General features: G+C 32.7%; 1 protein-coding gene across 2 annotated transcripts; it reads left to right on the top strand.

Annotated features, from left to right (window-relative positions):
• Window positions 1-25605: 25605 nt before the first annotated feature.
• LOC114342748 (pyrimidine-specific ribonucleoside hydrolase RihA) lies at window positions 25606-58973 on the top strand. Of its 2 annotated transcripts, none has more exons than XM_028293542.2 (5): window positions 25606-25769; window positions 45919-46132; window positions 51172-51460; window positions 52776-52912; window positions 58601-58973. In XM_028293542.2, exons 2-5 carry the CDS (start codon window positions 45941-45943, stop codon window positions 58925-58927), a joined length of 945 nt encoding a protein of 314 aa, XP_028149343.1. In that variant the 5' UTR covers window positions 25606-25769; window positions 45919-45940; the 3' UTR covers window positions 58928-58973. The 2 variants fall into 2 exon arrangements, with proteins under 2 accessions (XP_028149343.1, XP_028149349.1); XM_028293548.2 differs by lacking the exon at window positions 25606-25769 and adding an exon at window positions 29501-29622.
• The last annotated feature ends 13116 nt before the right edge of the window (window positions 58974-72089 follow it).

Here is a 72089-nt window from a genome sequence, read left to right as displayed (position 1 = left end):
CGCAAGGTAATCTATGATGAAGCTTACAGGTTTGTTTCAACCAGAGTCTGAAACAAGCTGAAGAAGTCAGGGTTATGCGCAGTGACATAAAATTCTGCTCTTTCATGTTATTTCGCAGAATTCTGACGTCTCCAATTTGTTTATGACTCTGGTTGAAACAAACCTTACAGTTTGGGAAAACTCAACCATAACAGTGCACCATAACAGCACTCATTTTGCCCATGGCTACTCTCATCAGCAATAGGCATGATGAGAAAACTTATCGAGGGCAAAGAAGATCTTTAAGCCGTTGGGTAGATCAAACAAAAAACACTGATCAACCAAGGAATTTAAGAGGCCGAATAACTAACCCGGAACAAAGAATAATGGAAAGAAATGATAAAAATTTGTTGTGTAACCACATCTCTATGAGGAATTAAGGTCCGAGCAAGTCTTTTGCAGTTATTTATACTAAAATCACAATAAAGATACACTAGAAATAAACAAACCAAGACACGTTAAGGCGGAGACAGATATCCGCGCCGCGAACTCCGCGCCGTGTGAGCGCCGCGCGTTCGTGGCGCGGTTATTGTTTGTTAAAATTTTTCATTTTGACGAACTAGAGGAAACTTACGAACGTTTAGTAATTGTAGATAATCATGTCTCTGTCCTGTACTTCTACTACATCTTATTTTGGTATTATTCTGAAACTATTTTCTTGTGTCATCTTATGCAATTTACTATTTAATGTGGAATAAGCCACAGTTTGCGAACATTTCGGGAACTATACCTTTTTCGCTTCCCGGCGACACAATTATAATGGTAGGGGAGCCCAAGCGGGGATTTTTGCAGTTACTCGAACGCGTCAGATTATCATATGGGGAGAAACGTTGTACCCTGCAGATGTACCTCCACCATCTATTGGCTCTTAACACGGGGGGTTCGTTCAGGGGGGCCCGAAAAAAAAATCTATCCTTAAAAATACTCGAAATTGTCAGATTAAGATTAGGTAAGTTAAGTACATGCAAAAGAGTCTATATTTCAAACATATGACGATTTGAGCGGGGCGTACGGAAATGGGTGAGTCAAAAAGTTTCACAAAAAAAGCGAATATTTTGCGAAATGAACGTCAGATTGCAAAACTAAAAACTACGTGTTCAATGTTTTTCAAAAATCTATCGAAAAATACCAAACATGACCCCCACGGAGGGGGGGGGGTAAATTTACAATTTTAAGTACAAATCCCGCGATCTTTCGCAAAATAAACATCATATCGAAAAACTGCAAAATACACTTTATCAATATTTTTAAAAAATCTATCGAATGGTTCCAAACACGACCCCCCACAAAGGTGAGGTGGGGGTTACTTTAAAATCTTAAGTGGTAGCTCCCATTTCTTATTGCAGATATGGATCGTTTGTATAAAAATAAACAACTTTTATTCGAAACATTTTTTCTAATTATGGTTAGATGGCGCTGTAATCGGAAAAAATTCCCCACTAAAATGGAAAATTTTACTTAACTTTTTTTTGGTTTTAGGACCTAATAATCACAGCCCAATAGGTCCCCAAAGCGCTCGAGAGACTGCACATTTAGCATATTTTGCTCCCCTACCATAATATATCTGCTTGTTCCTACAAGCAGAAACAAAATTAGAGAACTATAGGTTCTTCCAAGTTGTGCGTTACCTTTTTCGTTTTCCGGTGACACAATTGTAATGTATCTGCTTGTTTCAACTGCGTAGCTTCACCAGAAACGAAATTAGAAAACTATAGGTTCTTCCAAGCCCTGTGTTAACTTTTTCGCTTTCCGGTGACCCAATTATAATATATCTGCTTGTTCCAACTCAGTTGCTTCACCAGAAGCGGAGTTAGAAAACTATAGGCTCTTCCAAGTTGTGCGTTACCTTTTTCGCTTTACGGCGACACGATTATAACATATCTGCTTGTTCCAACTCCGTTGCTTCACCAGAAGCGAAGTTAGAAAACTATAGGCTCTTCCAAGTTGCGCGTTACCTTTTTCGCTTTCCGGTAACACAATTATAATATATCTGCTTGTTCGAACTCCGTTGCTTCAACAGAAGCGAACTTAGAGAACTATTGGCTCTTCCAAGTTGTGCGTTACCTTTTTGGCTTTCGGGTGACCCAATTATAATATATCTGCTTGTTCCAACTCCGTTGCTTCACCAGAAGCGAAGTTAGGAAACTATAGGCTCTTCCAAGTTGTGCTGTAACTTTTTCGTTTTCCGGTGACCCAATTATAATATATCTGCTTGTTTCAACTCCGTTGCTTCACCAGAAGCTAAGTTAGGAAACTATAGGCTCTTCCAAGTTGTGCGTTACCTTTTTCGTTTTCCGGTGAACCAATTATAATATATCTGCTTGTTCCAACTCCGTTGCTTCACCAGAAGCTAAGTTAGGAAACTATAAGCTCTTCCAAGTTGTGCCTTACCTTTTTCGCTTTCCGGTGACGCAATTATAATATATCTGCTTGTTTCAACTGCGTTGCTTCACCAGACATGAAGTTAGAAAACTATAGGTTCTCCACGTTGTTCGTTACCTATTTCGCTTTCCGGTGACACATAATATATATCTGCTTATGAATGTTTTTTTGATATTGACAACTATTTCCGAAGTGAAAGTCGAAAGGTCAAGTAAACTTGATTTCAAACTCGAATTGTGGCTTATGCCCAAAAATCTTATTTTTAATACAACATGTTATTTTTAGTACAATAATGAACTAACCTTTTTTACATTGGTCCGCATGTATATTTTTTATTTCAGCTTCTATTTCCGTTCAGATCGGATTTAAGTTGTTTCTTTAAATTAAATGGTTCTTTATTGAGGATCCCACAATAATGATTTTCCACGGTAAACATCAATAAGTTAGATATTTCCTTCCGACAGTTCCGACCATTCCATTACTAACAAATATTCAACTCAGACGCGCCAAAACCAACAAACCACTCGCAAACCCGTCCAAATACGTACTGCGAACCATCAAAGCGTTTGTTGAAAAACCGACAGAATTTAGATCGTGGTGCGCCGTGTGTGTGCCGTTTGTGCGTCACTTGAAAACACGTACTAATCTGACGATTACGCTGCGCGCGAGCGGCTCGCACACCGAGCAGAGCGCATATGTATATCCGCCTTTAAATGTTACCAAGACACATGTTTTACAAAGTATACACTTTGTAAATCATTATTTGGGATTTACAATGGTAAATCATGTTTTGGGACAGCTCCTTGTAATATTAAACGTGTCTTGGTTTGCAGATTAGTTCTAGTGTATTTTTATTGTGGTTTCAGTATATAGTATTTGCAAGATAATTAAAAATAGCTGCTTACTTACGCTTTTCTACGAATAAATTGACAAAATCTGCAAATTTTCTTATTTACATTCATTTGACGAAATATGCTTTTATTTTTTAATATAACGAAGAGCAGATAAAAAACTATGTACTAATATTTAATTAACAATGGAACTTTTTTCTACTGATTTTAGTGTAGAGTACATGGTTGTGAACCTGGTGACAAATAAATGCTTGACTTGTGAAACAGTAAGCTCCGTAATAATATTTATAAAGATTACACATATTTTGTCTTCGCTTGGGGTAATGATAACAAACCTTGTACAACACGTCCTGGATATCACTCAAAGCAAATAATTTTTGCTGATGTGTTTACATACATATGTTATGTAATATAATAAGTTTCTGATATCTCTTAAAGTAATAATAACAAGCATTGTGTAGGTCCTGGATATCATTATTTAATAAAGCAAATAATTTCATGACGTTTTTTAATTTAGTGTTTATAATTAATATTTGGCTTGATAACGAGAAATAATGAATACTGGGGGAACATTTTAAGATACAGTGAAGTATTATAACCTCAACCAACAGCAACAAATTCTGTTGGAACTCGTAATTGGTTTATATTTTTTTACAACAACAAATTATTAGACTTAAGTATAGATGTGTAAACTAGTAAAAAGTATAAAAAAATATAATTTCATAAATTAATATTAAATTTATGTGTTATTTGGATATAGTGTAAATATTGGTATGTGGGACTCATTAAATGGCAAAGGATTAACCAGAATATGTAGCCATTTTATTACTATTATTCAATGGTAAACGTAAATTCCATAAGCCAGTAGCATTATTTTTATTAAAGCATATTTATTATTTTAGCATATTTATATTAAAGTAAGTACCAATAAAATAAACATAAAAATAAAAACATTTATTGCACATAATTATAACATTTCGTTCCTTAAGATTTCATTTCTTCTTGTTATGTTCTACTTCTGCACCATCTCCTTTTTAACTGCTTCCTTTGCGAACGCTTGGTTCATCATGTTGTGGACTTTTGGACTTTTTTTTCTGTAACACCTTCTTGTGACATCGTACCTACTTTTATTACTGGTTTTGGAACCACCTGGCTATTACCTGATTGGTAGTCGATCAGTTTGTGTCTACATCTATACATCCTCTGTATCTGATTTCTGGCGAGGATGTCCCTTGTTTTAAGGAGGCTTCTTGTGGCCTGGTGGAAGAAGTATCTTGTCCTATTTTCGGCCATCTCCCTCAGTGGTGTGTGCTGGAGCTGGTTGCATGTGTGACTCTGTCTTGCTACGTTTATCCGTCTTTCAACCGGTAACATACTGCCTCTTTTCTCTAAGTTCCTCCAGTTGGATTCTGTCGTGGAACTCCATACTGGAACTGCATACGACGTCACAGCTCTAACGAAGACTTGGTTCAGCTGTAGTTTCTTGGTCTTCGTTAGGGGGCAGGTCCTAAAAATATACGGTTGAATTAGTCTTTTTACTAATATGACTTTTCCGATGATGACTCCGATCTGATGACGTTTCCTCTCATAGTGAGTTCTACTACCAATGGAATGTGTTGCTGCGTAAAGACGATAAACAGCGTCTTCTCTGCGTTGGTTTTGATCACTAAGTGCCTCTATACGGTGCTCTGAAGAGGGTAAAGTCACACCCGAAATACGTATAAGCACATATTAGGTGCCCTATTCTGTAATCAAATCTGAATTAACTTTATTTCTCATTTTATTTATATTAACTTTTGTGAGCAAAAAAGAAACTATTCCGGTACAAATTGTTATTGAGATGAACGATAGGCCGTGGATGAAATTTTTAAATCCCCTTGTCGACCAATTCATCACTCTGTATGGCATTATATTTCAATTCTAAAATGCATCAGTGAATAACAATTCGGATTTTTAGTTTCTGAATCTTTGAGCTAGCTATAATTTAAATAGTTCAAATGTCGGGCTTTCCTCGAGTAAAACACATTCTACCTGATGCCACTTGGTTAACTGTTGAATTGGGTAACGGATATGTATTAGTAATCACAATAGACAAGGCGAAAACGGCGGGTTCGTTGGAAAAAATATTCCCATGAAATTTTTTTGCATAATAACATTTGTAATACACTCCAGAATAAGGTTCAAGAAGTCGCCCACGAGAAAAGTGGTTCTCGCCCAGTTGATCTCTTGTTCTGCGGGAAAATCATTTGTTTCAAGATATTAAAATATGATGATCATAGTCCACGGAGTTATAAAATTAAACACTCATATATATATAGTTCTAAAAATGAAGCAATTCGTCCTCAAAAATCCTTGAATCTGAACTTCAAATCTCAATTCTTGCTCTTGAATAATAACTTTAAATAAATAAGTAAATATTAAAAAACGTACATCCATACATAAAGCAAAAAATATCAGTTTTGTTAAGTAATACTCGTTTTGTGAAAAAACAGTTATATTACACAATAATAATTGCTGACGCATTTTATTGCCAATTTATTAAACTGAAAACTTTCCATGAAAAACATGTTCTAATAGACAGGGCTGTCTCTTCGCCCCCGCTAGCGAAATTATTCCGATTCGATTTTTTCCACAAACTTACTCAAAAAGAGGTCCTTATAACATATCCATAGGTTGCCAGGCGGTGCCGTGGTCGAAAAATTGTTTAAACTATTTTTTTAAACAAATTCACAAAAATAATTTTTTCATTTCGAAATTTTTTTTTAGATAATTTGGTTATTCTAAGCAAAAAAGGTCTCTTGTCAATTTTTTTAAATTGATTTTTGTCGAGTTATATGCGATTAAAAATTTGAAAAATGCGAAAATGGCCATTTTTGAGGCTTAAAAACTCGATTAAAAATGATTATTATGAAATTCAAAAAGTGACCCAATCAAGTTTCAAACCCCTTCTTCAACGTCCTGAAGAGATTTTTGTCATTATTTCATTACAAAGCCGTTATTTTTAATTAATTATTATCAATTAGCGCTATAGTCTAGGATGTATCGTCGCCCCATTAGTTAAATTATTCCGATTCGATTTTTTTGCACAAACTCACTCAAAAGGAGGTCCTTATAATATATCCACAAGGTGCCGGGCGGTGCCGTGGTCGAAAAATTGTTTAAACAATTTTTTTAAACAAATTCACAAAAATAATTTTTTTACTTCGAACAATTTTTTTTAGATAATTTGGGACATTCTAAGCAAAAACGGTTTCTTGTGATTCTTCTCTAAAATTGATTGTTGTCGAGTTAGAATAGTTGTCGATTTAATATTTGAAAAATGCGAAAATGGCCATATAACTCGAGAACAATCAATTTTAAACAAAAATCAGATGAGACCTTTTTTGCTCAGAATAACCCAAATTATCTAAAAAGAAATCGTTTGCAATGAAAAAAATTTTTTTGTGAATTTGTTTAAAAAAATTGTTTAAACAATTTTTCGAAAACGGCACCGCCTGGCACCCTGTAGATGTGTTATAAGGACCACTTTTTTAGTAAGTTTGTGCAAAAAAATCTAATCGAAATAGTTTCGCTAACGGGAGCGACGATACAGTTGGACTATAGCGCTATTTGTTAATATGTAATTAAAAATAGCAGCTTTGTAATAAAATAACGACAAAAATCTCTTCAGAACCTTGAAATAGGGGTTTGAAACTTGATTCGGTCACTTTTTGAATTCCATAATAATAACGAAAAACGAAGTAGTTTTCAATCCTAATAGTAAATTATTAATATTGAAAATATTAAAAATATTACTAAAAGATTTTTAAATTGAAAACTTATTGGTACACTTCCCTGGTGACACCTCTACACTTCTACAATTTGCAAGCCAAATGGATGCTGCAGTGAAGACAAAGGGAAGGAATTCTACACTATGCAATTCACATCCCCCGTCTGCAGCTGGTAAAGTTCCAACGGAAAAATGCACCTAGTTACTCTACGGAGTAATACGACTCTAAAATAAAAATAAATATAAATATAAATATACATATAAATATAAATATAAATATAAATATAAATATAAATATAAATATAAATATAAATATAAATATAAATATAAATATAAATATAAATATAAATATAAATATAAATATAAATATAAATATAAATATAAATATAAATATAAATATAAATATAAATATAAATATAAATATAAATATAAATATAAATATAAATATAAATATAAATATAAATATAAATATAAATATAAATATAAATATAAATATAAATATAAATATAAATATAAATATAAATATAAATATAAATATAAATATAAATATAAATATAAATATAAATATAAATATAAATATAAATATAAATATAAATATAAATATAAATATAAATATAAATATAAATATAAATATAAATATAAATATAAATATAAATATAAATATAAATATAAATATAAATATAAATATAAATATAAATATAAATATAAATATAAATATAAATATAAATATAAATATAAATATAAATATAAATATAAATATAAATATAAATATAAATATAAATATAAATATAAATATAAATATAAATATAAATATAAATATAAATATAAATATAAATATAAATATAAATATAAATATAAATATAAATATAAATATAAATATAAATATAAATATAAATATAAATATAAATATAAATATAAATATAAATATAAATATAAATATAAATATAACTATAAATATAAATATAAATATAAAATTAACAATAAAAAATGTATACCATTTTTATTCAGTTGCAATGCGAAGGCAAAACAATCTTACTTTTCAATTAGAATACGTAGTGCAGTCCAGTCTCTTGAATTGCGATTTTCGGCTCTTATTGGAGCCTTCATCGGAAAGAACGTAGGCACTGTTCTCGATATTTTAACTGATTCGCATCGAGAGGTTTTCCCACCCATTGCAACTGAAGTGATGATAGTAGGTGGCTAGCGCCATCTGGCATCTTTTCAATCCTATTTAGTAAATTATTAATATTGAAAATATTAAAAATATTACTAAAAGATTTTTAAGTTGAAAACTTATTGGTACACATTCTTGGTGACACCTCCAAGACTTCTACAACTTGCAAGTCAAATGGATGCTGCAGTGAAGACGAGAGGGAAGGAATTCTACACTATGCAATTCACATCCCCCGTCTGCAGCTGGTAAAGTTCCAACGGAAAAATGCACCTAGTTACTCTACGGAGTAATACGATTATAAAATAAAAATAAAAATGTATACCATTTTTATTCAGTTGCAATGCGAAGGCAAAACAATCTTACTTTTCAATTAGAATACGGAGTGCAGTCCAGTCCCTTGAATCGCGATTATCGGCTCTTATTGGAGCCTTCATCGGAAAGAACGTAGGCACTGTTCTCGATATTTTAACTGATTCGCATCGATAGGTTTTCCCACCCATTGCAACTGAAGTGATGATAGTAGGTGGCTAGCGCCATCTGGCATTGAAAAACGAAGTAGTTTTCAATCCTAATAGTAAATTATTAATATTGAAAATATTAAAAATATTACTAAAAGATTTTTAAGTTGAAAACTTATTGGTACACTTTCTCGGTGACACCTCCAAGACTTCTACAATTTGCAAGTCAAATGGATGCTGCAGTGAAGACGAGAGGGAAGGAATTCTACACTATGCAATTCACATCCCCCGTCTGCAGCTGGTAAAGTTCCAACGGAAAAATGCACCTAGTTACTCTACGGAGTAATACGACTATAAAATAAAAATAAAAATGTATACCATTTTTATTCAGTTGCAATGCGAAGGCAAAACAATCTTACTTTTCAATTAGAATACGGAGTGCAGTCCAGTCCCTTGAATCGCGATTTTCGGCTCTTATTGGAGCCTTCATCGGAAAGAACGTAGGCACTGTTCTCCATATTTTAACTGATTCGCATCGAGAGGTTTTCCCACCCATTGCAACTGAAGTGATGATAGTAGGTGGCTAGCGCCATCTGGCATTGAAAAACGAAGTAGTTTTCAATCCTAATAGTAAATTATTAATATTGAAAATATTAAAAATATTACTAAAAGTTTTTTAAATTGAAAACTTATTGGCACACTTTCCTGGTGACACCTCCAAGACTTCCACAATTTGCAAGTCAAATGGATGCTGCAGTGAAGACGATCATCACTTCATCACTTCATCACTTCATCAAGACGATCACTTCATCACATCAAGACGATCATCACTTCAGTTGCAATGGGTGGGAAAACCTCTCGATGCGAATCAGTTAAAATATGGAGAACAGAGCCTACGTTCTTTCCGATGAAGGCTCCAATAAGAGCCGAAAATCGCGATTCATGGGACTGGACTGCACTCCGTATTCTAATTGAAAAGTAAGATTGTTTTGCCTTCGCACTGCAACTGAATAAAAATGGTATACATTTTTATTTTTATTTTATAGTCGTATTACTCCGTAGAGTAACTAGGTGCATTTTTCCGTTGGAACTTTACCAGCTACAGACGGGGGATGTGAATTGCATAGTGTAGAATTCCTTCCCTCTCGTCTTCACTGCAGCATCCATTTGACTTTCAAATTGTAGAAGACTTGTAGGTGTCACCAGGAAAATGTACCAATAAGTTTTCAATTTAAAAATCTTTTAGTAATATTTTTAATATTTTCAATATTAATAATTTACTATTAGGATTGAAAACTACTTCGTTTTTCAATGCCAGATGGCGCTAGCCACCTACTATCATCACTTCAGTTGCAATGGGTGGGAAAACCTCTCGATACGAATCAGTTAAAATATGGAGAACAGTGCCTACGTTCTTTCCGATGAAGGCTCCAATAAGAGCCGAAAATCGCGATTCAAGGGACTGGACTGCACTCCGTATTCTAATTGAAAAGTAAGATTGTTTTGCCTTCGCATTGCAACTGAATAAAAATGGTATACATTTTTATTTTTATTCCATAATAATAATTTTTAATCGAGTGATTAAGCCTTGAAAATGGCCATTTTAGCATTTTTCATATTTTTAATCGCATATACCTCGACAACAATCAATTTTAGAGAAAAATGACAAGAAGTGTTTTTGCTCAGAATGACCCAAATTATCTACCTAATAATGTTCGAAATGAAAAAATTATTTTTGTGAATTTGTCTAAAAAAAATGTTTTAACAATTTTTCGACCACGGAACCTCCGGCACCTTGTGGATATGTTATAAGGACCTCTTTTTGAGTAAGTTTGTGCAAAAAAATCGAATCGGAATAATTTCGCTAGCGAGGGCGACGATACAGCCCGGTCTATAAAGCTTTAAAACATAAAAATTATTTAATCTATATGATGTTCTATTTTAGATGCGCAGAAAACTTTGGTTACATAGAGACGAATGCTAAAAATGTCCTTGACTCTTGTCAAATTTTTATAGGTTTGCAATAAATATATGCAACAAGCTTATATCTTAATAAACCACAGGCGTAACACCATCTGTAGAATTGTATAAAATTATTTGAAAATGATTGTAGAACTTAAAATTATTACAAAATTCTTAAAATAGTCTTCTTCGTCTTCTTCTTTTTTTGTGTAGACACGACTCGGTCATTTTGGAGCTAGTGTGTATGTGAAAAGATTATACATGTTGTTAAATGTTACAATGACTTTTTTCAATTCTAAAGCGTATTCTTCTTATGCTTTGGTCCCATTTTTAGTTAATAACTGTATAAGTAGATATTAATAAGGTATACGTAGATATTATTCCACAAGTTAAATAAACTGGTTATTTATTATTAGCTGCGTGGTAGGTTATTTGGCTCATCAAAATTCATTTAATTTTATTTAAAGGGAATCCACCGTTAAAATAGGCAAAATGTCCTCAATCTGAGAATTTTTTTAATTTTTTTACGTTCTATGTAATTAAAATGTAAGACTCAGCGCAATTTTAAACCTCCACTCCTCTTCCTTTCATATAGATTTATTTAGAAATTTATATAGGTAACGGATAAAATCCCTAAAAACAGTTTTTTGAGTTTTTGAAGGTGAACGAAAAAATCTGAAAAAAATCAGGGGTATAGTTTTTAAAAAATACATAAAAGGAAAAAAATACCTGCAGCCATCTCCAAAAAAAAGTTATACGTTTTTTCGACCAAAAAATGCATTTTTAGTTTAGTTATGCTAACCTCAAAATTATGGTTAGTTCAGCCAAAAAATATGCATTTTGAGATATGTTTTGTAAAAGGCTCAATTATAAACGTGAATTGTTTGATTGTTTGATTTTTTTTTAAATTGATTGTATCCCACCTAAGGCAAAAATAAAAACGAATAATTGACGGTCGCGGGAGAGAAGGAGTAGCAGGTTAAAATTGTGATGAGTCTTATTATCTTACTACTCTTACTCTTATTACTCTTATTACTCTTATTACTCTTATAACTCTTATTACTCTTATTACTCTTATTACTCTTATTACTCTTATTACTCTTATTACTCTTATTACTCTTATTACTCTTATTACTCTTATTACTCTTATTACTCTTATTACTCTTATTACTCTTATTACTCTTATTACTCTTATTACTCTTATTACTCTTATTACTCTTATTAGTCTTATTACTCTTCTTACTCTTATTACTCTTATTACTCTTATTACGCTTATTACTCTTATTACTCTTATTACTCTTATTACTCTTATTACTCTTATTACTCTTATTACTCTTATTACTCTTATTACTCTTATTACTCTTATTACTCTTATTACTCTTATTACTCTTATTACTCTTATTACTCTTATTACTCTTATTACTCTTATTACTCTTATTACTCTTATTACTCTTATTACTCTTATTACTCTTATTACTCTTATTACTCTTATTACTCTTATTACTCTTATTACTCTTATTACTCTTATTACTCTTATTACTCTTATTACTCTTATTACTCTTATTACTCTTATTACTCTTATTACTCTTATTACTCTTATTACTCTTATTACTCTTATTACTCTTATTACTCTTATTACTCTTATTACTCTTATTACTCTTATTACTCTTATTACTCTTATTACTCTTATTACTCTTATTAGTCTTATTACTCTTCTTACTCTTATTATTCTTATTACTCTTATTACGCTTATTACTCTTATTACTCTTATTACTCTTATTACTCTTATTACTCTTATTACTCTTATTACTCTTATTACTCTTATTACTCTTATTACTCTTATTACTCTTATTACTCTTATTACTCTTATTACTCTTATTACTCTTATTACTCTTATTACTCTTATTACTCTTATTACTCTTATTACTCTTATTACTCTTATTACTCTTATTACTCTTATTACTCTTATTACTCTTATTACTCACCACGAGATACTGTAGGTTTTGTATACTTTTAGCAAGCACTGCTATCATCGATGGATCTAATACTCGAGATATCTAATACTTCATAATGGAAGGGGAGCAAAGTATGCTAATATATCTCTTTTAATTTTACCCCGTATATCCGCAGAGTTGTGTTAAATTAAAATCACTTAATCTTCACAATGAAATAAAATGATACCTCGTTGATACCGCTTAGTAAAACGTTCTCGTCGCTGGTCAATTTGTTAAATTTTTTATTGTACATGATTTTAATCTTTACATGCTTTCTCTCTTCACAGATGATTAATTCTCTGAGATGTTAAAATCTTGGAACTATTTCGGGAACATTAACTTATTTTATTTTAAAATACCAGATGACATTTTACTTGATAAGCTGGAAATATTTTCGGAAGAGCTTTTAGTGCCACAATTTTACATTTTTATGAGAGGTATATTTTTTATTTTTGCTTTGTATCTTGTAAAATGAACAGTTCTTGAAATAAGTCGTATAAATATATATAGAGAGCTTTGAAACAGGCCATTTGCGCCCAGAGCTCGGTTATTTCTTTCCATTTTTTCTGTTGAGAGATGGTTCCCCACTTAATAGAATTGAGATCTGGGCTGCATGCGGGCCATTTTAATGTTATTAATCCAACCCAGGCCCGGCCCTAGGGATTTTGCCGCCCTGGGCAAGATCAGCAACCGCCGCCCCCTTCCCTTGGTAGACCCAAAAACAAAAATTTTACCAACGCTCTTAGTTTTCTGAAAGGTATCACTTAATGCGTTAAAGGTTGTGTCTATAATTTTTAAATAGAAGTAAACTTTATATCGTGCCTCTATATCTATGTACGTCTATATTTTCATCTTCAGCCTTATAGCCAAATTGTCTTTTCACTTTCGTATTTCTTGCAATTGCTGTGCCTCCGATTTTCATATTCTCAATTTATAACTTTGATACTGGCTCTTTTGCGGCTGTAAAATAACCCTGGAATTTTAAATCACTTCTGAGAGACTTAAAAAGGATTTCCGTTTTTTAAATAAAGTTACAGCTTGATATACTCTCATATCAATACTCTGCAGTGATTGTGCAGTGCTGACTACGTTGATGTGAAGTAAAATGTCATGCTATATTATTACCACAGAGCAAAGAATGTGAGACTTTAGCAGCATCATTTATGACTAAGTTAAGTAAATGGCTAGAACATGGGACAAAAAATTCTCTAGGATTCATTTTCAAAATTCTGTTTTGAACTCTTAAGTTCTTCACTTTCATGTATGCCCCATTATGATACAACATACCCTTGTCCTCTCATATCTCCCAAAGGTATTCACAGTTCATTCAGTTTTTTCAAATTAACTTCGGTAAGTCCCAAGCCAGTGGTTTTCAGAACAGGCACATATCCAAGAATATGTGCTTTAATTTTAACACTTCGTGAATAAATCTAAATCTACAAAACGTATAACAGTAGTTATCTTTTCACTCCAGCAATATTAGGTGTATAATCTAGAATTATGCTATAATACTTTCATCAGCATCATCATCATCCTCCAACCAATTCACGTACACTGCCGGACATAGGTCTTCCCCAATTGTTTCCATACTTCACGGTTTTGTGCTGATTTTTGCCACTTTTTACTAATCCGCCTGATATCATCTGTCCATCGTGTAATACTTTGCTGAGTTTAAAAAGTTTAAAATTTTATTTTTGACTTGTTCATGGAGAAGCTGAATAATTACGTTTTGGATACGTTTTCCCAAGTAGTGATGCTGTTTGTTACTATCATTCGTTGTTCTCCTTATGTGCTCTTGTAAAACAGAATCAAATTTTCCAAAGAGCTCAACAAGCTTGAAAAATTACCATCGTTGCGATTAAAAAGTTTATCAGAATCGCCCCTCAATGGAAGACACTGTTGTGCTAAGAACTTTATTATTGATACAAGTCGTCATATTACATTTTACAACTTTTTGTGTTTCTTCGTCTATGGATTTGCCCGATTCTAGTCTAATAAAATTGCTAGTTCTACCCACTGTCGCTGTGACTGTAGATGAGCTGGAGACTTAGCGTGATCTGGCTTAGCGAGTAGTTTTGATCCCACTATTCTTATACGATGACAATTTCCGGTCGAATGAACTTTCTAATTCTCGTTTATACAGAGGCATTTTGCCGCTCTTGTTTATAATGTTGATTTTTTATAATATTAAAAACATAATTTATTATTTCTTCAATTTCAAAAATTGGCTTTTTCAAAATTTGCCGCCTCAAAATCAGCCGCCCTGGGCAGCCGCCCAGTTCGCCCACCTCTGGGGCCGGGCCTGATCCAACCTCTATTTAAGATACGTATTTATGTTTATGAGTCAATCACTGTTTTTATTTACAAAAAATTGTACAGCTCTTTCAAGAAAAGAGATATTCGGATAATTTAAAAAGCAAAATCTTAGGAATATCTCCAAAAGGAGTATGTAACAAAATCAGCCCTCCAATTTTTTCCAGAGAATTTTTTAAAGTTAGGAGAAAATACAACGCTTCCATTCACCCCCGTATAATGCCATCTAAGCAATAACTTTTTGTTACCGAAATAATAACAACAACACCAAAACATGTACCTATAAACTGATGCAAGAATCTTGAAAATTGGATTACAAATAATAAAGTTATAAATTGTCAAGCTTTATCAAAAATTTTGGTTGGCGGAATTTTGGGCCGGTGAGTGTATATTATATCACCATTACGGTTCACATTACTGTCTCTCACTATTTTCTCAAGCATTATATTGAACAGTAAAGTTGTAAGTAACTATTTCGGAAACATTGACTTTTCCTTTTGACATTTTACTTGATAAGCTGGAAATATTTTCAGATGAGCTTTTAGTGCCACAATTTTACATTTTTATGAGAGGTATATCTTTATATTTTTGCTTTGTATCTTGTAAAATGAACAGTTCTTGAAATAAGTCAAATATAAGGCATATAAAATAAATACTCTCTAGAAATATTAAAGAAAAATTACAAATTTTTATGAATTTATTTAATTATTAAAAATAATACTTATCTACAGTCCGTACGATATAGATACCGTTGCACGTCATCGGCGTCATAGCACGTGACGTCACATGATGCCAACACGAAATATTTAAGTGGTAGGCCTGTTCCTTTTTTGAATTGTTTAGCGGAGTACACTAGAATTACAGCCACTATATAGACATATTTTATTATATACTCGCAGAAATAATATTGGAATATTTCTATTAATGTAAATTTAAAGAAACATACCCTAACTTGTTTCATTTAATTTGTATACGTGGAATATAAAGCGTTTTTATAAAATAAAGCACACTACTTTTTCTAATTACATTCTACCTGAATTCGAACAAAGGAGACATTTTGACATAAATTGGTAACATTTATTTGACAGTCACGGTATTGACACTTCAGATTTGTTTTATTTTTTACTATATTTGTTTTATTATACAGTGCGCTGGAATAAGTGTTACCCATCCCTATTAACTTATTTATTTTTAGCACATAAGCAAAATGTTCGGACAGGTCTCTTTTTAAAATAATCGTAGTATATTATAGCATCAATGTTTCGAGCTTTACGCGATCACTCTTCAGGTGACAGTCATAACTTTGATTTTTTTTAATGGGAAAGTACATCATGTGGCACCTCATTTAAGAGCTTTTGAAATGCTGATTACAAAAATATATAATACTTTAACAATTTTTAAGAGCGTAGGCGCAAACTTTCATTCGAATTATTTTTAAACGCATTAATCTTTTTCGAATCCTGAACAAACCAATAATTATTTTTGAGAAATGTAAACGCACAATATATATTACATTATTACTGAGGCCAAAAAGTTGCTTAGAATAAATAAAAAGTTTCTTTTGAATAATATATTGGATATTAAAAATCACATTAAATTTTCTCTTTTTTTCACCCCTATAAATTATTAAAATAAACATTATAGAAGTTTTTAGGGACTTTCAGCCCTCGGTACTACTGTAATATTTCATTCGGCGTTTAAATTTTTCACAAATAGTTATTAGTTTTTTTAGGATTTGAAAAAGATGAATGCGTTTTTATTTTTTTTTTTATTTTTTATTTTTAAGTGTATACTGGACAATTTTATACTTATGAACGAATAATAATTGTATAATAATATGTAGTTACGTGGCTAAAGGTTCTGAACCAAGGCCAGAATAAAATATATAAAAAAAAAAAAGAATTCGACCGAAAGTTTGCGCCTACGCTCTTAAAGTGTATTAAAGTATTATACAATTTTTTAATCAGAATTTCAAAAGCTTTTAAAAGAGGTGACACATGATGCAGTTTCCCATTTAAAAAATCAAAGTTATGGTTGTCACCTGAAGAGGGATCGCGTAAAGTTCAAAACATTGATGCAATGAGTATTTTAAAAATCGACCTATTCGAGCGTTTTGCTTATGTGCTAAATATAAATAAGTTAGTAGGGAGGGGTAACACTTATTCCAGCGCACTGTATTTATTATTTTTATTATTTACTTTAACGTAAGATTATAACTTAATTTTTGTTTTCTATTTCTAATGTTTTTATTTATTTACATTGAATATTAATTTGTTTTGTTGTATAATCCACTTCTTCAATAATTATGTGATATATTTGATTTAAAGGGAATTCACGAATTTTTTGTAATTGGGCAACAATGTCAACTTGTATCTCTGACGTATATAATGACGCGCAACGGTATGTATATCGTACGGACTGTATAAGACATCTTATGTGACAATAACGCAACTTAGGGATAAAAGATTATGCAGTAATTGTCCAGTCGTCGGAGATTTGACCTCTAAAATAAGACGAACAAGTTGAATTTTGCTGAGAGTATCAATTTTGGAACCCCAAAAAGACGCAAAAACATTTTACCACTCCTGCCCCCGGGTTTCCTCCTAAAACCCCTACAAGAATCTGTAGCTGATACAACGTTGAAGAAAAATGTTTATTCGAACTTTTGTGTTGGATGAACCGTTCTCTCAGAAATAACGCTTGAAGTGGCAGGTGATTTTGAATGTTAGGCGCGCGAAATCAACTCGATACCTTTCGATCAGAGTATCCTATCGACAAATATAAAAATGAGTCTTAAAGGTGAACGAAGCAGTTTTCATATGAAATTTTGCCTCAAAGCTGTTAAATAAATAAGTAGACATTTTAAGTTTTTGACCATTTTTTGCGATTCTCACGAGTACAATAAAATTTAGCTTTTAGAATGATCAGTCAGTACGGAATTTTTTTATTGCTAGGGCCTAGTTATTAAAACCTATAGAATAAACCTATAACATAAACTAAAAGAATGGGAAAGCTATATCAAAAGTCTTTTTAATGGCATACGTGAAGAAATAAGAAGATTGGACAACCACAACGAAGGACCAGAAATTCTGAAAACTGAAATTATTGTAAATGCCATTAATCAACTCAAAATGAATAAGAGACCAGGTCCAGATGAAATATACCCAGAAACGTTATTAAGATTTGTCCTTTTATTCAGTCGCATCCCAAAAACCTCCAAGAAACCCACAACACTAAACAGAGAAATATATCAACAATTTGAAAAGTCTCAGATGCAGTATTAACTACTATATTAAAATTAAAATGGTAAATAGTTATTTAAATCTGAAACTTTTCGTGTTATAAGTTCTTTCTGGTACATCCTTAATATGCGACTTGTACAATGTTCAAGACCGGAGACCAAGAATACAAAAAACAAAAAGTGACTCCACTGTATGCAATCACATTCCGTTTTAATTCGTCTAGGAAATGGACAGAAAGAAACTTCCTAGTACTCAAATCTGAGTAAAGATAGAAAAGTAAAGATGATTTTGCTTGTTTTCGATTCAGAGAGATGCACAATCGCTGAACAGCTGTTTCCACCATTTCAGGCTTCTTCAACAGCGCTAGCGTGCACACCTCTAAATCGAAAAACAGCTCGACCATCTATTTAAGGGAAATTTCAAAGATCATTGAATTTCCCATTGGAACGAGTTCCAGCGACATCTCTTAAACAAATGGAAAAGTCTCAGATGCAGAATCACCACTAAAATAAAATTAAAATGGTAAATAGTTATTTAAATCTGAAACTTTTCGTGTTGAAAGTTCTTTCTGGTACATCCTTAATATGCGACTTTTATAATTTATAAGACCGCAGACGACGAATATAGAAAAAAAAAGGACTCCACTAATATGCAATCACATTCCGTTTTCATTCGTCTAGGAAAAGGACACAAAGAAACTTCCTACTACTCAAATTTGAGTAAAGATAGAAAAGTAAAAGATGGTTTAGTGCATTTTGTCGACTTACTATCATATATATGATTTGTATTATCATATACATACCTATATCATTATACAGTGTGTCTACTTGAGTTGGAAACATATGGGAAACTTTTTTATTATTAATTTTACGAAAAAAAGTTATTCTTTATAAAAAGTTCTGCATGCCCCAAAACCTAAGATTCAATTATCAGATATCAAATTTTCTCAATATTATACGAGGTATGTCAAAAAATATGAATTTCGGCTAAGGGTAAAGTACCTTTATTTCTCTCAATATCGAAAATTCTTATGATAAAAAGTTGTTTGGAATTAAAAACTAAGATGAAATATGCAATTACATGCTTCTTATTGAAAAAAAATATTTTTCTCAAATTTATGGATACCCAACATCGTTTTTAATTATTACAAATATCATAACTCGTTTATTATTCATTTTACAAAAAAAAGTTATTCTTCATAAAAAACTTTGCATAGTCTAAAATCTAAGACACAACCATGGTATATCAACTTTTATTAATTTTATACGAGGTGTGTCAAAAAATATGAAATTCGCTCAATATTTTAGCACCTTTATATTTTATTTCACAGTATTTCAATTAGAAGGATGTAATTGCATATTGACACATAGTTTTTAATTCTAAACAACTTTTTTAATAACCGTTTTCAATATTGTGAAAAATAAAGGTACTTTACTCTTGAGTGAAATTCATATTTTTTGACATAACTCGTATAAAATTAATAAAATGTCATATCTGTTGGTTGAATCTTCGGTCTTAGGACATACAGAGATTTTTTTTTTCGTATAAGTATAAGATACCTTTTTTTCGTAAAAGTAATAATAAAAGAGTTATCGTATGTGTAATGAATAAAAACGAAGTTAGTATCAAAAAAATTGAGAAAAATTTGGAAAATATTTTTTTCCAATTAGAAGCATGTAGTTACATATTTGAGCTTGGTTTTTATTTCCAAACAACTTTTCATAATAAGAATTTTCAATATTGAGAGAAATAAAGGTACTTTACCCTTAGCCGAAATTCATATTTTTTGACATACCTCGTATAATATTGAGAAAATTTGATATCTGATAATTTAATCTTAGGTTTTGGGGCATGCAGAACTTTTTATAAAGAATAACTTTTTTTCGTAAAATTAATAATGAAAAAGTTTCCCATATGTTTCCAACTCAAGTAGACACGCTGTATACACTGTGGGCCGAAATAAAGGAGTACATTTTTTAGTTAAAAATAACTTTTTGTTTTTTGGGCGAATTAATTTCTTTTTGCATGGCTAATAGCCTAACATGTCCTCAGCATGACTGCAAATTTGGAAGCAAAAGTAAGGTACAGGGTCGGAAAAAAATTTATGTAACGGTGCATTTGAGCTCGTTGCAAATGAAAACTGTCTTAGCCAAAAATGAACTGATATGCTCTTTTGGTAGGTTAACTATCCAGAACACTTCAGTAAAAAGGAAATTTTTTAAAATTACCGGATTCGCAAAATATCATTTTTTTTTAGCAGAAACGAAAAATCAATCATAGATTACTTTTTGGTAAGCAGCAACAAATGGAAAAGAGTACAGGATACGAAAGTGAAAAGAGGCTCGGAGATTGGCAGTGACCACCATCTAGTAATAATGAGAATGAGAACAACAGAGGAAAAAGAAGAAAAGAGAAGAAAGGTAGTAAATGAAAAAATAAAAAGTTACAAATTAAAAGAGGAAATATATAAGAAGAAATTCCAAGAAAAATTAGATAATACTTTGAAAGGTAGGGCAAAAAATACAAATATAGAAAAAAAATGGGAATATCTAAAAACCAGCATAATCAAAGCAGCTGAGGAAACTTGCGGGAAAGCAAAAATAGCAAACACTAACATGAGGAGAACAGAATGGTGGACGGAAGAAATACGAGAGAAAATAAAGAACAAAAAAGACAAATGGAAAAGATACCTAAGCACAAAACACCCGGAAGATTACGAAGCATATAAAGAAAAAAGGAAAGAGGTTAAAATAGCGGTGAAAGCAGGAAAGGAAAGGTCATGGGAGATATTTGGACAAAAAATGACAAAAAATTATAGGGAAAACCAAAAACTCTTCTACGGCGCATTAAAACAACTCAGACAAAAGAAAGGGCACACGATGCCGAATATAAAAGACAAGAATGGAAACGTACTAACAGAAGAAAAACAAATAATGGAAAGATGGAGAGAACATTTCAAAGAGCTAACTCATGTAGACAAGGACAACATAGGGGAGATACAAGAAAGGAATGAAGAACAACAAGTGGAATCCATAACAAGAGAGGAATTAGAGAAAGCAATAGAAAGAGTAAAACTGGGCAAAGCACCAGGCAAGGATCATATCACCCCGGAAATGATAAAATTCATGGGGACAGAGGGAATGGATAGCATGAAAGAACTAATGAATGATATCATAAATAGAGCAGAATTACCAAAGGACTGGAAGAAAGACATTATATTACCAATATACAAAAAGGGAGACAAGAGAAACTGTAATAATTACCGAGGTATCACCATATCAAGTATCCCTGGGAAGGTATTAGCAAGAATACTAGAGACAAGAATAAAAACACAAATAGAAACAACTATGGAAGACACACAGTGTGGATTCAGGAAGGACAGAAGCACGCAAGACCTAATATTCACATTAAGACAAGTAAGTGAGAAGGTAATCAAGAAAAATAGAGAGATACATATGTGCTTCATTGACCTGGAAAAGGCGTTTGACAGAATCCGAAGAAAGGACGTTTGGAAGACACTAACAGAAAGGGGAGTCGACAGACACATAATAGAAGTAATAAAGGATATGTACAAAAATAATACAAATACAGTAAGAACCAATAACGAGGAATCCAGAGAATTTTCTACAAGTCAAGGCGTCAAACAGGGATGCGTGCTGAGTCCACTGCTATTCTCAGTGGTACTGGATGAAGCGATAAAGAAAGCCAAGAGAAGAATGAGAAAACTAACATTAGGATACTGGCAAATGAAACAGACTCAACTATCGGAGCTACTATTTGCAGACGACATGGTATTGATAGCAGAAAACAGAGAAGACTTACAGAACAATCTTGAAATCCTAGAAGAAGAACTATCAAACATAAATATGAAAATTAATACAGAGAAAACAAAAACAATGATAATTTCAAATACGAGGAAGACACACGCAATAGAATTAGACGGGAAACAACTAGAGCAAGTGGAATATTTTAAATACCTAGGAGTAATAATCGAATCAAATGGTAAACAAGACATGGAAATAAACGAGAGAATGGGACGAACAGGAAGCTTATTTAACACTATGAAAACAACATTTTTTGGGAAAAAAGGGATACCGGAAAAAGTAAAAACGGCAGTCGTTAAATCAGTAGTTAGACCAACAATCATGTATAGCAGCGAGACATGGACATTGACGGGGAGACAAAAATCCAGAGTCAATGCTATGGAAATGAGGTTCCTGAGGAAAATAGCAAACAGAAAAAGGACAGACAAAATACGAAACGAAACAATTAGACAAAACCTAAAACTAGAACCAATCAATGAAAAAATAGTAGAAGGACAACTTAGATGGTTCGGGCACGTGTGTAGAATGTCGAACGAGAGGCTAACAAAACGAGTGTTCGAAACGAGAGTGCAGGGGAAAAACAAAAGAGGGAGACCAAGAGTTATGTGGGTAGATGAAATCAGGAAAGAAGTCGAGAAGAAGGGATTGACATTGGAAAGTGCAAGAAACCTAGCGCAAGATCGGAAAGCATGGAGACTACAATGCCAAACTCAACTCCACCAGCCTTACACCTAAAGGTAGAAAGGCTTAGGACTAAGTAAGTAAGTAAGTTACATATTTGAGCTTGGTTTTTATTTCCAAACAACTTTTCATAATAAGAATTTTCAATATTGAGAGAAATAAAGGTACTTTACCCTTAGCCGAAATTCATATTTTTTGACATACCTCGTATAATATTGAGAAAATTTGATATCTGATAATTTAATCTTAGGTTTTGGGGCATGCAGAACTTTTTATAAAGAATAACTTTTTTTCGTAAAATTAATAATGAAAAAGTTTCCCATATGTTTCCAACTCAAGTAGACACGCTGTATACACTGTGGGCCGAAATAAAGGAGTACATTTTTTAGTTAAAAATAACTTTTTGTTTTTTGGGCGAATTAATTTCTTTTTGCATGGCTAATAGCCTAACATGTCCTCAGCATGACTGCAAATTTGGAAGCAAAAGTAAGGTACAGGGTCGGAAAAAAATTTATGTAACGGTGCATTTGAGCTCGTTGCAAATGAAAACTGTCTTAGCCAAAAATGAACTGATATGCTCTTTTGGTAGGTTAACTATCCAGAACACTTCAGTAAAAAGGAAATTTTTTAAAATTACCGGATTCGCAAAATATCATTTTTTTTTATTAAATTAGAAAAATATAATATTTTAACAAATATTACATATACGAAAACAATTTAAAAATTTTTAAACTTAGGCGAAAATATTTTGAATGTGGCGACAATTATTGTTTATCACTTCTTGAAGTCGTCTGCGCCATAAATTATTAGCCCCATTTATTACACCCTGTTCAAAATAATTGTTCCAAAGAAACTGCATTTTTTCTTTGAGCTGTTCGATGGTTTCAAATTGTCAGTCATACCAATTTTGTTTTAAAATTCTCCAAATTGAATAGTAACCGGATTTAATTCTGGGCTGTTACATGGCCACATCTCTGGCTCAATATAGTCCGGGCAATTTTCACTCAAGAATATCCTTGTATTGTGGGAAGTGTGCGAAGGAGCACCATCCTGCTAGAAAATGTAATCTTAACATACTTCTTCAATTTTAGGTAATAGGTGCTGCATGATTTGTTCTTGATGTATTTTTGAATTAAGTTTTACCCCGGCATTAACAAAAATCAGACGAGATTTTCCCAACATGGATACTGCAACAGAGACCATTACAACTATTGAAAAATGACTTTTTTCAATTAAAATATGCTCTAGAGGAATTTCTCTCTTAAATTGTAGGTACGTCAGAATACACCCTATGATTTTGGGTATTTTTAGGAGGCCGTAAATAAAACATTTTTTCATCTGAAAACCATATTTTTCTAATGTCTTCACGAGAGCGGAATCTTCTTAGTAGCAAATTACATCTTTCCAGTCGTTTTTATCTTACATTGGCATTAAGTCTTTGACAGTAAACTTTTTTAAATACTTTAAGATGGCAATCTTGTTTAATGCTTCTTCGAGCTGATGTGCGGGAAATCCTAGTTTCTTTTGCGATTTCCCTTGTTGCAGCAGATTGGCCAGGTTGCAAATTCCCTAAAAACCTTTACTCTGGCAATATTTTCTTCAGTTCTTGAGCTTCGCTTTCTTCCACTTCCACTTTTATGCAAAATAGACCCATGGGTTTCCCTTAGTTACCTTAAGAACTTTCCTGCCGTTCCAATATGCGAATTTTTATCAGGAAATGCATTTACAATTTTTCTTGCACCATAAATATATTTTTCACGGTAATATTTAATTAATATTCTCTCCTCTTTGCTTAGATGTGGCATTATGAACTGGCCAATTTACTTATTTAACTATAAATGTCAAACAAATTCTATGGAAACCTAAGCACTGATGGTTTACTAAGTAAAATTGACATATTTGAGCATTTGAGAAATTCTTGCTAATATGAGTCAAAAACGATGGAAAAGATGTAATTTAGTGTTAAAAGGGTTTCGTTCTGGTAAACATAATATTAGAAAAGTACTCGAATAAGATTTCCTAATTTAAGTAAAAAATGACAATTTACAAATTCGGGATTTTTTAAAATTGTATGGGGAAGGCGTGTTCTGAACATTATTTAAATAAAAAAAATGATATTTTGCGAATCAAGTAATTTTAAAAATTTCCCTTTTACTGAAGTATTCTGGATAGTTAACCTACCAAAAGAGCATATCAGTTTAATTTTAGCTAAGACAGTTTTCATTTGCAACGAGCTCAAATGCACCGTTACATACATTTTTTTATAAGTCCGACCTTGTACGTTATTTGTGCTTCCAAATTTGCACTCAAGTTGAGGACATGTTATTATATACAAAAACAAAAAAGTTATTTTCAACTAAAAATGTACTCCTTTATTTCGGCCCACAGTGTATATTATCATATATATGATATATATATGCATGTGTCGACGGATATTATTATAGAATTATTTTTGTATAAATAATAATTATAAAATCTGTTTGTGTCAAGTAAGAGTTGAACCTACATTATGTTTAATTTTTTTGTCCTTTAACTATCACATACAGTCGGAAAAATGAAAGAATGCCCATGAACGAACATATAAAACACGCTGTATTTTCCTGTCACCGTGTCACAAAGAAAATTGCCCAGCGCAAGTACATGTAATAATAATTAATACATGTACTCTCGCTGGCCAATTTTTTGTATGACACGGTGACAGGAAACTACAGCGTGTTTTATATGTTCGTTCATTGGTATTTTTTCATTTTTCGTACTGTAGATGTCAGTGAAATTTTATCTTAATAGAAATTTTAAATATGGAAAAAATATTAAAATTTTTTAACACATATTCTAAAACCCTGTGTAATGCTAATGATGTTATTTACTATTTAAAACATTTCGTTATGCAATTAAAAACAAATACCATAGATATCGTACTTTGTTTGAACATAAAAATGATATAAAGCGTATATGACTGATAAGCTTTTGAACAAAAATTGTTTGACTCATTCACATTATTCGGTTTGGTGCATGCGATTCGTGTTAGTTGTCAGAAACCAAAAGTTACAGATACAGATACAACATTCTTCAAGTAACAGGTAGGATAAAAACTAATCTTTTGATTTTTAGCATAAATATAATTGTCAGAAAATGTTTCTCTATTACTATCTTTTATGAAAATTGCATTTGTTAAACTTACATAAATGCTATATTTTATTGAAAAAGTTTTTCCGATATTCTACAATGATCAAATCAGTCACGTTGTTTGATCAAGATAGATAGGTTCATTTTAAAACAAACATACAAATTAATGAGATTATTAATATTCTTACGATATGGATATAGTTCTGCCATTGTAACTTTGCGCATATGCATGAAAATTTCACCAATTATTTTTTATACTAGATCTCTTCTTTGCTCACAGAAACTAGCATCGCAAAATTAAACTGATTGTCTATAGAAACCACAATAAGTAAACAAATATAAACAATACGGCATGTCTTTAGTGCCCCGTTTACTATGATTTTTGACGTTTATCATTTTCAGCGACAGTGACATTTGTTGTGTTTTTTGGAATTTATAAATTATATTGTGTTTACTTTATAAAGTTATATTGTGTTCAGGCGCGGATACAGGGGGGGGGGGGTCAACGGGTCCATGGACCCCCTATTGTATTTAGTCTATATGTATTTTTTTATTATTTATTATTTTTTCTGTTAACTCTAAACTTTAAGCCATCAGTACAACACTAAATTACACGACAACCGCTTCCCAAAGAAGCCATAAAATCTAATAAAACACCCTTCTCTGAAAAATAATCTGCAGGTGCATTTGTTTGGGTACCTGTGAAACCATAAACAACGGAAATATTTTTCTCAATTCAAAGAAAAACAAAAATGATATTTTAAAATGCAAATACATTACACTGGGTATAAACCTTATTTCATGAAAAGCCACTTTTCAAATTTGCGAAACAGTAAAGATATAAAAATTTGTATTTTACTAGATAATCCATGCGTACCTACCCATTGATGGTAGAAAGGTTAATTTTTATGGTAAAGAACGACCAGTGAGATTAATAGTCGTGAATTTTCTGTCAATCCTTTTGATACCGTAGGTATCTGGGATTTTATAGTGTATTTTATCCTTAGAGTAAGTGTGAGTCGTATGGCTAAATCTGATAAATATGATATTTAAGTATTTGAGGAAAGCCTGCCCCCCCCCCCCCCCTATTATGAATTTCTAGATCCGCGCCTGATTGTGTTAAATTATATTATAACATAGTTAAATATAAGTCCACAATATAACTTTATAAAATACGTCCACCGATAATAGCCATTTCCTAATAATTATATTGATAGTACATAAATACCAATGGTATTACATATCGACGTAGGTTTTATTAATGTTTTGATTTAACTTGTTTGCAAATGAATCATGACGTTTTTGCAAAAATATAATATAATGGAACAAACATATAAAACAGATTGTGATTTAAAAACTTCAAAAGGGAATTCCTCAAATGTAAATAAAAATGTTAGAATTAGAATATTTAACTACCTTCGGCGATTGTTTATAAAAAAATTCTGTCATATTTAAAAACCCATGGGTTTTTACAAATTATTTTTTGCATAGAAACAAGTGGTTAAAACATGAACCTTTAGTAGTGTTACGATTTTCATTTGTAAGTATCTTAATTTGATAATCATTTTACCACTGTAAAATACTTTATACGTATTTCTATGGTATCCCCTTTTTTTAATATTGTCCTGTCAAATGCTCCAACGGTATGATGTACTTATTTTGCTCATAGAAGCAGATTCAAATATTTTTGGAGGCAAGGTAACTTTACGTGGATAACTTTGGATCTATCAAAACTGTTTGATTATACAAAACATTTTAGTTTCAAAAGCGTGGTCATACTTATTGTGATAAGGTCTCACACTACCAAATAATAGTTTATAAAGTTTAAAATTATACTTCTGTAAACGTACTCCTTTGCCGATCGTCTTGTGTCGGAGAAGAGTGTTTTAAGTTCATCTCCTTACTTTATCTTTGTACATACTTGCTGTGGTTTTATTTGCCACTAATTTTCTTCTTAAAAATAACTCTTAAATATGTCCAGGTTTCTTATTTACTTTCCGTGTCCTGTTCAGTTCCAGTCAAATTGAGAGCTTCTAGGACTATGATATCCTGGACTCTTTCTTTGACCTGATTTAGCCCTTATCCGGGCAACACATTTTACTTACGAAACTGGGCAACTCGGGTCCGTTGGGCCCACCACTGTTCTTGAATGTACTATTCATAGTAACCCATGTATTTCTAATACACTTTTTTTTTTTATTTTTTATTAAAGTTAAATTTAAATTGTCCTGATAATAATAATAAAGGTCTGGTACCGTAGGTACCTGAGATGAGTAAATTTTCCCCTTAGAGGGAGTGTGAGCCGTATGGCTAAATCTGGAAGATCTGGAAATTCAAATACGGAGAAAATGGAGAATGCAAAGTACCCAGATAATAGTGATAACACCGATTATTATGTCTACTACTGGAGTCATTCTCAAGACCCTCCTCGAAAGCATGAAAAAGCTGGGTCTGAATGAACACCTCTATAAGACCATGCAGAAAGCTGTACAACTCGCGACGGCTAGAAGTGTACGAACCTTTTTGGGAGATACACCTGCACCAAGTCACGTAGGGCTCGTCACCAAAGTCACCAAAGTCACCTAAGAGACCCACCAGAGCTTAATCCTTTTGATACCGTGGGTATCTGGGATGAGCAATTTTCCCCTTAGAGGGAGTGTGAGCCGTATGGCTAAATCTGGAAAGGTCTTTATTAATCTCTTCCAAAAATTTGATTAAAAAAAAGGTGCTACTATAGTATGCGGTCTACCTCGAGAGTGCGATCTACTTAAAGGGTTTGCACAAAATAGTGAAATGCAAGAAAACATTTGAAGGAAAAATATTTATTCACCAGTTATAAATATTTGGAGCCAAATAAAGACCTAACTAATGAAAACTTTTGTAAATCTATCAGGCCATTTTATTTGAAAAGAGGGGTTGACGTTACGTTTACGCATACTCTGGAAAAAGATTACGGTGTTGTTGCCTTTCATTATTGTGTGAAAACACTTCTGAGAGAAGATTATGCTAATTAACAGCTCATGTATAAAGTACCGACAAAAACAATCTTTACAAAATGAATAAAACGCAAGTCAGAAGAATGTTATTATTTTACTTTTAGAAATTAATACTTTGTCATATCAATTTTTCATAGTGGTCATACCACTTTTCCGATTATACTTGCACTAAGTAGTCACTCCGCTCACGAGCCGGTTAAGGTTTCCAGATTTTTCAGGTTTCTACAACCTTATTGTTTCAATTTATAAGTTGAAGTAGTTTTATCTGTACCTACTCTTGCATTTTCAACAATTTAAGTTCTCACACTTTTTATCAAAAGGTTGAAGATGGTAGAAATATTGAGCAAAACGGTTCTTCTTTAAAATCAAAAAGGCGGCTAAATTCAACGGCGCGGCTGAATTCAATCGCGATTTTAAATTTACACTATTGTTGATATCTTCCCCCACCCCCTATGACTAGAAAAATAAAATTTTGGGTATCTTGTCATGCAAGGTCACATGCTATTCCGACTGGACTAATATAACTAATAAATTTATTTTTCTTATTTTTGAATCAATTGGTTTCTATCTAAAACTTTCAGAATGTCTCTCCTACTTGAAATAGGATCTACAAAAAAATATTCTAAATATAAATTTCATACATTGTCACTTCGGTCTTATAACTGATCAGTGTATTGCTGCTTTCAATTTAATTCACTTTAGTTGCGGATCAGTTTAATAGACCCTGAAGGTTGTAGATAGATTCCAATCAGCGCAATAAAGACAATATTTTTAATAGAGAGCAGTGTGTTAAATAAAAATGCATTCTTCCGTAAGTAGTTTCTATTATTTACTGTCCATAAAAATATTATTTTTGTTATAATTTGAGAATTATGTTACATTTTTGGTAAAATAAATATGAGTATCAGCTGTGTCATTCTATTTTTAATTTTATTATAAATTTTTGAGGTTGTACTTCTTTAGGCGCGATTGGGAAAAATTTTGAGTGTGAATTTTTATAAAAATGAAAGTATGAAGTACGCGCAGACCGACAGCATGAAGTTAGTTGCTAAATTTTTTAGTTTAAGATGAAAAATGAAAGAATACCAATGAACGAACATATAAAACACACTGTATTTTCCTGTCACCGTGTCAAACAAAAAATTGGCCAGCGCACGTACATGTAATAAGTATTGTTACATGTACTTGCACTAGACAATTTTCTTTGTGACACTGTGACAGGCAAATACAGCGTGTTTTATATGTTCGTTCATGGGTATTCTTTCATTTTTCCGACTGTAACTTTTTTTTTTACAACGTAGAATGAAGTAAACACTTCCGTTGTATATATCTGTGTTATCAAAGATTTTTAAAGTTTTAACTGTTTTTTAATTTTTGGTATTGTTTTAATAAAATTTTTTGGAAAGTCGTAAGTATTAAAATCAATTTAATTTTTAATTAAAATATAAATAAACTATTTAACATATATTTATTAGATCAATGCGATTGTTTTGTCACTCTGAAAATCAAGCTGGAAAAATGGCAAAACCTCGCAATTTTTTCGTCCAGCATCGATTTGTACAAAAATTTGGGATTAGGCTAATTTCACGCTCTAGTTCATTTTCTATATGGAGCCGTTGTACGCTTTTGGCTTTTTAAGGGTGAAAACCACCCCTAATTGTTAAAAATTATAAAATAACATTCTAAACTTTAATATTGTCGACATTTGCTTCTTATTAGTTACATAATGATTGTTTTACGCTTTAAGATATATCATAATATTTCAACCGTTAAAACCACCCTTGTTAAAGCTATATATAAAAAGTTTACTTATCCTAAAAGAATAATTTCGGCTTGCATTAATTTACATAAAACTTAGGGTTAGGATCATCTTATCCTGTACTTCATATTCTATATCATGCTCAAGGGCGTTGATTATTTTTAGGGGTGTAAACTACCCCTTATTGTCAAAAATTATATAAAAACATTGTAAACTTTAATATAGGTAAAATTTAGTTTTGACTCGTTAAATAATGATTGTTTTATGCTTTAGGATATAATATCATAATATTTCAACCCTTACAAACTACCCTAATAACATTGCAATTTTTATAAGTAGACAATTTAATAGATCTATACAGAAAAAAGTAGAATTAAAGAATTACAAAAACATTTATTTACACAAAAATACGAACTTACAAATATGTAAAAAATACACATACAAATAGCTTTTTAGTCATCATCCAGTATACGAACCGGCTCTGTGGTATTATATACATTGAAATAAATGCTCTATAAGGGAACTATTCGAGTTTTTCGAAAAAAAATTAGTTTTATAAATATAACTCCTTCATTCTTGGCGATAAAAGTTTTTTGAAAAATAATTTTGTAGGATTTTTGAAGAGTTATAAGACTGTGTAAATTAAATTCCGTAAGATGCCTTAATTTTTAATTGAGGTGGGTTTAAAGGGCTCGAATAAGGAGATGTTTGCGCGTAAATAGATGTTTTAAACAGCTATATCTCACTAACTATTCACTGTAATGAATATCTATGCATAAGGAAATTTTGGATATTAAAAAACTAAAATTTAGTAATCTATAATTTTTTTCGTATCTCTAGTATTTTCGGAGATATTTTAAAGAAAATGATAAAAAATGCGAAATTGCAAAAAATCAATTTTTCTCTAAACTCGAATTTTTCTAAAATTAGGCCTTTTAAATTGGTCAAACTTGTTGGGTGTATTGATAATATAAATATAAAAGGAATTACAGAACGGCGAAGACCAATTTTTGATTACAAGGGTAGTTAGGGGGTTGTTTTCACTGTTTTTTTTTTCGTAGATAAAACAGGTACCGACTTTTTTTATCATAATTTGCTTAATTTTTATCCTAGAAACTTTTTATTATTCTTTGAAAGATCTTATTGTATACTTGCAAAAATATTATCTAAGTTTTCCTGGAAAAGTGCAAAGTTTTCACGTTATTTGGCTTTGATTATTTCAAATTATGCATTTGACGAAAAAAGCTAACTTTTAACATGCCGTATCTCGGTTTGTATTGGTCGTAAAAATATTATAGAAAAAAAGGTTTCGTTTGTGTTACTAAAAGATACAATTTTGATTTCTACATTTTTTTTATTAAATGCGTATTTTTCGAGTTATTCATAAAAAATCCGATAAAAAAGTCGATTTTCCGTCGAAAAACTGTTACTTTCAACCACGAATAACTCGAAAAATATTAGTTTTGCGAAGAAAATGTAAAAAACATTTTTTTCTTAGAATTACTTTTTACATCGATTTACATGGCTAAAATGTAATAAAACATTCCCACCCCCGAGGTTTTAGCGTACAGCGGCATGATAAAGAAAATCGTCTTTTAGGTTTTGAGGGTTGTATTGAGAAATATGCTTTCAATTGTGATGTTTTAATAGTATATTTTATATTAAACATTTGCCCGTCGTATATATTTTTACTGTAATTTGTAACTTAAAGCATGTTAGCTATTATGCTTTTCGTTCTATTACATTCATACTTATTGCCTGATACTCTTATTTTTGTTCTTTTAACACTACACTTTTCTAAGAAATTAACGCAGCAACTTAAAAATTGGTCATTTTCAATGTCTCGAATTTCCTAAACCTGTTGTCCGATTTAAGTGATTTTTTTAAAAAGTTATAGCCTTATTCTTTATCAATATCTCTGTAATAATATTGTTGCTATACAGGTAAATTGTCATTGTATACCGAATGTACCAATTAAAATGTGATTTTTTCTCAAAGTTCGCGTGATGCTGTGGAATATTCTACCATTTATAAATAATGAAATAAAACCCATCTATAGCCTCATGTTTTATCAATATTCTTTGTTTCGATTCCTTCGCTTATGTGGGATAATAAAAAAGTTAGATACTTATTTTAACAACTAGCCATGTTTTATATAATGTATAAAATATATTATATATATTTTATATAGCCATGTTTTTAAACAAATATATAATAAAAAACAAGAATGTGTATGTACTTTGTACGCACGTAAGAAGTTATACTTCTACTACATATTATGTGATTTTTAACACTATACCAAAAATTTAAAAAAATAAAAGAATAAAACGCACACAAACACATTGAAAAATGCCACAAAGAAAAAATGATTTCTGGACGATAATAATTGTTGGCAAAAATTTTAAATACGCATTTGCTGAAAAAAAAAATTATATAACAAATATACTTACAATCATAATATGCATAAAAAAATAAAAAATTAAAACTTGCATCGGGAATTGAACCCTTGAATTTCGTGCCGCTTTGACTCGTAATCGAAGCGTAGACTCACTCGTCCAATCGCACATTATTTATCATGTGGAAAAATACGGTAACTGAACGTTTTACTGTTTGACAGTTGTTTTGAAAATTATCTAGTTTAAATTTTGTGGAAGAAAATATAAAAATATAACAAAACAGTAAGAAAACAATATATTAGATGAAGATTGGTAGAACTTTTGTTGGTAATCAAATTAAGTATGTAAATCAAAGCATTACATACCTACTAGATAAATAAATCTACGCCAAAAAATCATAATTTAAAAATAAAAATCGAACCTAATTTGGGATTTCTCTCTAAAATCCGCATTCTTGAGAAAATAAATGTATGTATTTCAACCTAATCCAAATGTATAATTACAATATGATTATAATAAAAACTAGGTACTTACCAAATTAGAATGAGTTTTCCTTGTCCAAAATAGTCCAAAAGTCCAAAAATATAGGTATATGAAAACTATTTAAAAAGGCAGTATAACTATTAACTAACTTTTGTTTGTTGTTTCTTTTCACACAAATTTTAAAACGCAACAACCATAAATAATCTAACTACAGCTGTGCCACAGCCACCATATTAAATAATTTTTGACATGTCATTTGAACATCCAATCAGAACAAAGTTATAATGCGCATGCGCCCGGTCGCTAGGTTTTCCCATATAAAAATTTACCCTCTATCGCCGGTAAAGAAGTATAACTTCAATAATATACAATTAAATACAAAAATATTTAAGTAACCCCTCACCCCGCCTCCGTGAGGAGTCATGTTTAGTGTCATTCGATATATTTTTCAAAAATACTGAATACGTGTATTTTTCAAATTTTCGATCTCATGTTCATTTCGCACACTATCGCGGGGTTCCTATTTAAAATTTTAAATTAACCCCTCAACCCTCTCCATGGGAGGTCGTGTATGGTACAATTCGATAGATTTTTGAAAAATATTGTTATTTTAAAAATAAGTAAGTATTTTTAGTTTTTCGATCTGACGTTCATTCCGCGAAATATTCGTTTTTGTTGTGAAACTTTGTGACTCGCCCATTTCCTAACGCCCCGCTCAAATCGTCATATTTTTAACTACACACTGTTCTGCATGTACCTAACTTAAATTATCTTAATCTGACGATTTCGAGTTTCCTATAAGGATAGTTTTTTTCGTATTTGCCTTAACGAACTCCCCTGTATTAACAGCCAATATATGGTAGGGGTACATTTACAGGGTACAAGGTTTCTCCCCATGTGATTTTCTGGCGCGATTGAGTTACTGCAAAAGTCCCTGCTTGGACTCCCCTACCATTAGGAGCATGTATTTAAAAAGGAAGAAGAAGTTTATTCTTTATTTTTTTCTGGGGCACTTTGACTTATTATCGAATAATATTATTTCTGGAGTAAAATAACTTATCCAATTTATTCTAAATTGGATAAGTTATTAAAAACAATATATTATTGTATTCGATATCAACTCTTACAACACAAATTAAAATACTTTTCCATATTTTCTAAAGTCTATTATAGACCGGGCAGTATCGTCGCCCCCGCTAGCGAAATTATTCTGATTCTATTATTTTGCACAAACTTACTCAAAAATAGGTCCTTATAACAAATTAACAGGGTGCCGTGGTCGAAAAATTGTTTAGAAAATTTCTTTTAAACAAATCCACAAAAATAATTTTTTCATTTCGAACAAAATTTTTTTAGATAAATTGGCTTATTCTGAACAAAAAAGGTCTCTTATCATTTTTTTCTAAAATTGATTGTTATCGAGTTATATGCGATTAAAAATTTGAAAAATGCGAAAATGGCCATTTTCAAGGCTTAATAACTCGATTAAACATTATTATTATGAAATTCAAAAAGTCACAAAATCAAGCTTCAAATCTCTTCTTCAAGGTGCTGAAGAGATTTTGTCATTATCTTATTAGAAAGCTGTTATTTTTAATTATTAACAATTAGCGCTATAGTCCAGGATTTATCGTCGCCCCCGTTAGTGAAATTATTCCGATTACATTTGTTTGCAGAAACTTACTCAAAACGAGGTCCTTAAACATATCCACAGGGTGCCGGGCGGTGACGTGGTCGAAAAATTGTTTAAACAATTTTTTTTAAACAAATTCACAAAACTAATTTTTTCACTTCGAACAATTTTTTTAGATAATTTGGGACATCCTCAGCAAAAAATGTCTCTTGTGATTTTTTCTAAAATTGATTGTTGTCGAATTATACGCGATTTATAATTTGAAAAATGCCGAAATGGCCATATAACTCGACAACAATTAATTTTAGAGAAAAATCACAAGAGACCTTTTTTGCTCAGAATAACCCAAAATATCTAAAAAAAATCGTTCGCAATAAAAAAAATATTTTTGTGAATTTGTTTTAAAAAAATTGTTTAAACAATTTTTCGACCACGGCACCGCCCGGCACCCTGTGGATATGTTATAAGGACCTCGTTTTGAGTAAGTTTCTGCAAAAAATGGAATCGGAATAATTTCATTAACGGGGGCGACGATGCATCCTGGACTATAGCTTTCTGATAAAATAATGACAAAAATCTCTTCAGGACCTTGAAGAAGGGATTTAAAACTTGATTTGGTGTCTTTTTGAATTTCATAATAATAATGTTTAATCGAGTTATTAAGACATGAAAATAGCCATTTTCGCATTTTTCAAATTTTTAATCGCATATAACTCGACAAACAATCAATTTTAGAAAAAAGACAAGAGACCTTTTTTGCTAAGAATAAGCCAGTTTATCTAAAAAAAATTTGTTCGAAATGAAAAAATTATTTTTGTAAATTTGTTTAAAAAAAATTGTTTAAACAATTTTTCGACCACGGCACCGCCCGGCACCCTGTGGATATGTTATAAGGACCTCTTTTTGAGTAAGTTTGTGCAAAAAAATCGAATCGGAATAATTTCGCTAGCGGGGGCGACGATACTGCCCGGTCTATTAGGCACGTTCCGAGGGTTAAATATGCGTATACATATACAAATATGTACTCTTATCATAAAGCTGATAGAGATAACCCCGACTTTTCTATTAAGCTAAAGGTAGTGTTTTTGTTAGATATTTATTGTAGTGCATACGTAATCGATTATCTTATATCTTTTTGTTTATAAAGCCTAATCTACATAATAATAAAATCATGGTCCAATTTCGGTTTCACAATAACTGTATGTTGGGTCAATATTCAAATAAATAATATCGGGAACATATAGATTTAAATAATTTAGCTTATTATATTTTCCATTATATTCTGGAATTCTGTACACAAGGAAAAAACAAAGAAAAGTTATTTACCACCTATTTTATTGCTGAAATCGAATCTTGAGATTGTATATATTAGTAATATACATATGCAAAGTCCGCAGAAAATGTGTTATTTTGAAACAAATTATCCTTCCAAAATCTTCTTTTTTTCAATTTTTTTTCCGATTTCCCTCGAAGAAAATTTTCTTCGAAAAATCCGAGGATTCCCAACAAAATTTTTAATTTTAGCGAAGTAATTATTTATCAATAAAGTTGTAGTTATAGTTTAAGTTATAGTTAAAGTTATAGTGACATCAAAGTTTTTTTGTAGTAGATTATATTATTTCCGGAAACCGATGACAATCTAAAAATTTTAGCAACCATTAAATTAATAATTAAAAATTTTCGGTCACAATAATAACAAGAATACTTATGATACACCAGAATAACTACGATTTTCGTATCAAAAGATAATATACCTCCTATCTAACGTCTTGTTCTCTTCTACTTCTTTTACTTCTTGGAGATCTTTCGATCTGTTTAATTCTGAAGCTGCCTCTGGTTAATTTCCTGGGAGGTAGATTGCCAACTATCCCTCTATCTTTTAGGTTGTACTCCGGGGGGTCTTGAACCGGGCGGGTTGTTTTCTAGGGGAATTTTTGCGAGTCTATTTTCTTCCATTCGTCTTATATGGTTGTACCACATCCTCTTGCGCTGCCTTCCCTATCTTACAATATCTTGAATTTTGCATTTCTCTCTAATGTTTGTATTTCTCACCCTCTCTCTTCTTGTTTGTCCCACTATTGTTCTTAGGGTTTTCATTTCGGCAACCCTTAGCATCTGGTTCGTTATGTTGGTGTCTTCACGCACCTCTATGCCATATGAAGACCACACGGAAGAAAGGCGAAATGCCAATTTTTTATTATTTTTGGTTCAGAGCAGCAATATGTAGGTTTTTAGTAGTAGTTTTATGTGAGTCATTCAAACATGGGAAAAAGATGAATCCTCATAGCTTAAAACATGTTATAAAATTCTTCGTACAGGGAAGAAAGGCGAATGGTTTCAATTTCAAATTCAGTTTTCTCGAATTAACCTCTTTGTGACATTTCGCCTTTCTTCCGTGTGATCTTCATATGTCATGATAGGTCGTATGCAAGTCTTGTAGATTCTAATTTTACTATCTGTGCGCATATACGGATTTGACCAGATTATCTACCACAGACATCCTGACAATGCAGATGCTTTGTTGATCTGACTCCTCAGGTCCTTTACTGAGTCATGAGTGCTTAATACATCTATGATATAGATATATCTTGATATACTATGATATATCTAACTTACTTTACAGAATTGAAATTAGATTATTTGAGCGGCCTTAGGAATGTTTTAAAGTTATAAACAATGTTTTGGCTTATAAACAAATAGAATATTTCAACAACTATTAGATTAAATTAAATTAAGAAAACCGTATTAGAAGTTGACCGGCATTTACGACGAAGTTATAAACAATATGATGATAAACTTTAAACCATTATATTTTAGGTCTTTTTCCGTTTTTTATATTTTCGAACTTTTTATCTCGGTCCTCTTTCTACATACAAATTTTCATATCTTCAAGAGACTCATAACATAATAATATTATAATGATAAAAATAATCGGCATTACGCGTGAAAAATACCAAAAATACCAAAATCCCAATTAGTGGAGTCACTGAAGGTTTTTACCTCCGATTTCGTTGAACCTTCATCGATTTTCATGAAAATTGGTAAGTAGTTAGAAGATACTTCAAGGAACAAAGGTGACATGATGTTAACTTGCGCTTTTACCCTGGGGGTGGTTGCCACCCCTTCTCGGGGGTGAAATTTTTTTATTAAAAATAATACCAGAAATCGATAGAGGGGCAACTTCTAAGCAAAATTTGTTATATAAAGTTATTAACATAAATCAATACTTTTTGAGTTATTAAATATCAAAGATTTTATTTTTTCTTAAAAAAATGCATGTTTTAAAGCTGTTTTTCACGTATTACTCAAAAACTATAAGCTTTTGTAAAAAAGCTATTATTACCAAAATTAAAGATAATAAAAAATTTAATACACTCCCTACTTAAAGAACTAAACTAATGTTATTTTAAAGTGAGTTATGGGTAATTTTTTTCGACGAGTACTCAAATCTAAGTATTCAAGCTTACATAACGGGAAAACGATGCATTTTATAGAATATACTTGTTAAGAACTTGTCAAATTACTTCGGAATACCTATCAAATGAGCTTCAGTAGAAGTTAATAGCATCAAAATTAAGCAAGTTATGATGAAAATAAGAGAACCCTTTTGATTTTTTTAGGAAAAAGTTAAAAACTAAACATACGCCATTTCCGAAAAGATTAAAATTTGTAGTAATCCTCACAAGAATTTCTTTATGTTATTATAGTTAATTATTTTAACAAATTTGACCGGTTTAGAATGCATATTTTTAAAAAAAAGGTATAATTTAAAAAAATCAGAATTTTTAGAATTATCGTACTTTTCATTTTCTTTTGATAATAGCTCCAAAAATACTCAATATACGTAAAAAAATGATAAATAACTAAATTTTAGTTTTTTCTGTAACAAATACTTTACCCAATTTACTATTTTCGTAGAGTAAAAAATAACCGAGATAGAAACGTTTAAAATTTCAATTTTGCTGCGAGAACCATGTAACCGGGGCCATTTAACCTTTTATTTTTTAAAAAAGTAAGAGGTATAAATGACTATTTTGACGTTTTTTAATAGCTCTTGGAACAAAATTTTAACCAGTTATTAGCAGAGACTGGAAAATATGCACTAAAAAATGTCTAAAATATGCATGCAATATGCATTTTAAAACAAGCTGAATATGCACAATTAACATGCAAATATGCATTTATATATGCACTTATTTTTATATGAATAATTTTATGGTTTACGTTAAATACATAAATAAATAAAAAATAATAAAAATAAATAAATAGGTTTGAATTTAAACCAAATTGTATTATTATTTCTTAATATATTTTTTTAACTTCAGGTTTTGTGACAAATAAAACGGCAAAATATTTTATTTTGACCACAAGATAAATAAGAGTACAATAAAATAAATGTACATATTTTTATTGTTACAATATTGATTCATATTTTCTAAACTAATATTATAAAAAGAGTACAATAAAACAAATTTACATATTTTTATTGTTACAATAAATAATCATATATTGATTCATATTTTCTAAACTAATATTATGTCTTCTATCTGTTAATATTTGTTTATAGGCAGAAAAAGATCTCTCAACGTCACAAGATGTAATTGGGGCATATTTAAACTTTGCTATTAGAGACGGATCCATATTAATATTTTCATCGAAGTTTCCAAAATTGATTATATTATTTATTGAACGCAATAAAGTGAAACCCTCATTTTTGTTTAAAACGTCATCAAGTTTATCTTTAATTTTTACTCCAATTTCCCCATTCAGATTTGTTATTTTCTGTTTAACCGAATCAACAATAGACATACTATTGTGAAGACATAAATTTTGAGCCTCTAATTTTGTAATTGAACTTTCAATGATATCGAAATTCGATTTTATATACAACAATTGATTTTTAATAGACTTTTCTTTAAAAATATTTTGACAGTTATCAATAGCGGTACAAGTCGGATCAAAACTTGAAATAACGCTTTTGATGTCGTCGTAGTGTTCAGATAAAAATATAGCACTTTTAAGCCAAGTTCCCCATCTGGTTAATACTGGTTCTGGTGGTAAAGGAATATCGGGAAGCATCTCCCTATATACCTGTACACGTAGTGGTGCTTTCAGAAATACTTTTTTTACATTATTTATTAAGGTGTTTACATTGGGAAATTCAATTCTAACTTTCTCTGCAACTCTGTTTAGGCCGTGCGCCAAACATGTACAGTGAATTAAATTAGGGAAAAAGATTTTAAGATTGGATGCAGCTTTCATCATATATGAGGCGGCATCACTAAGCATTAATAATATTTTTTCAAATGGTACTTGATCAGGTAAAAAAAAATTTGTTAGGGATTCGTTAACAAATCTAGCTATTGTAGCATAGTTTGTTTTTTCCAAACATTTTACACTAATTAAGTATGAGTTTTTAAAATCGCCAGAGTCGTTAAGAACTCCAACAATTAGATTCGCAATTTGTCGACCCTTTGTATCCGTTGTTTCGTCGACGGAAATCCAAAGATATTCGGCTTTTAACTGATTTTTAATACTCGTCATCACATCTTTGTAACATGCACTGACATATTTTTTCCGAAGAGTTGAAGAACTTGGTATTTGAGCTGGTTTATCTTTAATCTTGCAATAAGTTTTTAAAAAGTTTTGACACGATTTATGTTCTAACTTGTGCAGAGGGATATTGCAGTTCAAAAAAAAATGGCATAAATCCTTTGCAAAGGTTTCTTGCCCAACTGACGTATTCTGAATCTGCAAACTGTTCTGTAGAATCTGCTGGCGAGGTTTATTATCATTTTTTGATAGCTTAGTTTGGTGAAGTGAAGTTTTTATGTGTTGAACTACTTGGAATTTCTTTTGACATGGAATCTGGAATATAATGATAATGATGTTTTAGATGTTTTCGTAAATAGATACCTACATTAAAATGATCAAACTTTTTAAACCTCCCCCAATTTTTTTTTATTTCTCAAAGTGAAATTGAAATCGTCAAACAATAAAGTACAGTCAGTGTACCGTAGTATACAGGGTGGGCCACTCTCAACACCTCGCTCTGTATAAGCCAAACCGTTGCGAACTTTAAAAAACAGTTTTTGAAGAAATGGGACGGTTTGTCATTTTAGAATAGACAGACACATAGATGTGCAAAGAAGTTTGATAAGTTTAAAAATCTATTGAAGTGGAGAACTTACCTTTTTATCACAAATGGTGCAAAACATACTTTCACTGTCGATAACTTTTAGATGATTGTTACTTCCAATCCAACTTCTGAGAAGACTTGATTTTTCCCTTGCTACTTTAGGCATTTTCACAATAATAATAAAATGATTTTTTTACACAGTATAGTCAATAACTTGCAATCACAAAAGTTGAATAATCGGCGATTGATTTAAGACTAACCATTCATAAAATAAAATAATCTATCCTACCCTTAAAATGCTTAAAATTTCGTTTTGGTTGGTTTTCCCAGAATAATTCATAGTTGGCCGACACCAGCAGAAAGTACAGGTAATATTTGTAATGTTATTCAAAATATAATCGGTATTTACTTAGGTAATTTGTAAATTCTGAGAAGTCTATAAATCTTAAATATCCGGATAATGATACCTGCAGCTATAAATAACGCCCATTATGTTTATGGGTACAACAACAAAGGAGCTTAACAGCAAAATATTTACTTTCACATTTTATTTTAATGGATGTTGATGTTACTAATATATACCTTATTTTTAAATGGGGTAGAGTAAATTCCCATCAAAATATGCATTTATATGCTCTTAAATCTCCAAATATGCAAGGCATATGCATTTATGAAAAACATGAGAAATATGCAGCATATATATGCATATGCATTTTGCATATAATCCAGTCTTTAGTTATTAGATAAACTTGCTACTTTAAAATTTAACGGAGTTATTTACAAAAAAACAATAACATTTTTTAGAAAATTTTTTAAAAGATACATTTTGAAACATTTTTGGTGCATAAACTTTAATGCTATCAACTTGTTCGAGCACTCATTTGATAGATATTTTAATGGGCTTTGACAAATGTTTAATAAGTTTATGTTATAAAATGCATCATTCTCCCGGCATTTAAGCTTGAATACTTAGATTTGGGTACTCGACGAAAGAAATATACATTCAATTACCTATAACTCACTTTCAGTTAACATTGAAAGGTTTTTCTAGTAAGGAATTTATTTGATTTTTTATTTGCCTCAATTTTGACAATAATAACTTTTTTGTAAAAGCTTATAGTTTTTGAGTTATTTATGAAAAATCGGTTAAAAACATGCATTTTTCTCACGAAAAATTAAAATCTTTGATCTTTAATAACTCAAAAAGTTTTGATTTATTTTAATATCTTTATATAACAAATTTTGCTTATAATTTGTCGCTCTATCGAATTGTGGGGTTATTTTTATAAAATATTTTTCACCCTCGAGGAGGGGTGGCATCCACCCCCAGGGTAAAAGCGCAAGTTGACACCATGTTAGCTTTGTTCCTTCAGATATCCTCTAACCACTCACCAATTTTTGTGCAAATCGATGGAGGTTCAACGAAATCGGAGGTAATAGCTCATATTCACCTTCAGTGACTGCACTAAATCAAAAGCTATGTTGAATGAAATATAATTTCAAGGTTCAAAATCGGTATATGTTAAAAAAATGTATTTTCTCTGCTTTCCTTAGACACATTTTCTTAATTTTTCATTGCCGGATGGCTTGAAGAAGGGCACATGTAGAATTTATTTCGCATAATCTCTCCAAAGTATTCTAACTTTCGAGATTTGATGGTGATCAGTACCTCTCGGTTCTTGTTCATTCTTCTGAGGACCTCTTCAGTTGTGACTCGGTTAGTCCACGGGATGTTACGTATTCTCCGATATAGCCACATCTCAAAAACTTTTAATTTTCTCCACACATATCTTCGTTTAAGGTCCATGATTCAACACTATAATGACGTCGCATCGCAGCATTCTTGCTTTTATGCCAAGAGAGAGGTTGTGACTCTTGAAGAAGGCCCCCATCTTGTTGAAAGCGAATCTAAATTTTCCGATGCGCGTTCTTACCTCTTGGTTGTTGGTCCATTCTTCCTTTATTATGGTGCCGAAGTAGTCTGGACTGATTATCGGAGAATAGGCCATTTTTGGGAAAAGTTATTTACCAGCAATTTTATTGCTGGAATCGAAGCTTATGATTATATATATTAATAATATAGGTATGAAAAGTCCGCAGATAATGTGCCACTTTTTTTATAAACAAAATGGCGCCTGAAACTCGTGTTTTTTTCAATTTCTGCTCTATAACTCTGAAGATTTTAACTTTACAACAAAAACACTCAAATAAAAATTCACCGCAATTAAATTCTGCATAGAGATATGTTTTTCCCGATCTGCTCCGACGAAAATTTTCCTCGGAAAATGCGGGTTTTCTCAACAAAATCTCTAATTTTCAAATAAAGTTTTAGATAAGTAATTATCTACCAATAATTAAATAATTTGGTGACTTAAAAGCCTTCTTGGTTTAGATTATAGTTCCAGAAGCTGGTGAAAATTGAAAGGATATTTTAGCAAAAATTCAATTGTTAATTAATAATTTACGGTGGCAATAATAACTAAAATAATTATGATACACTGATCAAACTTTGAAATGTTATAAAGATGAGATGCATGTTTAATATTTTGTCGACAAAATATAAATTTTTTATTTTTTGCATAATCTTTAAGTGTTTCAAAAAAACATAATTACAAACAAATTAACGTTTCTCAGAAATATTATGTTTTAATTTTAAAAAATAGTTAAAATGAGTATTTCAAGATCTTGAAAATGAATGCTTTAAAACTTTTTTGCAACCATTTGCAAAAAAAGTTATGAAACAGCAAAATAAACATACGATTTCTACGTTGTTTATAATTTTTTTGTAATTCTTTCAAATCGTAAAAGTGAGTCCAAAGTACAAGCTAATTATTTACAAAAAATATCGATTATTAGTTTAATGGTTATCTTTTAATTAAAGATTATAAATATAATTTTTTGTAATTTACACTCGCGAAAGTAGACTAATACAGTAATGTAGCTAAAATTTTCACTCGAAGCGACGACCTCCGCGCGACGTACAGTTAATAAATAAAATTATATTATTATGTATGCTGCGTGTCAGTCGCTTCGAGTGAACATTTTAGCTCCGGCTCTGTATAAGCCTACTTTCGCACTAAAAATTATAAAAAAAATATTTTTGATCTTTGATTAAAATATAACCATTAAACTAATATTTGATATTCTTTGTGAGTAATTAGATTGTACTATAGACTCACTTTTAAGCTTTGAAACAATTAAAAAAAATTATAAACAACGGAGCACTGGTATATTTACTTTGCTGTTTCATAACTTTTAGCAAAAAAAAGTTTTTGGAAAAAAGTTTTAAAGCATTCATTTTCAAGACCTTTGAAATACACATTTTAAGTATTTTTTAAAATTAGCATATAATAAAGAATTTCTGAGAAATGTTAATTTGTTTATAACTATTTTTTTAAACATTTAAAGATTATGCAAAAAAAAGAAAAATCTATATTTTGTCGACAAAATATTAAATAGATATCTCATCTTTATAATCTTTCTAAGTTTGATCAATGTCTCATGATTATTTTGGTTGTTATTGCGACTGTAAATTGTTAATTAACAATTTAATTGTTGCTAAAATATTTGTTTAATTTTCATCGGATTCTGCTATTATAATCTATACCAAGAAAGATTTTATTTCACCAAGTGATTTAATTATTGATAAATAATTGCGGTGAATTTTTATTTGAGTGTTTTTGGTGTAGGTGTAAAGTTAAAATCTTCGGAGTTATAGAGCAATAATAAAAAACACGATTAAGGGGCGCCATTTTGTTAATAAAAAAATAAAAAAGCACACTATCTGCGGACTTGGCATACCTATATTATTAATATATAGGATCATAGTATTCGATTCCAGCAATAAAATTGCTGGTAAATAACTTTTCCTTGTACTTTGCTAATTAGACCAGAGTATTATAACTATTTTTTTTTTAATTTATAGATTATGCAAAAAAACGAAAAATTTATATTTTGTTAATAAAATATTAAATAAGCATCTCATCTTTATAATCGTTATAAGTTTAATCAATGTATCATGATTATTTTGGTTATTTTTGATATTTATACCAAGAAAGCTTTTATGTCACTAAGTTATTTAATTATTGATAAATACTCGTAATTACTTACCTAAAACTTTATTTGAAAATTAGAGATTTTGTTGGGAAAACCCGCATTTTTCGAGGAAAATTTTTATCACAGCAAATCGGGAAAAACATACCTCTATGCAGAATTTTATTGCGGTGAATTTTTATATGAATGTTTTTGTTATAAAGATAAAATCTTCGGAGTTATAGAGGAATAATTGAAAAAATCACGATTTGTCGGCGCCATTTTGTTTCTAAAAAAGTAGCACACTCTCTGAGGACTTTGAATATCTATATTATTAATATATAGGATCTTATAATTCGATTCCGGCAATAAAATTGCTGGTAAATAACTTTTCCATGCATTTTGCTACTTAGCCCAGAGTAAAGTAGTTGTAGTGCGTCTTGGTTATTGGTCCATTCTTACTTTATTATGGTGCCGAGGAAGTTGCAGTGCGTCACCCTAACAAAAATAATAGATTTTCCTCTTAGTTATCTAGGCCGGAATACGATCAATATTTATTAAATATCATTTCGAGGAAAACAAGATTAAAAACAAATCATATACTCACGTTAGTATTTAACCTTTCACCGATATAATGTACTAATTATAGATTTATTTTGTTACAGATTCTAATCAAATAAACCAAAAATGAAGATGAGACGAGTTATATTGGACGTAGATGTTGGGACGGATGACTACATGGCATTGTTGCATTTAATGCATGCCGAAAATAGAGGCGAAATCAAAATTGAAGGAATAGTTTGCACAAGTGGAAATACTGATCTTGACCATGTTGTAATCAATACTGTGAGGCTATTGGAACTTATAGGAAGGACTGATGTAAGTTTGTTTTTATTTGGGAAATAGCCACATAGCCCGGCTCTATGTACTCCTTGAGCCTTGATGTGTCATGGTTCTCTGAGAGGACCTACGATAATTCTGAGATTATTCGTTTTCATATCTATAATAGTATATCTTTGGATTTCTTATTCGAAGATTCATGTATCAGTGGTTACGTTTCGTCCGTTCCAATCAGTCAGATATCGTTACTTTCGCTATGCTTCTTGATAGCTCAACATACTCTAAGCAAGTAGATCCGCTTTTTTATTCCCTTCAAAATCAGTATGTCCAGACACCCAGTGTAACCGTACTTTGTTACTTTGTCTGATCCGAATCAGATGGTTTCGAAGATAGTTCCAATTTCACTTGGAGCCAATTCGACTTAGAATTTGTATATATCTGATCTGTCCCTGTATTTCCTCTTTATTACTTTCTGCAGGCATATCGCTAGAGCATACATTTTTGCTTGAGAGCTAGTGAAATCACTTCAAATCTACGAATGCTTCTCCTTAGTTTTCCTTCGTATAAGAGGAAAGATGACTAGAAACTACTTTTCGAAATAAGTTAAATTACATCTGGTACCATTTTTAATTCCGGACAATTTTCCCCTATCTCTCGGTATTTGATCCCAGTATATCTGTGCTCTTCTTTCTGGTATTTTATCCGCCTTCTATATGTCAGTATCCGTCATTTTCCATCCATAAATGTAATGAGGCGAAGTCAAGTGTGACCTCCCTGGAGGCCGATGGGAATAGTCGGCATCCATCCTGTTATGATTAAACATGCTTATCGTCGAAGATTATTCAGATTCTGTCTGGTGGTCTTTTGTTGGCAATTAGATGAACATACTCGTGCTCCGTACGTGGTCATAGGTCTGACTGCAGTCACTTATAGCCTGTAAATCAATTTGGGTTCCATACCCCATGATATCCCACATATTTCTTGACATATCCAAAGTAAAAGCTTTGCTTTGTTGGATATTCTTTCCAGCTGGGCGTTCCATGTGAGCCACATATCTAGTAGTAGTCCTAGATATTTGGCCTTATTCGCATCTTTGACGGTTTCTCCACACCGAGAAGACATCCAGTTGTTATTTACGTTCCGTCCCCTTGTACGGGTTTGAAGGTACGAGGCATATTATTATTAAAATAATTAGTCTATTAATTCCATAAAATATTTTTGAATTGGTTTTCTTATATAAAATTACAGATTTGATATGTACTAGACTTACATAGGTACATTCTCCGGTTTTGTAGAGGGAGCTTACTGGCTTTAGTGAATATACATTCAATAGAAGTTGTTCCAAAAGCTCCAACGACAACTTTGATTCCAAGATCACGTATAGTATTAAACATTTGAACATAGGAAGATTGATTCTTAACATATTTTAGATCTGCCTAGGGTTTTATAAATACATAGTTGATAAACTATGGACTATTGGACTATTGGACCAGATAACAGCGAAACTACAGGGTAACATTCCATGGTGCTTAATGTATACTGATGATGTCGTGTTAGTAGGAAATAATGAAAGAGACTTAGTACAAAAACTAGAACAGTGGACACGAGCTCTGGAGGAAAAAGGTTTAAAACTTAGTAGGACAAAGACAGAGTATTTGGAATGTTCATTTAAAGATGGAGTTACTACAAATAAAATGGTATCTTTGGATGGTGAACTGATTGTAAAAAGCAATAGTTTTAAGTACCTGGTATCGGTGTTACCGAGTAATGGAGAAATAGATGGAGATGCATGCAGTAGAATTAGGGCTGGATGGATGAAGTGGAAGGAAGCGAGTGGTGTGTTGTGTGACAGAAAAGTTCCAATGAAGCTGAAAGGAAAATTCTATAAAACAGCCATAAGACCGGCTATGATGTACAGAACTGAATGTTGGGCAGTGAAAAAGAAAGAGGAGCAACGAATGCATGTGGTGGAGATGAGAATGCTTAGATGGATGAGTGGAGTGACAAGAAAGGATAAAATTAAAAATGAGTATATTAGGGGAAGTCTAGGTGTGGCACCAATTAATGCCAAAATGAGAGAGCATAGGTTGAGATGGTTTGGTCATGTTCAACGTCGAGACGTTAATCATCCAATACGAAGAGTAGCTGAAGTGCAGATTCCTGGAAGAAGTAGGAGAGAAATACCAAAGAAGACGTGGGGGGAGACGGTTAGGCAGGATATGTTGGTAAAGGGGATTAATATTGATATGACCCAGGATAGCATCGTGTGGAGAAATGCAATTAGGGAAGCCGACCCCGAATAGGGATAAGGCAAAGAGAATGATGATGATGAGTTGATAAACTGATAAGGTTGAAGAAGTTCTCAGTTCCTATTACCTACTGTCGTCATTAGGTTAAGTCAAGATTAACGTCAGTTAAGGGTTTCACAGACCTCTTGAAGAAAAAGTAATAGTAATTTAATAATGTGTTTCATGTCTCAACATCCTCAAAACTGAATGTTTATTAAGTTGTTTGTATTGCACTGCTTTAATATAAAAATATTGATAACTTTACTTATTTACTTACTTACTTAATCCGTCCTCTTATACCTTACGGTGTCGAGGTAAGTGGAGAAATCAGACGTCTCCATGCCTTTCGGTCAGTAGCCAGTCTCTCTGCCTCCCTCCACCCAATATTTCTTTTTGCGCAAGCCTTTCTAATATCCGCGTTTCACGTTCTTGTTGGCCTGCCTCTTAGTCGTTTATTGTCGGATGCAGCTTTCCATACCGTTTTTACAGTTCTACCTTCACTCATTCTCCCTATATGTCCGAACCGCGATAACTGTTTCATTTCAAGTCTGTCTAAGGTCATTCCGATATAATACCGTAACTTTCACGTAGTACATCGCTTCTTATATCGCACCTTGAAAACCATATGGCAATATCTGCAATTTTTTCATGAAATGACCTTTGAATGCAGTCTAATAGAAAAAAAAATCTATTTTTTAATGCTATATAGCAGCATCAGCAAAAAAATTTTAAATTCGGCACCAGAAAGATACGTCCCTATGGCTTTTTTTAAAAATCGATTCTCCTTTTTATAACATCAGGCATTATCTGCAGTTGATGCTCTACGGTTCTAAAATTGGAACAAAAACTCAGATCTATATGGCAATATGTGCAAAATGTAACCCACGCTTGTAAAATAAAAGCCAGATGTACTAAGGAAAAATCCTTTGAATGCAACAAAACATAGAGTGCTGCATAGAGATTTCATTGCAATACTGGAAATAAGCGACAAGACAAGACTATAACAAGTTAATATACAACGTCGTACTGCAGATGGGTTTGTCCCAAAAGAAAAGCGAGGAACTCATAAGAATGAAAAAGGAATCAAAATTTCTTTGCAAAATAAAACTCTGCAAAGAAAAAGGTTCGGTGTTCGGAAATTACGCTACGATGATGACCATATTTTACACGGAATTTAATATAGACTTCTTTAAGCCCTAAAATACCTTTGCTTGCTATGAGAAAGTTACAGAAATGAATTAGATAAATCGACATTAGAAACAGCCTATAATACTCACCATCTAGAAGTGGAACTCAATAGGAAAGAGAAATAAATGACTTAAAATCTGCAAAATCCAACACTTGCATCACTGCTTGTTTTGATTTACAATCATTACTACCGACGCGTTCAGGCGAAGTCTCTTTATTTTATTACAAAAGGAGATTATCAACATTATTTCATTTCACAATTTTTTACCTGACCAAAAATGCAGGACACTTCTGTCTTTGGTTCGAGCGAGTTGCTAATCGTGATTCAAATGAAATAGCGTCGTTCATGTTACAATTTCTGAGGGACCATGACAGGGAAAAATAATAACATTATACTCAGATAACTCTCTCTCTTCAATTCTGACCCCTCGGAGGGAGTGTAGTGGTCGACGTGATGTCGTGTATTGTCCGTCTCCAAAGATCTCTGTCTTTGGTCATTTCTTTTAACTCATGCATGGGTCTTTTGATTATTCCCGTACTCAGATAGCTACTGTGGGCAAAATAAGAACAAGTACAATATGCAGTACAGAAATTGAACATACACAAATTTTTGATAACGAGTCACTCCCAAAATACGGTAGATAACGTGCATTCTTTGATTGAGAAACCAAAAAGAAGGCTTTAAAAGATGACCAATTTACGTGGCTGCGCAACGGTTCACAGTAGTTCAAACAGCTAAAAAACCAGGTGAACCTTATAAAATTAATTAAAGGTGTACATCGGATATATTGGACTTTAAAAAACGATGTAAGGAAATGGGAAATAATTATAACATTGACGAAGAAGGAAATAAGGTCGTCTGGAATGGCATAAGATGAGCTAGGTGGAGAAGACATTTAAAAATAAGTTTCAGGTTAAGGCAAGCTTTAACGATACAGAGTTCAGAACCATTAATATAAGGCAAAGACAACGAGGGATAATGGCTAATATGGAACTAAGTAAAGCATATTCGCATCCACCAGGAATATGCAATCTCAAAAACAAGATGTAGACTCTCACTATGTAAGGCTAATCTTATTCAAGAGCACTATCATAGGTTTTACGGAGATTTACACGTGACCAATGCAACAATAGAAAAATAACAGACAGATTATAATATGCAAGACTTTGATTAAGTGTTAACACTAAAAATTTGTAATAAATAAGTACAATCTTAAATAAAAAACTGTTATTTGAAATGCATTTTTACTGCGTCATTTGCGAAAATTGATATATTTTTTAAAACCATATGGCCGTATGTGCTAAAATACCTATTTCCTGGAGGAAATTTTATGTACTTTTTAATTCATATAAAAATATGCAAAATTAAAGACAAATATACCAAATATCAGGTTTGTAGCTTAATTTTTGGAACCACAGGAAATAAAATTAACTTTACAAAAACTTAAAATGCTCATAACTCGATATGATGATTTTTGCAGTTACTGCCCTATGGTTTTCAAGGTGCGATATGATCACGACTGGTCACCTCGGTTACCGCTCGGTAATATATCGGCAACTTGAAAATTTTAAATATGTAATAAAATCATTCTTTATTTGTAGATACCGGTATTCAAAGGGGCTAAACGTGAATTAATACTTTTAAATAATATAGAACGCTATCATGGTGAAGACGGTCTTGGAGATTTATATTATGACACAGATCCAGATCTGTCGATAGTAAGTAAAACACCAGCAGCTGTAGCAATACACGACATAGTAGACGCGCACCCTAATGCAGTTTCACTAATCTGCGTTGGACCTCTAACCAATTTGGCTTTATCTCTTAAACTTTACGACGACTTGGCTTCTAAGATTAAGGATGTATGGATTATGGGAGGAAACTACACTGGTAAGATTTCTGATTAACATACTAAGTTAGACATGGTTTGGGAATATCTATTGAAGGACTTCTTGGAAGTCCGTCCTGGAAGACTTGAAGGAAATAATTCGCGGGTAAAACAAGCCATAACTCATTTTGTATTAGCTTTTTACACTGTTGACCTTGTAAATTTTGTTGAATTTATTACTCTTCTCTAATCCGTTTCACATTTTTATGTAATGTGTTACGAAAAACTTGTTGCTTTTCTTCTATCTCAGTTGTTTTCTTTCCATTGGTCGCTGTTCTTTCTCTTCTTCGCCCCTCATTTCTTCTTCATTTATTTGCTCTCATTTTACTGCCACATAGTGCTTCTAGCTCTTCATTCTTTTTTCTCTACCTCTCTTTCCCTATCCTTCTAACAGCTCTATTCTGCATCCCACGTAGTTTTAATTTCTACATCTGACGCGGCCAAACCAATGCTGTCTTTGTTCTTGAATCTATTTTGAGACTGTAGTCAGCATATCCAGAAATCTACCGGAAAGTAAATGGGGTGGGTTTCCAGGCACAACGGCAAAGGCACTGTGTTTTTCAAATTTTGAATAAATGCGTGACCCATTTAGAACAGGTCTGCCCAACCCAAACAAACGGATACTGTGCTTTTTAGGCATGTTGGATAGTAACGATATGCAAATAACTAACGTGATTCTCAAATCTATATAAAGCAGCGAGTTTTCCAGATCTTCCTACACGCAGAAATGTAGCACAGCACACAGAAAAAATGAATCATAGCGGCACAACCTGTATAGAGAGTACACCACGAAAGCGACTGAAATTGAAGAAAAGCTTCCTTGAAACAGTGCAGGATGAACCTTCCGAATTTTTTACTCTTGATCAGGTTCACTGGACTCTAGACTTTCAAACTTACAAAAACTATGAATGGGATAAGAACGGGGGTCGCTTCAGTAAAAGCAAACAACTTGGCAAAATAGGAGCAAACATACCACGATGATGTAAACTGTGACATTGGAAAAATACAAAATATGGAATATTACATCCAGGAACTATCTTAGTCAGTGTACTCTCGAAGATTTAATGCTCTCAAACAAAGAATCGTCCCAGTTCGATACTGGGCCGAAATTATAGGAATGACACGATAAAGTAAAGCCGTTGTGATATAAGCCAAAAAACGATCAATAAATATCTCTGAAGTTTTGAGTTTTAGTATGTGGTGGTATAATCAAATGTATAGATATATGTGTTTCATATCAATTGTTATATTGTTACTCTTATAACATTAGTTCAGAAAATATTATTAATTTATTATCATGTTTTTTAATTTTTGCAGCTGTTGGAAATGTTTCAAGATGTGCCGAATTTAATTTTCATGTAGACCCAGAAGCAGCTTACATAGCACTTGAAAATCTGATATGTCCGATTTATGTACTACCTTGGGAAACTTGTCTTCTGCCAAAAATACCACTGGTAAGTCAACACAACATGTACAATTTTTATATATCTTCAGGGTCTACCTCTTCTTCTCTTTCCTATTGGGCTCCAATCCGAAATCTTTGATATCTACGTTGTACGATCTGCTCTTCTCACACGTCCATAACAAATGAAACGTTTTTCTTTGATGCAGTTCAACGATTAATCAGTACTTAATCATTGCGACAAAACGGTTTGGCCTTAACTCAATACGTTAAGAGCCCGGTTGGTTGGCCTCCATGTAATAATACTTTTGGCCAGTGGAGTTCTTACCAGATCAATTTTCCGGGTTTATCTAATAATATATCCCCTCAAATAAATCGAAATGTCAGATTTTAAAACAAAGACGGAAAGACCCCAGGTGAGTAGGATAAATCCAGAGTCTCACACTGATTTATCAGTCTGTCCCAAGGATTCTGGGGGGGGACAAAAAACTGACGAAATGAGAAATACGAAAACCCTTTTCATTCTACGTTGCCACCTATAATGCCAGAACTCTATTGGCAGAAGAAAAATTCTTCGAAATGGAAGATGCAATCAAAGAAATTAAATAGGACGTAATAGGAGTCTGCGAAATACGACACCGTGGTGAAAACTTAAAGACGCTGAAATCAGGACACCTCTTCTATAGCATTGGCTCCGAAACCGAATCAGTTGGAGGGGTCGGTTTCTTCATCCATAAAAAACATAAGAAAAACGTAGTTGATATAAAAAGTGTGTCTACAAGAGTTGCCTATGTAACCCTAAAGCTCAACAACAGGTATAAACTGAAAATTATCCAGGTATACGCTCCAACAACACAACATCCAGACGAAGAAGTTGAAGACTTTTATGATGATATATCTGTAGCTCTAAAAGACACACCCACCCACTTTACAATCCTGTGTGGGGATTTTAATGCAAAATTAGGCCTTAAAGAAGACGAAGCAAAGACATCACTAGGAAATTTTGGAACTCTAGGTAGAAATGAGCGGGGAGAAACACTTTTAGGCTTTTTGCTACAGAATAACTTGTTCCAAATGAACAGTTTTTTCGTTAAAAAACTACATAGAAGGTGGACGTGGGAAAGTCCTGATGGTAAAACAAGAAATGAAATAGATTCCATTATCAGCGACAAAAAACAGATTATCACAGACGTGAGCGTCCTAAATAAATTTACTACAGGAAGTGACCATCGAATGGTAAGAGCCACAATAAAAATAGACCTCAAAAAAGAACGAAATCGATTGATAAAAAAGAAAACCTTGCAAGCCTGGACTCCCCCATTAAATATTGATAAATACCAACACCATATAAACGCAGCTTTGGAAAGAAATACAACTTCAGATGAAAGTATAAATAACTTAAATGAAAACATAATTAGAGCCATTGAAGAAAGTAAACGAAAAAACTGCCCAAAAAAGAAGAGAGATGAAAAAATAAGCCCAGAAACTAGAGAACTAATCAAAACGCGAAGTAAAATGAGAGGAAGCGAAAATACTGAAAAAAGTGCGTTAAGAGACATCAACAAGAAAGTGTCAAAGGAAATCAGAAAAGATCTAAGGAAGTATAAAACTCAAAGCATCCAGAAAACCATAGAAGAAAATAAAAGTTTGAAAGTTTTACGAAGGAAATTGACCAACGGAAAATGCGAAATACATAAATTAAAAAATAAAAACAGCGAAATAACATCAAACAGAGAAGATTTACTAAATATCGTAGAAGAATTTTATTTGGAACTATATAGGAGCCAAAGGCTGAATCAAAATAATCTGAGGGAAGCGGTTTCAAAGAAAATAATAAACCAAGGCTCCGAAATACTACCAGAGATAACCACTAGCGAAATCCATCAAGCACTGAGAAAAATGAAAAATGGAAAAGCACCAGGTGAAGATGGAGTCGTAATAGAGGCCATTAAAAACGGAGGCCACATTCTTATAGGTAAAATAAAAAATCTCTTCAACTTATGCCTTCATCAAAAGTCGATACCTGAAAAATGGAAAAACGCAGTAACAATACTTTTGCATAAGAAGGGATATAAGACAGACTTAGAACATTATGGACCCATTAGCCTGCTAAACCACTTATACAAACTCTTTACAAAAGTAGTGACATCAAGAGTAGAAAAGAAGCTAGATTTTTACCAGCCAAAAGAACAAGCTGGATTTCGATCAAACTTTGGGACAAACGACCATCTGCAGGCAGTCAAGTTACTAATTGAGAAGTCAATAGAATATAATAAACCCCTTGTCCTAGCATTCGTGGATTTTCATAAAGCCTTTGACACGATAGAGCTGGATAGCATTTTAGAAGCTCTAAATGAATGCCGCATTAACTACCGTTACAGTACACTCATCTATAATATTTATAAAGAGGCAACAATGAGTGTTAAGTTACATGATAAAACCAAACAAATAAGCATAGAACGCGGCGTAAGACAAGGCGACACACTCTCGCCAAAACTATTCATAACTGTTCTGGAATATGCCTTTAAGATGCTCAACTGGGACAATAAAGGGATCAAAATAGATGGAGAAAAGTTCAATCATCTTCGTTTTGCAGATGACATAGTCCTTATAACTGATGACCTAGGAGAAGTAAAGAAAATGCTAAATGAGTTAGACGCTATCTGCTGGAAAATAGGCCTGAAAATGAACTTTTCTAAAACTAAATTTATGACTAATCTGATTCCTAGCGGGCAGCTGATTATACGCGAACAAGAAGTAGAACTAGTGGAAAAGTACATTTACTTGGGTCATGAAATTAGAATTGGCAGAGATAACCAAACATGCGAAATAAAAAGAAGATTAACTCTTGCTTGGGCAGCCTACGGAGCTCTGAGAGACATATTTAGGAGCAGTATACCGATCGGTTTAAAAAGACAAGTGTTTGACAAATGTGTGCTACCGGTAATGACATATGGAGCAGAGACACTGACTCTAACCAAGGCAACAGCGTCGAAAATGCGGGTTGCTCAAAGGCGCATGGAAAGATCCATGCTGGGCGTAACTCTACGGGATAAAATAAGAAATGAAGATCTCAGACAAACAACCGGTATCGCAGATGTTGTAGAACGTATCACCAGGCTCAAATGGAACTGGGCAGGACACGTCGCCAGGCTGAAAGATTCAAGATGGGCACGAAAGCTGATGGAGTGGAGACCAAGAGAAAATAAACGAAGTAGAGGAAGGCCGCCTACACGATGGACAGATGATATCAGGCGGATTAGTAAAAACTGGCAAAAATCAGCACAGAACCGTGAAGTGTGGAAACAATTGGGGGAGACCTATGTCCAGCAGTGGACGTGAATTGGTTGGATGATGATGATGATGATCTAATAATATATACATTTCAGTCCTTAAGATACTTTAGTTTTCTTGTGATGTTCCGTAGCGGCACAATCTCCTTTTGAACTGCGTTGTTTTCGGGTACCTGGTTCTTCATATCGTGGACTTCTGGAAAACTTTTTCTGTAGGTACTTCTTGTGGCATTATACCTACTTTCCTTACGCTCTCCTTATGTTGCGGCGAAGCTCCTTTTATATCCTTATCGGTGATCAATCTTCTAACATTCGTCAATGCTAGTGAAAAGTAAGGTGGGAGGGCGTGTGATTGGAGCGCTGGCGAGCCGAATGCGCGAGACGGAGGTGCTACCATTCCACTAGCGAAGAGAGCATTGACCCAACACAGTAGTTATGTTCGGCTGTGGTCTCCAATAAATGCCGTAAGTTACGTACAGCGTCAAGCCAGACGTTGTATACAGACTTTGTCAGTCACCGGCAACTTCACGTAGTCAATTCAAAACGGCCATGATTATCAATAAACGCTGTAGGTCGCGTCCAGAGTCAGCTGTGGTCACTAATAAATGCCGTAGGTAGGGTACAGCGTTTGTAGATCGCCGGCGACAATATTTCGATGGTTTTCGTTATCAATCAAGTGCGATATATCAACTTGTTGATAAGCAACTCGTCTTGTTCTTTTTTACTACTTGTTTAACTCAGTTTGCTAGGTTAATACCTGTACCAATGGTACGTTGAAATGCTCAAAAATAACTAAAGACTCTGCTTCCAACATTTGAAGTCGCTCATAGCAGATAAACACTACGTTCAACATCCAATAGAGACCGTATCCATTATTTATTGTATAAAGCATACATATGCGACTTATTGCGTGACAGTGTAGGCAGCGTACGGCGTTTATTGGTGACCACCGCCTGTGAAGCCGTGTACAGTACAGCAGTTTGATGCTACGTTCGGAGTACGATAACAGACCGCAACTAATATTATCATTTATTGTATTAAGCATACAGACGCGACCTACAGCGTGACTCTGTACGCAACCTACGGAATTTATTGGAGACCACAGCCTTAGACCATTTATAAATTTATTTGCTGAGATAATATCAGTGCCGATCAGTACTTGAAACATTCGGTCGTTTGCCTTGGTCGTGACTTATTTGGCATGCAATTGTTTTACAGGGGATCATACGGAAACGTATGATCTACATTTCATGTCAACTTTAAGTGTGTCATATTTTGGTGGGTATTCCCATCTCGGCTCACTATAATCCTTTTGTCCTTTATGATATCCCAGGTACATTTTAAAAACCCCAGGTCGGCTCGAACATTAACAGGTAGATATTAGTACCCCATTAGTAGGTATAATAATAATTTTATCTTGGAATTATAGATTACGAAAAATTTCTTATTAACATAAGGCCTATTCGCGCTGCATGCCCTGAACCTATCCTGAACTTACCCAGAGGGAGATCGCCTGCGCTTTAGGTTTTCTCAGGGAAATATTCGACCTTATTTAACGTCCAATTTTGTAATGTGCAGGCGTTCTCCCTCTGGCTACGTTTGGGGATTTAGCGCGAATAGACCTGTAGAAAAACATCCTACCCTCACTACCCCTTCTTTCAATATTGTACAAAAATTTTGGGTTCTTTGCGAATTTAAGAAACAGTTTCTCTTGGTTGGAAATGTTGGTCGTGAAATCGATTTCGCTACTGATACATAGAAAAAGCTTGGTTAGATGTTTTGAGACATATTTACTGTTTGGGTGTCTGCATGTAGTCAAAAGCAATTACGTTTTTATCTTGAAATTATACCAAAGTTAACTTCTATGTATTATGGTGATGGTTCAGTTTTTATCCATTTTAAAATAAAAATAGGTTGCCACTCGTAAGGCAATCTTGTTTAAAAAAATTTTCTGTGGTTTTAACAGTTGAAACAAAAAATAAACATCAACTAATAATGAGTAATTTATACATACATCTATTTCTAGTTGAAGGTAAACTAATATCACAGTTTTTGCACTATGTTTTACAAAACACGACAAAATACAGAACGATGTTACTCGCTCGACACCTCGTGGTGGAATCAATTTATCTTTCAATTAACTATTATTCAGTATTCAGACAAAATAGAGTATAATGACATCTTTAAAGCCCATAAGAGAAATGTTTAGGCAAAGACGAAAATTGTTATTAGTGTGTGAACATTGGCTCCCAGGAGCCGAGATGGTATATTTTATATCGGGCAGATTTAATCTTTGCGCCGACTTGGGACATGTTTAAAAGACCTACTTGTTTCTTGGGCCGAGATAGGTACTGCCCTATTTAGGATGTCTTTGGTAATTTTAACATTTTTTATAATCCCTTTAATTCGATATATGAATATGTTAGTTATTGGTTGTTTTGTTGTAGGAATGGAGGTTTGAAGCTTTGGGAAACGCGACACCTGAACTTACGTTATTAACCAAAGCGGAAGAAATTATATACAAAAGACACAATAGGGAACACTGGATTCCCTGCGATACATTCCTGACCTTCGCTTTTACGAATCCTGAGGAGCACATTCTTAAATCTAGTATTCACCATGCGTCTGTTGAGCTTCATGGCGATCTCACAAGAGGACAGGTTGTATTAGATCATCTGAAGATGAATCAACCCAATGTTATTATTATAGAGGATATAGATACTCAGTTATTTATTAAAGAAATGCTAAAATGTACAAAGTCTTTATTATGTTAAATAGTTATTTAAGTGTAATTTAATAAATATTTATTTTTTATTGTAACTTCATTTATAAAAATTAAATTCTTTATTCAAATAATATCGAATCACAAAATTAAAAAGTTAAACTTAAGTTGCGAATTATGGATTATCAGATTATTACAAACAGTACATAGCGTAGGAACACAATGTCAGTCTCTGTGTTTGAATTGGTAATTGACATAGCGTTAAGACATAATTTCGGACTCCTATGGCCTCATCAGAGACTGGGATTGAATACAAAATCAGACACGAAAGACCAACAAAATGTCTCCTATCTGTTTCCCATTTAAGTGGATTTTTGAGTGTGAAAATATATTGTTTTCAGAGTGTACCTAATAATTATTATTCTTTGATATTCTAGTGTGTAGTTTTGACTTTTGTTCAAGAATTCTTCAGTATTTGACTTATAAGACAAGAAACTCTTTTTTAATGCGCAAATAAAAGTGCAAATAAATAGTACTATAACAACTGTTTTTTCATGTAGATGTGTCAAGATAAAAATTATACTTTGGGGTCTTTTTGTGCCCAAAATATGTGCTTTTCGTGTACATACGTGGATAACACGGTGTCATTTACTGCCGTAGAAAAAAAGATTATCAATTGTTAAGACATTTTAAGCTTCCACAAGTCGGTACTTGATGACGAGTTATTCAAACTTTTCTAAGAGACATCGATCTCCTAAAAATAAAACAACAAAATGCTTTTCCCGTATACTTCACGTCGATAATATCTCCACTCGACAACTAGACAAGAGGAAGATATGAATAATCTCAAATAATCTTCTAAAATCATCTTAGTCAAAAGTATTTGTCAGTTTAAACGTGACCACAAGTTATGAAAGGAACAAAAGCCAGTCTATTGAAATAGGTATATCTTGGTATCTAATTAAGATAAAGACATGTAACTATTAAATACAAAGCAATCTTTCTTTCATTCAATGACACAAATGAACATAAATTCACAATAAACTTACAATGAATTAGGGATTAATTAGAATCTACAAAGAATGTACCGCCAGTTGTTTAATTTATGAACGGATCGGCTAAGATCTACAAGCAGTAAGTGGACATGTGATACTTGAAAATTGATAGGTACATAACTTATATGTCTAGCTATTCATCATTATTATAAGTAATCAAACAAGATTTTTTAAAAGATAGCCATGTTAAATGGTAACCATCAAATCAACTGCATGTGAATATTTTCTGTTTTAAGAAGTATTTTTGTAAACTCAGCAAAAATCTCAGGTACAGAAAAAACAGACCTAACTGTATTACTGTATTCACTAAACTAAACAATCAAAAATCTGGACAACTTGAATATTAGTGCCCCCTATGTAGCCCACAGCTAAATCTTATGTTTGTGCGCCACATATGCCATACTGTTTTCTTTATTTCTTTCACAATTTCAATCAATGTTAAATGTACCGACAAGAATAATAGAATAATTTTATAAGAACGGTTACTTCTCCGCCGTTATACAAGATAGAACAAATAAAAAAACTGTAACTCTTCGTCACTGGAATTCATTTCTATTCTACAATTTTTAGCACTTTGACATTTAAAAATTCTAACTTCTTTCATAGACCAGGGCGCATCTGTAAAACTATTAGTACATTTGGACGTTGAGAGGTGACTCAATTTCTTTTGCAGAAACTGCTTGAAAATAACTCAAATAATAATATTTTGGGTTATCCTCCCTCTCAAAAAGGTCCGGAACATTGTTTAAATAATCAAAATGTCAAAAAATGAAGGAAAAATTCGATTTTTTTCTTTGTTTTTTGATTATAACTTTAAAAGTATTCATTTCCGAGAAAAGTTATACTGACATAAAAGTTGCGTAATTAAATTTTCTACAATATAAAATTGGTTAAAAAGGACATCGCACACATCTTATGGAAAATAGAATGCCACTCAAATTCAATAAAATTTATACGAATAGATTCGTTTTAAATTAACGATCAATTCTTATCATTGCGCCAACTCTTAATTTTCAATAATAAGAGCAGAAATTGATATAAATCAATCTGAAATCAAATGGGTAGGTACATAAGTTAGAGAGAGAAAAAATATTTTAAAATACCCAGATTATCGGTAACTTCATAAATCTTCTCGGGCTATTAAGCATCTTATTATAATAGTTTCATAATCCGCTTAGGCCCAGCGGGGTTTAAGATGTTTTGAATAGGACCCAGAGCAATAGTGATTGTAACTGACACTTTTATTGACTCCAAAAATGTGATTTCGATAAACTTTAATTGCAATTTGCGCCGTAATTAATCATAATTAAGAGTTCGCGCAATGATAAGAAATGATCGTTAATTTAAAACGAATCTATTCGTATAAATTTCATTGAATTTGAGTGACATTCTATTTTCCATAAGATGTGTGCGATGTCCTTTAAAAATTAGTCACCCTTGTTGCAAAATAGCAATAATTTCGAAAAAATCATACAAAAACAAGTATTCGCATTTTACGTTTTTCAACCATTTATGCTACACTTAGGACCTTCATATTTCACCAAGAAAAACTTTATGATACAGTAAAACAATTCTGTAAATTTCATTAAGATCGGTTGAATAGATTTTGCAAAATAAATTTTGCAATCCAGCTTTTGCAAAAAAAAATTTATTTTTTCAAAATATTAGCAAATTAGAAAATAAAGAAGATAGCAAGTTGAAATTTTTTTACGCATAGAAGTGTACTGTACCTTTCATTTTCAATTTGCAAAATTCAAATCGATTAACTACCACGGCCGGCGTCAGGAATTTTTTTAAATAAACATTAATTATTGGTGCTACGCGCAGGACAACGAACAGTTTGCTCTGATTGAGCATTCCAATGACCTTTGATAATGATTGATACATTTTAATTTTTATTAAATTTCGATATAAATAAATAAATTTGTTTATTGCAAAATAAAAACACATGCTCTATCCTTTGAAATAACCCTTTTTTAGTAAAAACTTTCTTTGTTCATATATTTTAACTTAGAGAATAAAAGTTTATTATTTTTAAACATATACAATTGTTTAAACAATATTTCACAAACAATAATAAAATTAGTTTGATTTTTGTGGAATTATATTAAAATATAACAAAATATAGAGTAAGAAAATAACATATTGGATAAAGATTGGAAGAAATTTTGGTGGAAATCAACTTGTGTGAATCGAACACCGCTGTCCTGCGCGTAGCACCAAAAATTAATGTTTATTAAAAAAATTTCCTGACGCCGTGATAATTAATCGATTTTAATTTTGCAAATTGCAAATCAAAGGTATAGTACACTTCTATAAGCAAAAAAAATCAACTTGCTATCTGCTTTATTTTCAGTCCTGCAACATTTAAAAAAAATGAATTTTTTTTGCGAAAGCTGGATTGCAAAATTTATTTTGCAAAATCTATTAAACCGATCTTAATGAAATTTACAGTGTTGTTTTACTATATCATAAAGTTTTTCTTTGTAAAATATGAAGGTCCTAAGTGTAGCATAAATGGTTGAAAAACGTAAAATGCGAATACTTGTTTTTGTATGGTTTTCTTCGCAATTATTGCTATTTTGCAACAAGGGTGACTATTTTTTAAATTTTTAACCAATTCTATATTGTAGGAAATTTAATTATGCAACTTTATGTCAGTAAAAGTTTTCTCAGAAATGAACAGTTTTAAAGTTATAATCAAAAAACCAATAAAAAAATCGAATTTTTCCTTCATATTTTGACATTTTGATTATTTAATTAATGTTCCGGACCATTTTGAGTGGGAGGATTGTTTGAGTTATTTTTAAGCAATTTCTGCAAAAAAATTTGAGTCGCCTCTCTACGTCCATCTCAAAACAGATGCGCCCTGGACTATCAAACCCCAAAACTGTCAAAACTTTTGTTGTAATTTATTGCTCACATGTCATCACCATGACAACGCGAAAGTTAAGGATATTTGATTATATGTAAGTGTGCCAAAAACAGTGCGAAAAAGTAAATCCAATTTAAAATACATTGTTACTTCACGCACACTTTAAATCCTTCACGCACTGCTGCCTATAATGACAGTTTTCACAAACTAAAAACTTATACATAATAATGAGATAGAGTAGATAAATACAATTTTATGGTTTGAAATACACTTTATTATCCAGTATCCAAGCGATTAGATGATGATACAAAACTCGGCAACGAAATAAAAGTAGTTTATAGGGCTTTTCATCGATTGTCATTTGTTTCGAGTTTCTGTCATATGTTTTATAATCTGTATATATTATTAGAATACACGGATTATACGACACATGACAGAAGCTTGAAATTAAAACAAATAACTGTGAATGAAAAGCCCTATTAAAAGTTAACGAACTTTAATATGTAATAAACATTCTTTACTATTTGTATAATATAAATCATAATTATTGAATATAGATGTGGATATTCGTTTTTATATTAACACACATGTACAGGGCCGGACTGGCTCCTAAAAAAGGCGCCAACCCAAATTCTAAAAAAGGCGCCAACCCAATCTCTAAACAAAGGCGCCAGACCCCCTTCTAAGCTTTTGCATCAAACTTTTTTGAAATCCTAGAGCATTAGGCCTGGATCCCGCGTACCAAAAAAAGTTGTATAATTTGTTAATATGTTAACGATGTCTAGTCGGATAAACTTGGATGTATGGGAACACTGGAATATGTGAAGTTTTAATTGTGGTAACAGGTTAAAAATTTGAAACGACAGACTACGAAAACTGTCACATGTATTTTGTCGGACAGAACTTCCAATTGATTTGTTACTCACTCATTAAACTCTCATGCAAAAATCAGACTGGTATTTATTACCAACTGAGCATTTTAATAAGTCAGACACGTAGAACATGTTAAATGACAGAAATTATGTTGGTGATAAATAGCAGTCTGATTTTTGCATAAGAGTTGAATGAAAGGGAAACAAATTAATTGGAAGTTCTGTCCGACAAAATACATGGGACGTTTTCGTAGTCTGACGTTCCAAATTTTTAACCTGTTGTACAATTAAAACTTCCCCTGTTCCAGTGTTCCCAAACACAAGTACATCAAAGTCCGATCATTTGTTCGATTAGACACTGTTAACTTATTAACAAATTTTCAGCTTGCTATTATACAACTTTTTTTGGTACGCAAGATCCAGGCCTACATGTAAAGTAAATTAATATTACTTGTGAATTTTTTTCAGTTTAATATTAATTTAAAACCATAAAGTAATTTACCATTTTTCAACTGCTTCTACAGAAGAATCTACTGGTTCGAAAACATTGATCAACAATCATGATCATTGGTGTTCAACAGAAGCTACTTTTAAAACTATTTTAAATTCTTAGAGCGCTCTAAAATAGCAGAGTAAACCTCGATAAAAAAGCCGCAATCACACTGTTTCAGGTGATCCGTAAATGAGCAGTGAATGGCCTAATGTCAGTCGCTCGCAAACGGAGCCCTCGGAGAACTGGCGAAAGTCCTTTGTAATTCAAGCCTTAGCGTGAGCAAGGGCTCACTGCCTCGCCGGACAGTATAATTATCTCCTAATCGCGGGAACTATATGGATAAGTATTTAATCACTTAGGAAAAAATAAAACAAAACGAAGTGAGAATGGAGCGTGTCACCGGTGGTGGTGCAGCTTTAACAAGGTATGAATGAGATGATAAGGTGTTCATTCTAGTAAAGGGAACAAAGGAAAAATTCTAAGCGAAGAGGGAAAGAGGAAGAAAGAGACTATGATCTTCGGAAGAATGGGATCTGTTCGAAGATCTCCGGTCAGTGGTAGGGACCTGACCAAGACGGATCTCCCAGGGGAGACAACCTTGCAAAGGAGCTCCTCACTTGGGGAGAAAATACCTAGAGAGAAGGAGGAGAGATCCGACATAACAGTCATGGTAAGAACAATGGATAAACTTACCAGAGTTACAAATAATTTAGTGAAACTAATGTCCGACCATACAAACACGAAGGTCGAGATCAAGAATGAGGTAAAAAACTTAAAGATAGTCACCAAAGACATGGAGAGCAATCTCAGACAAGTTACCCTCGGCAGCATTGAGAAACGAAATAGAATAGTAGCGCAAACCGGTGAGGAAGGAACGACTAAGGAAACGGCAGGAGTGTCCACACAGGTCGGCTTCGAAGAGTTCTTTCCCGAAAAACTTAGTGAAGAAGAGATAGAAATGATCGCAACGGTTCTGAACTCAGGAGAAAGAGGCTTTAAAAAATAAAGGACATCATAAAGTCGAATGGGAAGAAGCTCACTATAGGGTCGCCAAACCGGGAAGATAGAATAAACCTACATGCGACTTAGTAGTGGTCATGGATTCAGTGAGGGATAAAGGTTCCACGACCTGACAAGGAAAAACAGGAACTGGGAGTATATGCAGGAGGTACATACAGACCAGGAAAGGTGGAGTACTTCCAACTTAGTACTATGAGCACGATGACAAGGACGGGTCAGAAGGAACAGAACCGGGAAAACCGTCAGAATATTTTCATGGTCCCTGTAGAGAAAGGGGTGACGGAAATCGACGGGGACAAGAGACTACTGGCAATTATTTCTAAATTGAAGGAAAGACATGGAGATACTGGGGACCAGAGAGGCGTCCCTAAGAGTAGTGGGGGCTACAAAGGTAGGAACTTCAGGAAGGTCCTGGAAGTTACATTTATGGGTATGGACTTTCACCTCGCGCAGGTGGAGTATGAATGCGGGGAAAGTAGGATGTAGACGCAGAAGGTGATCATGAAGAAAGGTAGAAAATCCCATGCCGAATTGCTCAAGCAAATCAAGGGTAGCCTAGACACAAAGAAGGAGGCGATTAGCATCACAAGCGCTAAGAATACTACGGACGAGGACTTCACCCTCAAAGTGGCAGGGAAAGAACAGGCCAAGCGCCTGAAGAAGAATATCGTGGCCCGCACGGAGGAAGGGAAAATAGAGAAGGGAACACAAACTTCATGGTCGGACTGACACGCATCACAGCCAAGAAGCTCCTGGAAAGGAAACATATACCAATTGACTGGAACTCGTGCAAGATTCGAGAGAGACTGCATGCCCAGCGCTGCTTTAGATGCCTGCAGTTCGGGCATCCTACTACAGATGTCGCAAAGGGGGCACCAGGCACGATAGTGCAGTAGTAAGGCGACTTTTTGCCTCACGGCGAGGCCGTTGGATGGATAAAGATCCGAAAGGTACCTGGCATAGACGGAGTCATACCGGAGAAGCTAAGGCTCGCCGCACAACTGAACCAAAAGAGGTCAGAAAACCTGAGTGCCATTTTCGAGCTATGTGTGTTGGCCTTTGATTACCTGATACGAGTTGAATTTTGTTGTACCCACTGGCTTCATTATGATGTAGGATTCTAGGGTGCAAAAATCCTGTATGTATGATTTAGTTATGGCGCGCAGAAAACTGCACTCATTAGGCCAATTGCGGGATGTAACACTATTGTAATATAATATAAACAGATGACATTGATACCTACGAAAGGCTCCTGAATCGTAAAATAGCCGCGCGACTCATCTAAGCTATTTATTATAACAGAAACCGTGGATACGAAAGGCGCCCGAATCTTAAAAATGGTCTTCGAGGGCGCCGCGCGTCCTCGGAGCAGATATTGATACCAACAAAAGGTCTTCGAGGGCTCCGCGCGTTGCATCTAAGCTTTTTATTATAATAGAAACAGCGGAAATTGATACCCACGAAAGGCGCTCAAATCGTAGAAATAGTCTTCGAGGGCTCGTGCGTTGCATACAAGCAATTTATTATAATAGAAATAGTGGATGTTGATACCTACGAAAGGCGCCCGAATCGTAAAAATTGTCTTCGAGGGCGCGCGCGTCCTCAGAGCATATATTGATACACACAAAGGCGTTCGAATCGTAAAAATGGTCTTCGAGGGCGCCGTTCGTCGCATCTAAGCAATTTATTATAACAGAAACAGCGGACATTAATACCTACAAAAGGCGCCCGAATCGTAAAAATGGTCTTCGAGGGCGCTGCGCGTTCTCGGAGAGGATATTGATATCCACGAAAGGCGTCCGAATAGCCTACGTTATTTGATTATCTGATATCTTGTATTTTGTTGTACCCACTGGCTTCATTATGTAGGTTTCTGGTGCCAAACGGCGAAATCACAAGCAAGTAGAAACATTTTTAGGGGAATGGTAGCTGCATCATATTTGTGTAACAGTTCAAAAAAAAATTTTTTTTCAGCGTTTAATTTTTTTAATGGATAGATAGTAACCAAGGCAAAAGGCGCACCGGCCCGATGGCCGGTGGGCCGGCGGGCCAGTCCGGGCCTGCACATGTAGATATAAAATTCATATCTTTTATTACTACATTACAGATGTTTTTAACCTTACCTTCTTATTATCATTAATCAAAATCACAATAAAAAATTAAGTAAAAAACTTTAATAATAACAACGGCTGCAGAGTACAGCCTAGCGTTAGCGCAAACAAATATTCGAATTATTTGAACACGTGTAGGTCAGAACGAAATTGTATTAATGATAATCGTAGTGATTGTGAAGGCACTCATCCCGCATATTGGAAGTAATCATCTCAAATATGTTTCGGTTCGTGTATAACTTCTTGAGGTGTTAATGTAATTTGTATTTGGAACGTGCCTCAATCTGAACGGGTACTCGTTAGGTACCAGTACACATACACTACACATAGTCATTGGCGTCCTTTTTAGGAGCAGTAACCAAAAAATACACCATGTTTGTGACTGGAAATGTTAATTATCTTCTTCTGTAGCTTATACGATTTGTAGGAGGCAATAAACCTTCAAACCCGTTAACAAAAGTCTCCATTATATCAGATTAAAAGGACAACTGCAAAAAGAGCCAGTAAATGACAACTTCCTTGAGAAACTTAAGGAACTGAAAAATAATCTCTCCAAAGAGGACATGCATATTATCTTGGAATGCAAATATTGCGAAGGAAGATTCAATGCAAAGATTGGAAAGGAAGCAGCATACAGACCAACAATAGTTAACCTTAGGTTCTCATGATATCAGTAACCTTGACCCGTCAAAATGGCCCGGTCAAAACGGCCCCGTCAAAAAAGCTCCGCCAAAATAGCCCGGATACAAAATAGCCTCGACCAAACAAAATAGCCCCGGTCAAGACAGCCCCGGCTAAAACAGCCCCGGAGAAAACACCCCCAATAAAAAGTTTTACCTTTTAACGGAGTACCATTTATTTTAAATCACTATTCTAATTTAATTAGGAAAAAGCCACAATTTAACTTGAAAGAAATAATTTTATTAACGTTTCGACTTCCACTTCGGACGTCGTTATCAAAATACAAAATATTAATAAATTAAACAAAAATGTTGTTGCTTAGTATAAACATTCTTCTAATAATTTAATTTAATCTGACTCATTCATATCGGTAAGTCAGACATATATTATACAAAAATTGAAGAAAAAGATCTTCTGTGTAAAAGGTATATTAGTTTGAAAGCCCCAATAAAGGGCTACATTAAAATACAGAACGTTTTCGCTCTAAAGAGAGCATCATCAGTGTTTTAAGCAAGCTCTACATGCTAAGTAGTGTTGCCAGGTCCGATTTGTTTTTAATCGGTACATAAGCACAAACAAATCGGGATTTAGGGTTGTAGATTGGGACAAATAAACAACATTAGTCCAGTAAATGACCGTTTTGGAGTGTAATCTTCAGTCAACTCCTAATTGCATGAAAATCTGGTTTTAGGTTCTACTTACTGTCTACTTCAAAGTTGAACTTGTACCGTTGGTTGCTTTTACTTGGGGGGTGGCAGTTACAGTTACCCCTTTTCGGGGGTAAAAAACGCGCGTTTAAAGTAAGTCCCAAAATGGATCAACTGACTAACTCTAAAAAACTTTTGTTCTATATAATTTTTAATCTAAGTCAATACTTTTCGAGTAATTTTATCGAAAAAAATATTCTTAGTAAAAACGTACCTTTTAAAAAAGCAAAAAAAAAATATGTTTAGAAAGTCTATAAAACCAGTAAAAGCAAAGTTGTAGCTCATCAAAAATACGTTCTTATTCGTCAAATTCCAAATCGAATTTTTCAACTTGAAATAACCAAAAAATTAAGCAATTTTCGAGCAAAACCTATTAAAATTTTTTGTGTTTAAAGTGTTTAAAAAATCTTTAATTTTGTTTTATATAAAAACCTCTAGCATTAAAACTAAGAGAGTTACGCTCAAAATAAAGTTTGCCCCTTTTTTTTTGGTAAAAAAATCGTGAAAATCACCCCCTATTTAGCACCGTAAATAAAGTTAATCGTTACCGCTTTACCATTTACTTTATATGTGTATTGTTTATACGATCTGTAAGGTTCACCGGTTGGGAGTGCTAAGTTTTGAAAAAAATTGGTTTTATATTAAAAAAGAATTTTCCTAAAGTATTGGAAAATAAAAATATTAGGGATACTAAAAATCTCAAGGATAAAGTAGGTAGGTTTTGCTTCCATAATGATATATATGATTTTCTATATGATAGATTCATTTTGTTTTTCTGTAAGACAAAAATTGGTTAAAATATGGCTGTTCATATTTTGCATACAATCGTGATTAATGACTCGTTCAGGCTCTTTAAATCATGTAAAAAATACATAAGTAAAGTAAATTGTTTGTAAAGCGGTAGGGATTAATTTCATTTGGGGTGCTAAGCTGGGGGAGATTTTCACGATTTTTTTACCAAAAAAAGGAGTTAACTTGATTTTGAGCATAACTCGGTGTTTTGATACTAGAAACTTTTTTAAAACATAATAAAGCTTTATTAAAAAAGTTTTAATTGGTTTTTACCGAAAAGTGCTTTATTTCTTGGTTATTTCACGTTGAAACATTTGATTTGAAATTTGGCGAATAAGAACGTATTTTTCATGAGCTATAACTTTGTTGAGCTACAACTTGTCTATAGACTTGACGGGTTCACAATTTTTTTCATTTTTGAAGTTATACTTCTTTACCGGCGATAGAGGGTGAATTTTTATATGTTAAAACCTATCAGCCCGGCGCGCGCGCATTATAACTTTGTTCTGATTGGATGTTCAAATGACATGTCAAAAATTATCCGATATGGCAGCTGTAGGACAGCTGTGGTTTGGAGGTAAAGGTAAAGGTAAACAAATGCATAATATATTAGTTTTATTGTTGTGAGGACAGAAACAAAAAAGTTTATAATATTGTAGTGACTTTTAAATAGTTTTTAAAAGCAACAGGTACGTAATAATTGTTAATGTATCATGGGTATAAACCTACCTATTTGATCTGCCAAAATACATAGTGTGTAATACTTCTATTTATATAATTTGATTGCCATCAAAATTTCTATCAATATTCACCTAATATATTGTTTTCTTACTCTATGTTTTGTTGTATTTTTTCAATTCTAAATCATTTCAATTCAAAATTAAAATAATTTGATCAATTTTCAAAATATCAAAATATCACAAGTTTAATCCGTTTAGTTAGTCGATCTTCGTAAATAATGACACATACTGTCCGTGGCTAAGCGTTGAAGGCGAATGAATTCCAATACCAACCGCGCTTATCAGCGCTGGTTCGAGTCCCAATAGAAACTTTCTTTTTTGTTTTTTTTTTAATACATTTTATGATTGTAAGTCTATTTATTATATATTTGTATTTTCAAAAAATACGTATTTAGTTAAAAAAATTTTCGACAATTAATGTTCAGACATCATTTGTGGCTTGTTTAATGTGTTTGTGTGTGTTTTATTCTTTTATTATTTTAATTTTTGGCACTGTTCTAATAAAAATGTTTGAGAAGTAGTAAGTATAAATTAGTTTAATATTTAAACAAAATATAAATAAAAAGTATATTAATTTCGTTTAAATCATATAATAGAAGTATAACTTCTTACGTGCGTACAAAGTACACACACATTCTTTTTTTTATATTATGCTAGCTACATTTTTGCTAAGAATATTTTTTCGATCAAATACTTACTTTTTGAGTTATTTGTGAAAATCGCCCGAAAACGTGATTTTTGTCGAAAAATAGACATTTTCAATCGTAAATAACTCGAAAAGTATTCACTAAGTTAAAATTCTATAGAACTAAACTTGCTTAGGATTAGTTACTTTATCCATCTCCGGACTTATTTTAAACACGCGGTTTTTCACCCCCAACTAGGGGTGATTGTCAGCCCCCGAGTAAAAGCAACCAACGGCACAAGCCGTCCAAATTTTCATGCAATTCGGAGTTGATCCTGAAAATTACACGGTATCGCCGTATTTCCCGTTTCATTTACTGGACTACAAGGTGTTTCTATAATCTGTATTTAATCCTACATAATAATAATAATAAACGAATTTACAAAAAAAATCGTAGATTAAGTAAATTATTTCTTTTTTATTAAAATTATATTTTTATTCGATTTTGCCGCTTTTAGGAGTGCCTTGTTTTTATAACATAGTTATAAAATTCACTGCAAGTCCTCCTGAAATTGGGTTTCGTGGGTGAAAATCGGGACATTTAGTGTCCCGATCAGGTACAAATCGGCACGCGCCCCCAGACCCCTTAAAATTGGGACGTCCCGCGCAAATCGGGACACCTGGTAACGCTAACGCTAAGCCACAAAAAATACATGGGTTAAAACCCTTAAAATGCCGACCAAAGGTCTTACATTGGCATATTATTTATTAAACCCTGGCGATGGGTGAAATTTAAAAGGGTATACCTCAAGGCACCATATGACTATACCACGAGCGTGTAGGTGGTTGAGTTGATTCCACTGTCTTCACAAAGAGAGTTTCTCTGTCTTCTCTTTGTGAAGACAGCTCGTGGTATAGTCATATGGTGACTTGAGATATACCGTTTTAAATTTCACCCATTGCCAGGGTTTAATAAATAATGTGCAAATGTAAGACCTTTGGTCGGCATTTTAAGGGTTTTAACCCATGTATTTTTGGTGGCTTAGCATGTAGAGCTTGCTTAGAACACTGATGATGCTCGCTTTAGAGCGAAAATGTTCTGTATTTTAATGTAGCCCTTTATTGGTGTTTTCAAACTAATATACCTTTTACACAGAAGATATTTTCCTTCAATTTTTGTAATTAATGGTATACAGCCAGTTACAGGAAAATTTTTCCTTATGGATATATTGCCAATATTGAT

Source organism: Diabrotica virgifera, chromosome 3 (assembly GCF_917563875.1).
Source record: "Diabrotica virgifera virgifera chromosome 3, PGI_DIABVI_V3a".
Classification (NCBI taxonomy): domain Eukaryota; kingdom Metazoa; phylum Arthropoda; class Insecta; order Coleoptera; family Chrysomelidae; genus Diabrotica; species Diabrotica virgifera.
This window is presented reverse-complemented; position numbering and strand designations above follow the sequence as displayed.

What these genes read in the sequence shown, in the direction of transcription:
- LOC114342748 (XM_028293542.2), top strand. Translation starts at nt 45,941, where the DNA reads ATGAAGATGAGACGAGTTATATTGGACGTAGATGTTGGGACGGATGAC. An exon ending in AACTTATAGGAAGGACTGAT is followed by an intron (nt 46,133 to 51,171) that starts GTAAGTTTGTTT and finishes CTTTATTTGTAG; the next exon opens with ATACCGGTATTCAAAGGGGC. An exon ending in TTCTGCCAAAAATACCACTG is followed by an intron (nt 52,913 to 58,600) that starts GTAAGTCAACAC and finishes GTTTTGTTGTAG; the next exon opens with GAATGGAGGTTTGAAGCTTT.